Source organism: Somniosus microcephalus, chromosome 4 (genome assembly GCF_052327205.1).
Source record: "Somniosus microcephalus isolate GS21.2 chromosome 4, FLI_Smic_1.0, whole genome shotgun sequence".
NCBI lineage: Eukaryota > Metazoa > Chordata > Chondrichthyes > Squaliformes > Somniosidae > Somniosus > Somniosus microcephalus.
In genome coordinates, this window is record NC_140990.1 from 86,461,483 (window position 1) to 86,533,571 (window position 72,089).

At 49.9% G+C, this 72,089-nt stretch overlaps 2 protein-coding genes across 2 annotated transcripts; both read left to right on the top strand.

The window, feature by feature from the left end:
* Nucleotides 1-8,825: 8,825 nt before the first annotated feature.
* LOC147119430 (uncharacterized) lies at nucleotides 8,826-10,776 on the top strand. The gene has a single exon (XM_085985047.1). The coding sequence runs from the start codon at nucleotides 9,933-9,935 to the stop codon at nucleotides 10,605-10,607; it is 675 nt and encodes a 224-aa protein (XP_085841173.1). The 5' UTR covers nucleotides 8,826-9,932; the 3' UTR covers nucleotides 10,608-10,776.
* Nucleotides 10,777-11,734: 958 nt separating this feature from the next.
* LOC147119431 (uncharacterized) lies at nucleotides 11,735-35,595 on the top strand. The gene is made up of 4 exons (XM_085984092.1): nucleotides 11,735-11,749; nucleotides 11,876-12,280; nucleotides 34,153-34,791; nucleotides 35,506-35,595. Exons 1-4 carry the CDS (start codon nucleotides 11,735-11,737, stop codon nucleotides 35,593-35,595), a joined length of 1,149 nt encoding a protein of 382 aa, XP_085840218.1.
* Nucleotides 35,596-72,089: the final 36,494 nt, after the last annotated feature.

Sequence of the window (72,089 nt, forward strand, 5' to 3'; positions counted from 1 at the left end):
GCTGAAGTTCTGTTCCCCCTGTACGATCCTCCCCCAGATTGTCCTTTGCGCTCCAGCCAGGTGATGATAAACACTCAGGTGGGAAAGATGAAAATCTACAACAATGTGTTTAAAGCAAAGCTGATTCATTTCACATATATCCAGAATATTAATCTCCAGCCCAGTTATAGGGGTTATTAAAATCAGCAGAAACAAACCCCAAGAATGTCAGAAACATGGTTCAGTCCTGGGTGCGATTAACAGCAGAATCCAACACCTGTAGTCACGTATGAACTCACTGGTGTCTCAGCAGGTGGAATGGCCGAATAAATCCCTTCGCACACACTGAGCAGGTGAACAGTCTCTCCCCAGTGAGAGTGCCTTGGTGTGTCTGCAGATCCCTTGAGCTTTTAAAACACTTCTCACAGTCAGAGCATTTAAAAGGTTTCTTGTCAGTGTGAACTCGCTGGTGTCTCAGCAGGTTGGATGACTGAGCGAATCCCTTCCCACACATGGAGCAGATGAACGGTCTCTTCCCCAGTGTGAAGACGCTGGTGAGTCAGCAGGTTGCATAACTGAGCGAATCCCTTCTCACACACGGAGCAGGTGAACGGTCTCTCCCCAGTGTGATTGCGTCGATGAGGCATTGAATCCCTTCCCACAGTCCTCACATTTCCACGGTTTTTCCATGGTGCGGGTGTCCTTGTGTCTCTCCAGGTTGGACGATCAGTTGAAGCCTCGTCCACACACACAACACGTGTACAGTTTCTCCCCGCTGTGAACGGTGCGATGTTTTTTCAGGCTATGTAACTGGTTAAAGCTCTTTCCACAGTCAGTGCACTGGAACACTCTCACTCGGGTGTGTGTGTCTCGGTGCTTTTCCAGTCACACTGATGTTTGAAATCTTTTCCCACAGACAGAACAGACAAACATTTCTCCTTCCACATTCAAAGGCCAATGATATTCAGGTGCTGATGAATCGAGTGACTCTGTCAGATCTTGACATGATGTTTGGTGTCAGTTTCCTGTCTGTAAATCCTCCCCTTCTAACACCCTGTAAAAGGAGTTTACAAAAGTCATCACTAAGTACAGGATAGAAATTCTGAACAGACAATTCTAGTTTCTATGGAACAATCTTTCCTCTCTTGTTCCCCCAAAGCTGTAAATCTCCATCCCACACACACTCGTTCCTCCCTGTGATAAAATCCAAACCATCACACCATCTCCAACATTTATTTCCTCCATTCCCAGTTTTCCTCCTCCCTCTACTCTGGTTGGGTTCAGTTCTACACCCGCTGTGTGCAGAGAGAATAAAATCAATGAGCTGCTGATTTTCTCTGCTGGTCACTGGGCCTTTTTGGATGGACCAATAGGGTGAGACTGGGTTGCCCCAAGGTCACCAAACAAGAATCAGCCCAACAAGGCTCCCTTTCAGGGGCCACTAATATGGGAGAAACATGTGGACCAATCAAACTGACAGAGACCCTGAAGCCCCGCCCACTCTTTGTTCCTGCCCAAAGTATTGCGCATGCGCAGTGAGACCCGCCCTGTCCAAGATGGCGGCCGGTGACCCCGCTGCCCCGGGTGGTCACTGACTGGCCTGTAACCGGGGAAACCCGGGGCCTGTGGCTTTTATTCACAGCCTCAGGCCTACACCGGGTGTTTATAAAGCTTTTAAACCCACCCGCGGGTCCAATCTAGCCCCTGCTCCCACAATCTCCATCTGGCTCCCGGCCGCTGACCCGCCTATTCCGCGCAATCCATCGCCACCGCTCGCACTGCGCATGCTCCGAGCACACCCAGTTACTGCGCCGCCGCACTGGGCTCCTGTCGTCATTGATGGGGCACTTTCCCCCGCCCGGGGGATTCTGGGTTAACTGATTTTTTTCTCACATCCAAGTTTGGGCCGGAGGGGTCAATAACCAAAATTAATGAATAAATAATTTTCAAAAATCAGTGTCCGGACCTGCAATATGGACAATCTACAAGTTGGCTAAGAGGCTGTTTGGATTCAAGGGCCGGTGAGCAGAATGGATGCAAATTCCGCTACAAAGAAATAAATCGGTGGGTAGAAGTTACGGGAAGTTTCTCGGAGTGGCAGAAAGTGAGAAGTGGTGTCCTGCAGGGATCCTTGCTAGGAACACTGTTGTTGACCATCATCAGGGGTTGGGCACCACGATGGAACATTAGAGAGGTGAAACGAAGTGCACAGAGAATTGGGAGAGAGAAACATCAGTAGAGTAAAGAGTCGTTCAAAAATAGGAAGGAGCAGACAGGGGCCAAATGCGAGGCAGTCTAAGATGGGTTTGGAGTGCATGTGCGTAAATGCACGGGATGTGGTAAATAACATTGGTGAATTGCAGGCACAAGCAGCCACATGGGACTCTGATAAAGTGGCATGGACAGAGACCTGGCTCAAACAAGGGGAGGATTGGGAACTCAATATTCCTAGCTACCAGGTGTTCAGGGAAGGAAAATGGGGTGGCAGTATTGATCAAATAAAGTATTATAGCAGTGGAGAGGGATGATGTGTGTGAGGTCCAAGAAATAGTAAAGTGGTTGTCAATTCATTAAATATTCACAATTCATTAAATATATTCAAGAAGGAGTTAGATATATTTTTAAGGCTAAAGGGATATGGGGAGAAAGCAGGGACAGGGTACTGAGTTTGGATGATCAGCCATGATCACATTGAATGGCGGAGCAGGCTCGAGGGGCCGAACGGCCTACTCCTGCTCCTATCTTCTATGTTTCTATATTTCTATGTAAGGGTGGGGATGGTTAGGGACCAAATAGGAGATATTCTTGTGGAGGCAGAAGGCATGGTTGAGGTTCTAAATGAGTACGTTGCATCTGTCTTCACTAAAGAAGAGGATGCTGCCAATGTAGCAGTAAAGGAGGAGGTAGTAGAGATATTACATATAATAAAAATAGATAAAGAGAAGGCACTTAAAAGGTTGGCAGGCCTCAAAGTAGAAAAGGCACCCAGATGGATGGGATGCATTCTAGGTTACTGAGGGCAGTAAGGGTTGAAATTAAGGAGGCTCTGGCCACAATCTTCCAATCCTCCTTAGATCTGGAGGTGGTACCAGAGGACTGGAGGATTGCAAATATTACACACCTGTTTAAAAAACAGGAGATGGATAAACTGGGCAACTACAGGCCAGTCAGTTTAACGGGCCAAAATTGGGTGTCATTTAATATGGGATGATAAATGAAACTCGGCACGGATTTATTAAAAGCAATTTGTGTTTGACTAACTTGATTGAGATCTTTGATGAATTAACAGAGGGTTAATGAGGGTAGTGCGGTTGATTTTGTGTATTATTGGGAAACAAGGATGAAAATTTTAAACTTGAGGCATTGCTGGACCAGGAGCCAGTGGAGGTCGGTGAGCGCAGGGGTGATGGGTGAACAGGACTTGGTGCGAGTTAAAATACAGCAGGAGAGGTTTGGATGAACTGAAGTTTACAGAGGGCGAAAGATGGGAGGCCAACTGGGAGAGCATTGGTGTAGTGAAGTCTGGAGGTGACAAAGGCACGGACCAGGGTTTCAGCAGCCAATGGGCCAATACAGGGGCAAAGACAGGCGATTTTACAGAGGTGGAAGGAGGAGCCTTGATGATAGAGAGGATATGGGATCAGATGCTCAGCTGGTCAAATAGGTTGTGAACAGGCTGTTTCAGCCTCAGACAATGGCCAGGGAGGGGAATGGAGATGGTCGCTAGGGAACAGAGATTGTGGCGAGGGCCCCATAGGCCCGAGCATTAATCCACCTCCTGGGTAAGGGCCCGTAGTCCCGAGCATCAATCCACCCCTGTGGCCCCGTAAACTGGAGCATTAACCCATCCGTGGGGGAAGGCCACGTAGGCCCGAGCATTAATCCACACCAGGGAAACATCCCTTAACTCCAACCCTCTGTTTTGTAGCCATCTTTCCATCCATTCCGTTACCTGGTCTTTGACCCCACACGGCCTGACCTTGGTCATCTTGTAGATACTTCAGATACAATGCATAAGTGGTGGAGGGGATCGATATCATAGCGGGTGGGCTGACTGCTCTGTCCCGTGTGTTTTGAAGCACTGTTAGTGGCGTTTTTCACCTCTTTCCACCCTGAAAGAAAAATTGCTGCCAGCTTATTAAAGCTATTACCCATTAACAGCTTCTCAGGTAGGACACACAAAAAATGGTGCCTCGAAAGATTCCTTCTGAATAAAAAGTCTGCACTGAAGTTAGAAAACACAGTTAATAAACATTTAGCAATTAAACCAGACTGGGCGGGGCCTGAGGTACGAGGTAGTAACTGAAAAGTGGCGGCCAGCGTACATCACACAATGGTGGAGGGCCTGGGCATGTGGGTTTCTGTATAATTAATTAATTAATTTTGTTTATTGCCCAACCGGCCCCAATTCAATCCAATGATCAAAAGAATGTTCTTATCAGCAACTGGGGCGTTCAATGGCGGGGCGTTTCCACAAAATCCATCGCGGGGCAGAATGTGCCCTATCAATGACTACAGGAGCCTAGTGCGCAGGCGCGGGACTGGGCGGTACTCTGAGCATGCGCAGTGCCAGTGTTGGCGATGGTCTGAAGCGGAAGAGTCGGTTCCAGGAGGCGGTAGGAGATTGTGGGACCCGTGGGTGGGCTGGGAAGCTACATAAACATCCGGTGTATGCCTCCGGCCCTGAATAAGAGCCCACAGGTCCTGGGTTTGCCCCGCGGTGACAGGCCCGGGTCAGCGGGGTCACTGGCTGCCATCTTGGACAGGGCGGGATCACGGCGCATGCGCGGCCATCTTGTGCCGGAACAAACAAACTGTTCATTCACAAAACATTAAATGAAACTTAACAACTTAGAGTCATAAAGGCACTGAAGGAGGCCATTTGGTCCATCGAGTCTGTGCCGGCTCTCTGTAGAGCAATCCAGTCAGTCCCATTCCCCCGCTCTATCCCCGTAGCCCTGCAAGTTTATTTCCCTCAAGTGCCTATCCAGTCTCCCCTTGAAAACATTCAGTGTCTCCACTTCCACCCCTTCCATCGGCAGCGAGTTCCAGGTCATCACCACTCGCTGCGTAAAAATGTTTTTCCTCACGTCCCGCCTGTATCTCTTGCCCAAACCTTAAATCTGTGTCCCCTAGTCCTTGTACCATCAACTAGTGGGAACAGCCTTTCCCCGTCTAGCCTATCCAAACCCATCATAATCTTGTACACCTCTATCAAATCACCCCTCAACCTCCTTTGCTCTAATGAAAACAAATCCAGCTTCTCCAACCTGTCCTTGTAGCTAAGATCCCCCATCCTCAGAACCATTCTGGTAAATCTCCTCTGCACCCTCTCAAGGGCCTTCACATCCTTCCTAAAGTGTGGTGGATGCAATACTCCAGTTGTGGCCTAACCAGCACTTTATAAAGGTTCAGCATAACTTCTCTACTTTTGTACTCAATACCTCTATTTCTGAAGCCCAAGATCCCGTATGCTTTGTTACCCACTCTCTCAATATGTCCTGCCACCTTCAGGGACCTATGCACATTAACTCCCAGGTCCCTCTGTCCCTGCACACTCTTTAAAACTGTGCCATTAAGTGTATATTGCCTCTCCCTGTTCCTTCTGCCAAAATGCATCACCTCACACTTCTCTGTATTAATTTCCATCTGCCACTTGTCTGCCCATTCTGCTAGCCTTTCTATGTCCCATTGCAGTCGATTGGTATCATCACTGTTTGACACACACCCAAGTTTGGTGTCATCGGCAAATTTAGAAATTCTACTCTGTATTCCAATATCCAGGTCATAGATATATATATAAATCAATAAAAGCAGTGGCCCCAGCACTGACCCTTGAGGAACATCACTGTCTATCCTCCTCCAGACTGAAAAACAGCCATTTACCACAACTCGCTGTTTTCTGTCCTTAAGCCAATTCCTTATCCAAGCTGTCACTGACCCACCTATTCCATGAGCCTCAATTTTGTTAACTTAAATTAAAATTTGGTTGCCGTGGTGATGACGCACTCCAGTCCCTGCCGTGCCCACCGGTCGCAGAAGGCCTTGAGCTTGCCGGTGGACACCGCGTGCTCCATCACCAGGGCCACCCGGGTGCAAACACAGCCACGGAAGAGAGGCAGGCAATCGGGCCGAACGACCCCCTCGACCGCCCGCTACCTGGACCAGTTAATGGCCACTTTAGCCAGGCCCAGGAGCAGTCCTACGAGGAGGTCCTGTGACCTGCCCGCTCCCCTCCGCACCGGGTGACCAAAGATCAGGAGTGTGGGACTGAAGTGCAGCCAAAAATCGAGGAGCCGCCCCTTCAAACAATGGAAGAGGGGCTGCAACCTCTCACACTCTTCCATATATATGTGGAACACGGACTCCTCCAGGCCGCAGAAAAGGCAGGTGGCCTGGGAGTCCGTGAACCTACTTAAGACCTTATTGCATGGGATGGCTCCGTGCAACACCCTCCAGGCCAAGTCCCCACAGCGGGTGTAGAACTGAACCCAACCAGAACAGAGGGAGGGAGAAAACTGGGAGTGGAGGAAAGAAATGTTGGAGATGGTGCGATGGGTTTGGATTTCAGCACAGGGAGGAGGGAAGAGTGTGTGGGACAGGGATTTATCGCTTTGGAGGAACAAGAGAGGAAAGAATGTTCCATCCATTCTGAATTTCTAGCCTGTACTTACAGTGATGACTTTTGTAAACTCCTTTTACAGGTATTTGAAGGCTGGAATTGCAGTCAGGAAACTCAAACCAAACATCACAACAAGATCTGACAGAGTCACTCGATTCATCAGGACCTGAATATCATCGGCCTCTGAATGCAGAAGGAGAAATGTTTGTCTGTTCTGTCTGTGGGAAAAGATTTCAAACATCAGTGTGACTGGAAAAACACCGAGACACACACACCCGAGTGAGAGGGTTCCAGTGCACTGACTGTGGAAAGTGCTTTAACCAGTTACACAGCCTGAAAAAACATTGCACCATTCACAGCGAGGAGAAACTGTACACGTGTTCTGTGTGTGGATGAGGCTTCAACTGATCATCCAACCTGGAGAGACACAAGGACACCCGCACCACAGAAAAACCGTGGAAATGTGGGGACTGTGGGAAGGGATTCAGTTCCCTGTCCCAGCTGAAAACTCCAACGCAGTCACACTAGGGAGAGACCATTCACCTGCTCAGTGTGTGGGAAGGGATTCACTTGGCCATGTCACCTGATAAGACACCAGAGAGTTCACACTGATGAGAAACCTTTTAAATGCTGTCTGTGAGAACAACTTTAAAAGCTCTGAGGGACTGATTAGGCACCAGCGAGTTCGCACTGAAGTGAGACTATTCAGTTGCTCTCACTGCAAAAAAAGATTCAAGCACTCATCCAATCTCGCTGAACACCAGCGTGTTCACACTGGGGAGAGGCCTTTCAACTGCACTGACTGTGGAAACAGATTTAAACGTGTTGCAGATCTGATTAATCACCAGCGAGTTCACACTGATGAGAGACCGTTTAAATGCTCTCACTGTGGGAAGAGGTTCAGGCGCTCATCCAGCTCACACAACGGGGAGGCCACTCATCTGCTCTGTGTGTGTGAAGGAATTCTCCCAGTCATCCCACCTGCTGGCACACCAGTGAGTTCATGTGTGACAACAGGTGTTGGATTCTGCTGTTTTTGCTGCTGTTAATCACATCCAGGACTGAACCATGTTCACTCTGCTGGTGTTAATAACCCTTCTAACTGGGGTGGAATTTAATATTAAAAGAAAAGACTTACATTTATATAGCGCCTTTCAGGACCATCGGACGTCCCAAAGCTCTTTACAGCCAATGAAATACTTTTTTTGAAGTGTAGTTACTGTTGTAATGTAGGAAATGTTACAGCCAATTTGGGCACAGCAAGCTCCCACAAACAGCAATGTGATAATAACCAGATAATCTGTTTGTGATGTTGCTTCTGAATATATATGCCAAATAAATCAGCTTTGTTTTAAACAGTGTGTCAATTCCTTGGTTTTTCCATGAGAAGAGGAGACTAATGGATTTCCTGCTACCGATTGTTCCATTTTTGGGCCTTTTCTCCTGTCTTACTCTAGAATTTTTAAGTTCTCATAAATTTGGTTACCCTCATGGACAAGTCCCAGCTCCCCATATCTTTCAGAGAGCCTCTCCTAGCCTTGGTAGCCTAAGTGTAAGATCCTAACCCGAATCATTAACATAATCCCTAACCCCAACCCCTGACTGTATCCCTCTAGCCACAGTCCTCACGTCTATCACTGATCCCTAAAGTTCCCAGTCTCAATAGTGATTGTGATGTCAACGGGGGTGCAGAGGTCAACGGCCATGTTATTTTTTAATATATAACCCATGACCTCTTCCACCTCGAAGGACAAGGGCAGCAGGCGCATGGGAACATCATTCCCTCCAACTCACACAGGATTCTGACTTGGCAGTATATCGCTGTTCTTTCATCGTCGCTGGGTCAAAATCCTGGAACTCTCTCCCTAACAGCACCAGAGGGACTGCAGCGGTTCAAGAAGGCGGCTCACCACCACCTTCTCAAGGCCAATTAGGGATGGCCTATAAAAGTTGGCCTTGCCAGCGACAGCCACATCCCATGAAAGAAATAAAAAAATGTTTTCCTGGTCCAAATGCGCCTTTTCTGTTCCTCAACCGCTCCATTCACCCAAGACCCATTGTATTATTTAGAGGACAGGCCGATGATCCGCGTAAAAAAAAAATCAATTACCAGGAATTTCTTCACTTCCTCAATGGCGGCAGTGGGCACCCAGAATGCCGCGCGGTTGACAATACGCCCTATCTGAGTGACGGGGGCCCGGTGCGCAGGCGCAGTAGAGCCGGGTTCCTGGGCTGTTTGGAGGAAGATGGCGGTCGGGACAGAGCGGACGCGGTAGGAGAGAGGGGGTGGGAGAATAAACCACAAGGCCGGCTTTATAATAAAGGGGTTGCGGCCTCAGAGCCGAATAACAGCCCCCGGGGCCGGGCTTCATCCAGCTGCGGGGCGGCGGCTGTGAGGCTTTCTCCCGGGGACAGAAGGAGGAATTGGAGCCGCGGCTGGGCTGGGAAGCTTCACAAACACCCGGTATAGGCCTCAGGACCCGAATAAGAGCCCACAGGCCCCGTGTTTACCCCGCGGGGACAGGCCCGGCCGCCCGGGTCAGCGGGTTCACGGGCCGCCATCTTGGGCAGGGCGGGGTCACGGGCCGCCATCTTGGGCAGGGCAGGATTATTTTTATTTGTTTCTGGGATGTGGGTTAATGAACCCCGGGAGGACGCGGGCTGCTCACACCCCGAGTGCGGCCCCAGGCCCCATTATTAAAACACTCAACATTATCCGATTCACACACACCCGGGGTGGGCCTCAGGCCCCGAACAAGAGCCTCCGGGCCGGGCGTTTGCCCCGAGCAGGGCGGCAGCTGCGGGGCTTTCTCCCGGTGACAGGTCCGGGTTAACGGCCGCCATCTTGAGAGGCTCAGGGGGGCAGCAGGGTGCATGCGCGGCCCCCTTGGCCAGGAACCAGGAGGAGAGAATCTTGTCAATTTCTATCCTGCACTCTCAGTGATGGCTTTTGTAAACTCCTTTTACAGGCTGTGAGAAGGGCAGCATTTACACACCGCAAACTCAAACCAAACATCACATCAAGATCTGACAGTCACCCCATTCATCAGGACCCGAATAACATCGGCCTTTGAATGTGGAAGGAGAAATGTTTGTCTGTTCTGTCTGTGGGAAAAGATTTCAAACATCAGTGTGACTGGAAAAGCACCGAGACACACACACCCGAGTGAGAGTGTTCCAGCGCACTGACTGTGGAAAGAGCTTTAACCAGCTACACAGCCTGAAAAAACATCGCAACATTCGCAGCGGGGAGAAACTGTACATGTGTTCTGTGTGTGGACGAGGCTTCAACTGATTGTCCAAACTGGAGAGACACAAGGACATCCACATCATGGAGAAACCGTGGAAATGTGGGGACTGTGAGAAGGGATTCAATTACCCATATCAGCTGGAAACTCATCGACGCAGTCACACTGGGGAGAGGCCATTTACCTGCTCTGTATGTGGGAAGGGATTCACTCAGTCATCCCACTTGCTGACACACCAGCGAGTTCACACTGGGGCGAGACCGTTCAGCTGCTCTGTGTGTGGGAAGGGATTCACTCACTCATCCCCGCTCCGAACACACCAGCTCATTCACACTGGGGAGAGACCTTTTAAATGCTCTGACTGTGGGGACAGCTTTAAAAGTTCTGCAGAGCTGGTGAGACACCAGCGAGTTCACACTGGGGAGAGGCCGTTCACCTGCTCCATGTGTGGGAAGGGATTCACCCAGTCGTCCGACCTTTTGATACACCGCCGAGTTCACACTGGGGAGAGGCCGTTCACTTGCTCCGTATGTGAGAAGGGATTCACTCTGGTAGGCAACCTGCTGAGACATCAACGAGTTCACACTGGGGAGAGGCCGTTCATCTGCTCCCTGTGTGGAAAGGGATACACTCAGCACTCCAGCCTGCTGACACACCAGCGACTTCACACTGGGGAGCGGCCATTCACCTGCTCCGTGTGTGGGAAGGGATTCACTCAGTCATCCAACCTGCTGGCACACCAGCGAGTTCACAAATGATTGCAGGGGTTGGATTCTGCTGTTATTGCTGCTGTTAATTACATCCAGGACTGAACCATGTTCATTCTGACAGTTGGGGTTTGTTTCTGTGGATGTTAATAACCGCTATAACTGGGCTGGAGTTTAATATTCTAGATGTATATGTGAAATAAATCAGTTTTGTTTTAAACACATTGTTGTAGATTTTTGTCTTTCCCACCAGTGTGTTTAGCATCACCTGGTTGAAAATCAGAAAGGACAATCTGGGGGAGGATCGTACGGCGGGAACAGAACTTCAGCCTGGACAAAGTCCTTCAGGGCCACACTGAGAGGGGCAAACGGCATTTTGGTCTCTATCATCTTCTCGGCCGAATTTCTCGCGTGTGTTCAGGATGATTTTCTGCAACAATATGTTCTAGAACCAACAAGGGGGCAGGCCATATTAGATATAGTAATGGGCCAGATTTAGTCAACAGCCTCATGGTGCGTGAACATTTATCTAACAGCGATCATAACATGATCAAGTTCCACATTATGTTTGAAAGGGAGAAATGCGAAACAGCTACAGGAAACTTTCTGTTATCCGGGGGCGAACCGTCCGGCAAGCTCGAGCCACCGGCAAAAATCAGGAGCCGTTTTTTATTCTTTTCGTTTCTTTTCTTTGCTTTTTTTGAACAGTCAAGCTCTGCAACGTCTGTAGCTAAGCAACAGCTTCAGCTAGAGACGCTACAGAGATGCTTGCCGACTGTTTAGAGGCTGTTGCTAAGCAACAGGGTTTGTTGATTGATACGGAGATGAAAATCTCCGTATGTTTCAACATTAGCTCTGGAGTGTATGGCAGTTTTGAGGGAACGGCAGCAGCTCGGTCCCGTCAGTGCCGGATAGCACAAAGTTTCCTGTACTAAGATTCTAGTGTTAGTTCAGGGCAACTTCAACAGGATGAGACAGAGACTGCCCACAGCAAACTGGGAAAATCTGTTAATGGGCAAATTGACAGAAGATCAGTAGGAGATGTTCCAAAAAGGAATTTACAGTGATACAGAACCCGAGGGGCAAGAGCTCTATTTGCCAAAAAACCCAGCCATGGACGACTAAAGAGAGAAGGGACAACATAAATCTAAAAGAAAAAGAACACAGAAATGCAATAAATGGCACAAATCCTAGTGAATGGGAGAGATACAAAGAACAAAGGGTGACAAAACAGATAGCAAGAGCTACAAAAAAGGAGTATGAAAAGTAACTTGTAAGGATTATCAAAATCCGCACAATTTTTATTACAATTATATTAGGAAAATGAGGGTGGTCACAGCCTGAAAAAACATCGCAACATTCGCAGCGGGGAGAAACTGTACACGTGTTCTGCATGTGGACGAGGCTTCAACAGATCGTCCAACCTGGAGAGACACGAGGACACCCGCACCATGGAGAAACCGTGGAAATGTGGGGACTGTGGGAAGGGATTCAATTACCCATCCAAGCTGGAAATTCATCGACGCAGTCACACGGGGGAGAGACCGTTCACCTGCTCCGAGTGTGGGAAGGGAGTCAATTACCCTTCTGAGCTGAAAAATCAGCGCAGTCACACTGGGGAGAGGCCGTTCACCTGCTCCGTGTGTGGGAAGGGATTCACTCGATCATCGACCCTGCTGACACACCAGCGAATTCATACTGGGGAGAGGCCGTTCACCTGCTCCGTGTGTGAGAAGGGATTTAATTGTTCATCCAACCTGCTGAAACACCAGCAAGTTCTGCTGTTAATCACATCCAGGACTGGACCATGTTACAAGTATGTAAAAAAAAAATTAGTGAAGACAAATATAGGTCCCTTACAGTCAGAAACGGGAGAATTTATAATGGGGAACAAGGAAATGGCGGAGCAATTAAACAAATACTTTGGTTCTGTCTTCACAGAAGAGGACACAAATAACTTCCCAGAAATGCTAGGGAACCAAGGGTCTAGTGAGAAGGAGAAATTAAAGGAAATTAGTACTAGTAAAAAAATAGTGCTGGAGAAATTAATGAGACTGAAAGCCGATAAATCCTCAGGGCCTGATAATCCGCACCCCAGAGTACTAAAAGAGGTAGCCATGGAAATAGTGGATGCATTGGTTGTCATCTTCCAAAATTCTATAGATTATGGAACAGTTCCTGCAGATTGGAGGGTGGCAAATGTAATCCCACTATTTAAAAAAGGAGGGAGTGAGAAAACAGGGAACTACAGACTATAGCCTAAAATGCTAGACTCGATTATAAAGGATGTGATAACAGGACACTTAGAAAATATCAGTGGGATTAGACAGAGTCAACCTGGATTTATGAAAGGGAAATCATGTTTGACAAACCTACTGGAGTTTTTTGAGGATGTAACTGGTAGAATAGATAAGGGAGAACCAGTGGATGTGGTGTATTTGGATTTTCAGAAGGCCTTTGATAAAGTCCCACATAAGAGGTTAGTGTGCAAAATTAAAGCACATGGGATTGGGGGTAATATACTGGCATGGATTGAAAATTGGTTAACAGACAGGAAACAGAGAGTAGGAATAAATGGGTCTTTTTCGGGGTGGCAGGCGGTGACTAGTGGGATACCGCAGGGATCAGTGCTTGGGCCCCAGCTACTCACAATATATATCAATGATTTGGATGAGGGAACCAAATGTAATATTTCCAAGTTTGCTGACGACACGAAACTAGATGGGATTGTGAGTTGTGAGGAGGATGCAAAGAGGCATCAAGGCAATTTAGACAAGTTGAGTGAGTGGGCAAATACATGGCAGATGCAGTATAATGTGGATAAATGTGAAGTTATCCACTTCGTTAGAAAAAACAGAAAGGCAGAGTATTATTTAAATGGTGATAGATTGGGAAATGTTGATGTACAGAGGGACCCGGGTGTCCTTGAACACCAGTCACTGAAAGCAAACATGCAGGTGCAGCAAGCAGTTAGGAAGTCAAATGGTATGTTGGCCTTCATTGCAAGAGGATTAAGTACAGGAGCAAGGATGTCTTACTACAGTTATACAGGGCCTTGGTGAGACCACACCTGGAGTACTGTGTGCAGTTTTGGTGTCCTTACCTAAGAAAGGATATACTTGTCTCAGAGGGAGTGCAGCGAAGGTTCACCAGACTGATTCCTGGGATGGCAGGACTGTCGTATGAGGAGAGATTGGGTCAACTAGGCTTGTATTTACTAGAGTTTAGAAGAATGAGAGGGGATCTCATTGAAACATAAAATTCTGACAGGGCTAGACAGACTGGATGCAGGGAGGATGTTTCCTCTGGCTGGAGGGTCTACAACGAGGGGTCACAGTCTCAGGATACGGGGTAGGACATTTAGGACTGAGATGAGGAGAAATTTCTTCACTCAGAGGGTGGTGAACCTGTGGAATTCTCTATCACAGAAGGCTGTGGAGGCCAAGTCACTGAATATATTTAAGAAGGAGATAGATAGATTTCTAGCCACAAAAGGCATCAAGGGGTATGGGGAGAGAACGGGAATATGTTATTGAGATAGAGGATCAGCCATGATCATATTGAATGGCAGAGCAGGCTCGAAGGCGGGGCTATAAAAGGCCCCAGAGCCCAGGTAAGGCCTCAGAGCGTCGGCGGGAAACTCGAGCGGCAGAGCGGGGCTATAAAAGGCTCCAGAGACCAGGTAAGGCTTACTAATCTCCGAACTCGGAACTCAAAGGGAAGGAGAGAGGTAAAAAATAATTGAAGTCTGACGTCACCAGAAAGCAGGTAAGTGATTGGTTGGTGAGTATTTCACTCTTTTTAAACTTAAACTCTGTGGTTTATAGTTTCTAAGGTGTGATATTCATCATCTAAAATCGGGGCAGAGGGTATTTAAAAATAATATTAATACATTTAATTAATTACATAGAATGGGAGAGCAGGTGATGTGTTGCTGCTGCAATATGTGGGAGCTGGTGGACACCATTGATGCTCACGGTGATCACATTTGCAGTAAGTGCTGGCTGCTCGAGGAATTCCGGCTCCGTGTTGATGAGCTGGAATCCGAGCTTCAAACACTGCGACACATCAGGGAGGGGGAGAGTTACCTGGACTCTGTGTTTCAGGAGGTAGTCACACCAATTAGAGTAATTAATTCAGATGTAGTCCGTGGCCAGGGACAGGATGGTGTGACTAGAAGTGAGGCAGGTACGGGGATCCAGGAGGTAGTGATGGAGGAGCCGCAGCCTTTGCTCTTGTCCAACAGGTTTGAGGCTCTTACTCCCTGTGAGGATGGGAACGGGGACTGCGGGGAGGATGAGCAACCCGGCCACAGCACCGTGGAGCAGGGGGCCATTCAAGTGGGGGGCATTAAAAGAAATGTTGTAGTGGTAGGGGATAGTATCGTTAGGGGGATAGATAGGGTTCTTTGCAGCTGAGAGCGAGAGTCCCGAAGGCTGTGTTGCCTGCCTGGTGCCAGGGTTAAGGACATCTCCTCTGGGCTGGAGAGAAACTTGGAGTGGGAGGGGGAGGATCCAGTTGTCCTGGTCCATGTTGGTACCGACAACATAGATAGGACAAGGAAAGAGGTTCTGCTGAGGGAGTTTGAGCAGCTAGGGGCCAAATTAAAAAGCAGAACCACAAGGGTAATAAATCTCTGGATTACTGCCTGAGCCACGTGCAAATTTGGCTAGGGTAAATAAAATTAGAGAGTTAAATGCGCGGCTCAAAGACTGGTGTGGGAGAAATGGGTTTTGCTTCTTGGGACACTGGCATCAGTACTGGGACAGGAGAGAGCTGTTCCGCTGGGACGGACTTCACTTGGCCAGTGCTGGGACTAGAATCCTGGCGAATCGAATAACTAGGGCTGTAGAGAGGGCTTTAAACTAATTAGTGGGGGGGAGGTTTTAAGAGAGCAAAAAATATAAATGACAGCGGAGAAGGCAATAGAGCAAGGTAGCAGTGGGGGAATTAAAAACCAGAGCGTATCAGGAAGGGACAGAATGTATAATAGTAAAGTAGTAAAAGGGGTAAAAGCAGGAATAAATTGTCAGAAAACATATTTGAAAGTTCTTTATCTGAATGCACGCAGCATTTGTAACAAAATAGAACAGTTGTCGGTACAAATAACTACACATGGGTATGATCTGGTGGCCATTACGGAAACATGGCTGCAAGATGATCATGACTGGGAACTAAACATACAAGGGTATTTGACAATTAGGAAGGACAGACAGGAAGGAAAGGGAGGTGGGGTTGCTATGTTAATCAAGGATGGAATCACTGCAATAGTCAGAAATGATATTGGGTCAAAGGATCAGGATAGTGAAACAGTTTGGGTGGAGATAAGGAATAATAAGGGGAAAAAGTCACTAGTGGGTGTAGTCTATAGGCCTCCTAACAGTTGCAACTCTGTTGGCCAGAGTATAAATCAGGAAATGGGGCTTGTAATAAGGGAACAGCTATAATCATGGGGGATTTTAACTTTCATATTGACTGGGCTAATCAAATTGGGCATGGCAGCCTTAAGGAAGAGTTCATAGAGTGTATTAGGGATGGGTTCCTTGAGCAGTATGTAACTGAACCAACCAGGGGGCAGGCAATCTTAGATCTGGTCCTGTGTAATGAGACAGGATTAATAAAAAATGTCCTAGTAAAGGATCCCCTTGGAATGAGTGACCATAATATGGTTGAATTCCAAATTCAGTTTGAGGGTGAGAGTTGGATCTCAAACCAGCGTACTGAGCTTAAATAAAGGAGATTTTGAAGGTATGAGAGTAGAATTGACTAAAGTGGACTGGGAAAACAGATTAAAGTGTAAGACGGTACAAGAGCAGTGGTCTACATTCAAGGAGATATTTCACATCTTTCAAGATAAATATATTCGTGCAGCACGGTGGCATAGTGGTTAGCACTGTTGCCTCACAGCGCCAGGGACCCGGGTTCGAATCCGGCCTCGGGCGACTGTCTGTGTGGAGTTTGCACATTCTCCCCGTGTTTGCGTGGGTTTCCTCCGGGTGCTCCGGTTCCCTCCCACAGTCCAAAGATGTGCGGGTTAGGTTGATTGGCTATGATAAATTGACCCTTAGTGTTAGGGGGATTAAATACGTGGGGTTACGGGGATAGGGTGGGATATGTGTTGGTGTAGGGGTTACGGGGATCGGGTGGGATATGTGTCGGTGCAGGCTCGATGGGCTGAAATGGCCTCTATCTGCACTGTGGGGTTTCTGTGTGTGATTTCTGTGTGTGTAATATTCCACTGAGGAAAAAGGGGAGTAAAAGAAAAGACAGCCATCCATGGCTAAGTAAAGTAATAAAGGATAGTATCCAACTGAAAACAAGGGCATATAAAGTAACCAAATCTAGTGGGAGGATAGAAGATTGGGAAGCATTTAAAAGCCAGCATACAATAACTAAAAGATTAATTAAGAAAGGGAAGATAGATTATGAAAGTAAATTAGCAAAAAATATAAAAACAGATAGCAAGAGTTTCTACAGCTATATAAAAAGAAAAAGGGTGGCTAAAGTGAACGTTGGTACCTTGGAGGATGAGACCGGGAAACTAGTGGTGGGGAACATGGAGATGGCAAAGACGCTGAAGAAATATTTTGTATCAGTCTTTACAGTGGAGGACACTAAAAATATCCCAACACTGGACAAACAGGGGGCAATGGGGGGGGGGGGAGGAGCTAAACACGATTAAAATCACTAAGGAGATGGTACTCGGTAAAATAATGGGACTTAAGGCGGATAAATCCCCCGGACCTGATGGCCTACATCCTAGGGTCTTGAGAGAAGTGGCGGTAGGGATTGTGGATGCATTGGTGATTATTTTCCAAAACTCCCTGGACTCAGGAAAGGTCCCGGCAGATTGGAAAACTGCTAATGTAACACCCTTATTTAAGAAGGGAAGTAGACAAAAAGCTGGAAACTATAGACCAGTTAGCCTAACATCTGTGGTTGGCAAAATGTTGGAGTCCATTATTAAGGAAACAGTAACAGAGCATTTGGATAAGCATAATTTAATAGGACAGAGTCAGCATGGTTTTATGAAGGGGAAGTCATGTTTGACAAATTTGCTCGAATTCTTTGAGGATGTAACGTACAGGGTGGATAAAGGGGAACCAGTGGATGTAGTGTATTTGGACTTCCAAAAGGCATTGGACAAGGTTCCTCACAAAAGATTACTGATCAAGATAAAAAATCACGGGATTGGGGGTAATATACTGGCATGGGTGGATGATTGGATATCTAACAGAAAACAGAGTTGGGATAAATGGTTCGTTTTCCGGCTGGCAATCAGTAAGTAGTGGTGTTCCGCAGGGGTCAGTGCTGGGACCCCAACTCTTTACAATCTATATTAACGATTTGGAGGAAGGGACCGAGTGCAACATATCCAAGTTTGCCAATGATACAAAGATGGGAGGGAAAGCAGTGAGTGAGGAGGACATAAGAAACCTGCAAAAGCACATAGACAGGCTAAGTGAGTGGGCAGAGAATTGGCAGATGGAATATAATATTGGAAAGTGTGAGGTTATGCACTTTGGCAGAAAAAATCAAAGAGCAAGTTATTATCTAAATGGAGAGAAACTGCAATGTGCTACAGTACAAAGGGATCTGGGGGTCCAGGTGCATGAAACACAAAAAAGTTAGTATGCAGGTGCAGCAGGTGATCAGGAAGGCCAATGGAATCTTGGCTTTTATTGCAAGGGGGATGGAGTATAAAAACAGGGAAGTCTTGCTGCAGTTATACAGGGTATTGGTGAGGCCACACCTGGAATACTGTGTGCAGTTTTGGTTTCCATATTTAGGAAAAGATATACTTGCTCTCGAGGCGGTTCAGAGAAGATTCACTCGGTTGATTCCGGAGATGAGGGGGTTGACGTATGAGGAAAGGTTGAGTAGGTTGGGCCTCTACTCATTGGAGTTCAGAAGAATGAGAGGCGATCTTATCGAAACATATAAGATTGTGAGGGGGCTTGATCGGGTGGATGCGGGGAGGATGTTTCCAATGATGGGTGAGACTAGAACTAGGGGACATAATCTTAGAATAAGGGGCTGCTCTTTCAAAACTGAGATGAGGAGAAACTTCTTCACTCAGAGGGTAGTAAATCTATGGAATTTGCTACCTTTGAGAGCTGTGGAAGCTGCAACATTAAATAAATTTAAAAAGGAGATAGTTTCCTAGCAGATAAGGGAATTAGGGGTTACGGGGAGAGGGCAGGGAAGTGGACGTGAGTCTAGGTTCAGATCAGCCATGATCCTATTGACTGGCGGAGCAGGCCCGAGGGGCCGTATGGCCTACTCCTGCTCCTATTTTTCTATGTTTTTATGTTCATTCTGACAGTTGAGGTTTGTTTCTGCTGATATTAATAACCCTATAACTGGGCTGGAGTTTAATATTCTGGATATATAGCTGATTGACTTGTCGGGGCTGCAGTGTTTGTTTAAGAACCGCTGTCTGATCTTTCCCCTTAATGAGAGTCCCTGAATTATTTTACAATAAAATTATGAGCTTTTACTTCAATTCTAAATTGATCTTTGGTACAAAATCTACAATTCAGTGTCTCAAAGGTTCCGCTGATTAACATCTCCAATTAGAAATTGCTGATTAATCCTCACTGACCATTCTTACTGACTTGCACATTACACACAGTGGCACCTCCATTATCCACCAGAAAGAAGGGGAATGGGAATTGGTGGAGAATCGAGAGTCCCCAAATGTTGCCCCTCCCGTCTGGTACAGCAATCCCCTCGGCACGGGAATGGAGACAAGTCCAGTTATAGTAACGGGATGAGTTAAAGGTATTTACTCAGATGGGCGGAAGCTGGGAAGTGGTGTTCCACAGGGATCAGTGCTGGGACCACTGTTGTTCATCATTTACATGAATGATTTGGACTTGGGAATCAGAAGTACAATTTCAAAATTTGCAGATGCCACGAAATTGGAGGGTGTAGTTAATACTGAGGAAGACTGCGATAGCATCCTTGTAGAATTATTCAGTTGTGTTCAGTAAATAGCAGCATCTTTTAATTTGCTTTGACTGATCACATCACTATATAGTTATGTGAAAAACAGAAATCATTAACAGCTCCCAATTTCAAAATCTAACATTTCAAAAATTGTAATGGATGTAGGCGAGATATTAAGACTAATGCAATAGCAAAATACTGCGGATGCTGGAAAGCTGAAATAACAACAGGTCAGGCAGCATCGAGGAGAGAGAAACAGAGTTAACGTTTCGAGTCGGAGACCCTTTGTCGGAACTGAAAAAGGTTGGAGAAGAGAGATTTTTAAGCAGGGGTAGGGAGAAGGGGAGAAAAGAACAAAGGGAAGGTTTGTGATGGGATGGAGGGCAGGAGAGATCGACTGACAAAAGGGATGATGGTGCAAGGCAAAAGGAGAGGTAATGGGACAAGTAAAGAAACAAAAGATGACTCTAGATGAGGTGTGAATGATGATGGCATCATTCTTAACAGCTACCATGTGGGAAAAGGAGAAAAATATTTTTAAAAAGCAAAGAAACACAGGGGCCGAGGTTATACAGGTTGAGCACCCAAAATCCAGAATCCGGAATCCAGACTCCGGGACGATTGGTGGCAGGGTCATCCAGAATCTGTAAAATGTTCCGGAATCCGGACACCCTGTTTCCGCCGCCAGCCGGGCCCAGACATTTCCGGATTCGGAACGTGTTTCTGATGTCCGAAGTCCGGAAACGCCCGAGCTCAGGTTGCAATATTTCCTGACTTCGGACATCAGAAACACGTTCCGAAGTCCGGAAAAACCCCAAAACCAGCTCGGCCTCAGTCCCGTGGTTGCCGGATTCGGGATGTTCAACCTGTAGTCTGAAACTGTTGAACTTGATGTTGAGTCCGGAAGGCTGTAAAGTGCCTGATAGAAAGATGAGGTGCTGTTCCTCGAGCTTACGTTGAGCTTCACTGGAACAGTGTAAGAGGCCAAGGACGGTGAGGTCAGAGTGGGAGTGGAGCGGTGAATTAAAGTGACAGGTGACCGGAAGCTCGGGGTCACGCTTGTGGACTGAACGGAGGTGTTCCCCAAAGCGGTCACCCAATCTGCGTTTGGTCTCCCCAATGTACAGGAGACCGCATCGTGAGCAGCGAATACAATATACTAAATTGCAAGAAGTACAAGTAAATCGCTGTTTCACCTGGAAGGGGTGTTTGGGGCTCTGGAATGGGGGAAGGGAGGAGGTAAAAGGGCAGGTGTTGCATCTCCTGCGCTTGCATGGGAAGGTGCCGGGCGAAGGGGTGTTGGGGATGATTGAGCAGTGGACCAGAGTGTCGCGGAGGGAGCGGTCCCTTCGGAATGCTGAAAGGGGGTGGAGAGGAAGATGTGTTTGGTGGTAGGATCACGTTGGAGGTGGCAGAAATGGCGGAGGATGATCCTTTGAATGTGCAGGCTGGTGGGGTGAAAGGTGAGGACAAGGGGAACCCTATCGTGATTCTGGGAGGGAGGGGAAGAGGGTGAGAGCAGAAGTGCAGGAAATGGAACAGACACGGTCGAGGGCCATGTCAACCACGGTAGAGGGGATTCCTCGGTTGAGGAAAAAGGAAGACATACTGGAAGCACTAGTATGGAAGGTGGCATCATCAGAACAGATGCGGCGGAGATGGAGAAACTGGGAGAATGGAATAGAGTCCTTACAGGAAGCGGGGTGGGAGGAAAATAGAGAAGGGAGAACCAGTGGATGTGGTGTATTTGGACTTTCAGAAGGCTTTCGATAAGGTCCCACATAAGAGATTAGCGTGCAAAATTAAGGCACATGGGATTGGGGGCAAGGTATTGACTTGGATAGAGAACTGGTTGGTGGACAGAAAGCAAAGAGTTGGAATAAACGGATCATTTTCCGAGTGGCAGGCAGTGACTAGTCGGGTACCGCAAGGATCGGTCCTAGGACCCCAGCTGTTCACAATATATATTAATGATCTGGACGAGGGAATTGGATGTAATATCTCCAAATTTGCAGACGACACAAAGCTGGGTGGGAGGGTAAGCTGTGAGGAGGATGTCGTGAAACTCCAGTACGATTTGGACAGGTTGGGTGATTGGGCAGAAACATGGCAAATGCACTATAATGTGGATAAATGTGAGGTTATCCACTTTGGTGGCAAAAACAGGAAGGCAGATTATTATTTGAATGGCAATAGATTGAGAGAAGGGGAAGTGCAAAGAGACCTGGGTGTTATTGTGCACCAGTCGCTGAAGGTAAGCATGCAGGTGCAGCAGGCGGTTAAGAAGGCAAATGGTATGTTGGCCTTCGTAGCAAGAGGGTTCGAGTACAGGAACAAGGATGTCTTGCTGCAGTTGTACAGGGCCTTGGTGAGACTGCACCTTGAGTATTGTGTGCAGTTTTGGTCACCTTACCTGAGGAAGGACGTTCTTGCCATGGAGGGAGTGCAGCGAAATTTCACCAGGCTGATACCTGGGATGGCAGGAATGACGTATGAGGAGAGATTGTGTCGATTGGGGTTATACTCACTGGAGTTTAGAAGATTGAGAGGGGATCTCATCGAAACCTATAAAATTCTATCAGGTCTGGACAGACTAGATGCAGGAAGGATGTTTCTGATGGCCGGGGAGTCCAGAACCAGGCGTCATAGTCTAAGGATAAGGGGTAAGCCATTTAGGACTGAAATGAGGAGGAATTTCTTCACCCAGAGAGTGGTGAACCTGTGGAACTCTCTGCCACAGAGGGCGGTGGAGGCCAGTTCATTAAATATATTCAAGAAGGAGTTGGATATATTTCTTAAGGCTAAAGGGATCAAGGGATATGGGGAGAAGGCAGGGCCAGGGTACTGAAATTGGATGATCAGCCATGATCTCATTGAATGGCGGAGCAGGCTCGAAGGGCCGAATGGCCTACTCCTGCTCCTATCTTCTATGTTTCTATGAAGTGTATTCCAGGTAGCTGTGGGAGTCAGTGGGCTTATAGTGGATGTTGGTCGATTCCTCCCACTCCCTGGTTGTTGAGCTCTCTGCTAAGGGGAATAGGCCCTTCCTATCCACCCTATCTAGACCCCTCATAATTTTAAACACTTCAATTAAGTCTCCCTTCAGCCTCCTCCGTTCCAAAGAAAACAACCCCAGCCTATCCAATCTTTCCTCATAGCTAAAATTCTCCAGTCCTGGCAACATCCTGGTGAATCTCCTCTGTACCCTCTCTAGTGCAATCACATCTCCGTGTAATCTGGTGACCAGAACTGTACTCAGTACTCTAGCTGTGTCCTAACTGGTGTTTTATACAATTTTAGCATAACCTCGCTGCTCATTTGGGACATACAATGACAGGAAGGAACCCTTCCTCCACAAAGCAATGCAGATAATTTAATCAGTGATGCTGCACCATATTTTGTGCATAAAGTCACACTTGCTTTTTTTAATGGGAACAGGTGCATAAAGAAGTTCAATGATCATGTTAACACCAAAAGTTAAAAACACCAAATACAGCCCTTCATGTTCACTGACACAACATAAACAGCCTGGTAAAGTGGCTGGAAACTAAACCCGAGGTTATGAGGATTTCAAACAGCAAGCTGTGAGAGTGACTGGCAATGATGTGACGACATGGGAATTTTGGCTACAGATATCGTGGCCCTATGGGAGACTAATAACCAAATGTAATGTTGCTAGAAGGAGGAGTGAACACCCACAGGACCACTGACTACTGGCAACCGAACAAGGCAAATTCTATTTTTACTACATGGGATTCTGCGAATGTTACCAGAGTTTTCGAGGCTGAATTCTGCAATTCATCCATTTTTTTCCTGTGAAAGCCATAAAATCATTTGCTATAATGTTCTTATATTTAGACAGATGGTACATGCTGGCTATTAGCAGCTTTAAGAAGATGCCTGACTTATTGGCATCTAAAGCAAACAGTAGTTTATCTTTTTCAATTCCTGGTGCAATATTCTAAAATTTGTTTGTACAAGATTACAGGATAGGTTTGGATGAAGATGGCCCTTCAGCCCATTTAATCTCCTTCTAGAATACCAACTGTACCATCTTTCCATTACAGCATCTGTTTCTTAATTACTCCAGTGTCCTGGCATAAACCACCCTGCTGGCAACCCATTTCAGCTGTTGATCACCCTCTGAGTAAAGAAAGATTTCCTGCCGTCTATCCTAAATTTACTCTTCACACCCATGAACCCTGTGCCCTCATGTCCTGCTGCCCAGACATATCTGAAAGTATTGTTCCAGATTTATTTTTTCTATCCAGGTAAGTATTTATATTCCTCTATTAATGTTGCTTCTAAGACCTGTCTTCTTGGGGTTGAAGAAGAGGACTTGCTGATCAAGTTGTACATCATAACTCTTCCCTCTAACACCATGGATCAGGGTTTGTTGCTTTCTTCTGGATTACCAGTAAGACCTGGATGGCTCCCATAATATCACGGTGACCAGGACTATATGCAGCATACCAAGTGCAATGTGACCAGGGCAGCTTCGGCGTTAGCTCTAGGATTTGAACTGATTTGACAATATGATCCAGCATGCTATGTCCTTTGTTTATTGATGAGCCACACCTTTTAGGAATGATGAGTGGTGACTCATCTAACACCCTAAGGTTTGTCTCAACTTCCCACTTGACAAGTTTTATCCCACCCATTTCTATTTTTCCCTAATAAGCAGTATCTTGCCTTTTTGTATATTGAATTTCAGTTGCCAATGGTCATTCTTTGAAAGCTCCCTTTGTAAGATCCTAGTTGCCTCCTCTGAATTCACATTCTTTCCGAGCTTGGTGTCATCTCCAAATGTAACTGTTTTATATTATGACTAGCTGGAGTACCCGGCGTTGCCGAGGAAACTGAGGATCCCTCTGCCATGTTTATAAAACTGTTTATAAAACTGTTGGGATTGAAGAACTCTTGCTAAGCACCCAGGAGGTGGTTCTTTAACTTCGTTTCTTGTTAATGGGGATCGCCAGTAGCCATATACTCCAGGTTTTACAGTTTTCCTTGTATGTGAATTTGGAGGTAGCAAGCAGAATTATAATTTTGCAATGTTATCATTGACATTAATGAGAGAGAGAGAGAGGGGGAAGGAGAGAGAGAGAGAGGGGGGGAAGGAGAGAGAGAGAGGGGGGAAGGAGAGAGAGGGGAGGGAGAGAGAGAAAGAGAGGAGAGAGAGAGAGGGAAAGAGAGAGAGAGGGAAAGAGAGAGAGAGAGGGAAAGAGAGAGAGAGGGGGAAGGAGAGAGGGGGAAGGAGAGAGAGGGGGGGAAGGAGAGAGCGAGGGAGGGCAAAGGAGAGAGAGAGAGGGGGGAAGGAGAGAGAGAGGGGGAAGGAGAGAGAGAGGGGGAAGGAGAGAGAGGGAGGGGGAAGGAGAGAGAGAGGGGAGAAGGAGAGAGAGAGGGGGAAGGAGAGAGAGAGAGAGGGGGAAGGAAAGAGAGCAAGAGGGAAGGAGAGAAAGAGGGGGGAAGGAGAGAGAGAGGGGGAAGGAGAGAGAGAGGGGGAAGGAGAGAGAGAGAGGGAAGGAGAGAGAGGGGGAAGGAGAGAGAGAGAGGGGGAAGGAGAGAGAGCAAGAGGGAAGGAGAGAAAGAGGGGGAAGGAGAGAGAGAGGGGGAAGGAGAGAGAGAGAGGGGGAAGGAGAGAGAGAGAGAGAGGGAAGGAGAGAGAGGGGGAAGGAGAGAGAGAGGGGGGAAAGGAGAGAGAGAGAGGGGGAGGGAAGGAGAGAGAGAGGGGGGAAGGAGAGAGAGAGAGGGAAGGAGAGAAAGAGGGGGGAAGGAGAGAGAGAGGGGGGAAGGAGAGAGAGAGAGAGGGAAGGAGAGAGAGGGGGGAAGAAGAGAGGGGGAAGGAGAGAGAGAGGGGGAAGGAGCGAGAGAGGGGGAAGGAGAGAGAGAAGGAGAGAGGGCAGGGGAGGGAGAGAGAGAGAGAGAGGGGAGAGAGAGAGGGAAAGAGAGAGAGAGAGGGAAGAAGAGAGAGGGGGAAGGAGAGAGAGAGGGGGAAGGAGAGAGAGAGGGGGAAGGAGAGAGAGAGAGGGGGAAGGAGAGAGAGGGGGGAAGGAGAGAGAGAGGGGAAAGGAGAGAGAGAGGGGGAAGGAGAGAGAGGGAGAGGAAGGAGAGAGAGGGAGGGGGACAGAGAGAGAGAGAGGGGGAAGGAGAGAGAGAGAGAGGGGAAGGAGAGAGAGAGAGAGAGGGGGAAGGAGAGAGAGCAAGAGGGAAGGAGAGAGAGAGAGGGGGAAGGAGAGAGAGAGAGGGGGGAGAGAGAGAGAGGGAAGGAGAGAGGGGGAAGGAGAGAGGGGGGAAGGTGAGAGAGAGAGGGGGAGGGAAGGAGAGAGAGAGAGGGAAGGAGAGAGAGAGAGAAAGAGCGAGAGAGAGAGAAAAAAAGAGAGGGGGAAGGAGAGAGAGAGGGGGAAGGAGAGTGAGAGAGGGAAGGAGAGAGAGAGAGGGGGAAGGAGAGAGAGGGGGAAAGAGAGAGAGAGAGGGGGAAGGAGAGAGAGAGGGGGAAGGAGAGAGAGAGAGGGGGAAGGAGAGAGAGAGAGAGGGGGAAGGAGAGAGAGAGGGAGGGGGATGGAGAGAGAGCAAGGGGGAAGGAGAGAGAGAGAGGGGGAAGGAGAGAGAGAGGGCGAAGGAGAGAGAGAGAGGGGGAAGGAGAGAGAGCGGGAAGGAGAGAGAGAGAGGGAGGGGGAAGGAGAGACAGGGAGGGGGAAGGAGAGAGAGAGAGGGGGAAGGAGAGAGAGAGAGGGGGGGATGGAGAGAGAGAGGGGAAGGAGAGAGAGGGGGAAGGAGAGAGAGGGGAAGAAGAGAGAGAGAGGGGGGAAGGAGAGAGAGAGAGGGAGAAGGGGAGAGAGAGAGAAGGAAGGAGAGAGAGAGGGAAGGAGAGAGAGAGGGAAGGAGAGAGAGAGAAAGAGAGGGAAGGAGAGAGAGAGAGGGAAGGAGAGAGAGAGGGAGGGGGAAGGAGAGAGAGAGGGGGAAGGAGAGAGAGGGGGAAGGAGAGAGAGAGAGAGGGGGAAGGAGAGAGAGAGAGAGAGGGGGAAGGAGAGAGAGAGAGAGAGGGGGAAGGAGAGAGAGAGAGGGGGAAGGAGAGAGAGAAGGGGGGAGGAGAGAGAGAGAGGGGGGAAGGAGAGAGAGAGAGGGGGGAAGGAGAGAGAGAGAGGGGGGAGGAGAGAGAGAGAAGGAGAGAGGGAAGGGGAGAGTGGAGAGAGAGAGAGGGAAAGAGAGAGAGAGAGTGGGAAAGAGAGAGAGGGAAAGAGAGAGAGAGAGGGGGAAGGAGAGAGGGAAGGAGAAAGAGAGAGGGAAGCAGAGAGAGAGATAAAAAGAGAGAGAGAGGGGGAAGGAGAGAGAGAGAAGGAAGGAGAGAGAGAGAGGGAAGGAGAGAGAGAGGGAAGGAGAGAGAGAGGGGGAAGGAGAAAGAGAGAGAGAGGGAAGGAGAGAGTAAGGGAAGGAGATAGAGAAGAGAGAAAGACACCCCGGGAAAGGGGTTGGACTCAGAGCCCGGCCGCGATGACCTGGAGCCCCCGTGCAGAGAGGGAAGGAGAGAGAGAGAGAGAGGGAAGGAGAGAGAGAGAGAGGGAAGGAGAGTGTGAGGGAAGGAGATAGAGAAGAGAGGAAGACACCCCGGGGAAGGGGTTGGACTCAGAGCCCGGCCGCGGTGACCCGGAGCCCCTGTGCGCAGTTTAGCGCCTCAGGCCCTGCCCGACTCACAGCTCAGCTCAGCTCCAGCTCCGGCCTGCCACCACTGCAACCCCCATTCGCTGTCTCTTGGGCTCTCGGGCCGTGCGGTTCTCTCTGTCTCTGTATCTCTTTCCCTGGTCCCGCACTCACGGCAGGCCGCAGGCTTAGGCCCCGCCCACACACGCCATGAAATGCTCCCCGTGACGCATCATACTGCGGTTCCCCCGTAGGATTGGTCAACCATCATGTCACTCAACGCTAATGCGGCCCGTCGATTGTTACATCCACTCGTCAGTCACGCCGAAGAAGCTTTGTTAAAATGAGTGGATTTTGTCCGTTATTTGTATACTGTCAGAACAATTTTTGTCTGACCAAAAACTAAAGATGCCTATGACACTCCCCTAATCATAAGCTTTCCTTTGATATAACATATGTGTAGGTACGCTCTAGTACTTTTGAGTTTACCGCACGCATACACACAGACAGACAGACACAGACTCATTTATATATATAGACTAGCTAGAGTGCCCGGTGGTGCCGAGGGTTTTTTGAGGGCATGTTGTTGTTGGAAGAGAGAGAGAGCGCGACTGGGGGGAAGAGAGAGAGCGACTGGGGGGAAGAGAGAGAGCGACTGGGGGGAAGAGAGAGAGCGACTGGGGGGAAGAGAGAAAGCGGCTGGGGGGAAGAGAGAGAGCGACTGGGGGGAAGAGAGAGCGCGACTGGGGGGAAGAGAGAGAGCGACTGGGGGGAAGAGAGAGAGCAACTGGGGGAAGAGAGAGAGCGACTGGTGGGAAGAGAGAGGGACGGGGGGGAGAGAGAGAGAGAGACGGGGGGAGAGAGAACGAGAGAGACTGGGGGGAGAGGGAGAGACTGGGGGGAAGAGAGAGAGAAAGAGAGAGAGGGAGAGAGAGAGACAGAGAGAGAGAGAGGGAGATACAGAGACAGAGGGAATGAGAGAGTGAGGGAAGGAGGAAGAAACCTGGGCAGCCCAGACTAAAGATGGCGTTGTTCGGGCCCACATTGAAGTGACGCCATGAGCAAAGATGGCGCTGTTCGGGCCCACATTGAAGTGCCGCCATGATCAAAGATGGTGTCATGAGGAAATTGTCGTGCCACCAGGATCAAATATGGCGCTGTTGTTTCCCCACATTGAAGTGCTGCCATGATCAAAGATGGCGGCGAGCGATCTGGTTGGTGCTGACTGGGAGTGTGTGAGAGAGAGAGAGAGAGAGTGGGGCGCTATGGACCGCCACGGCCACTCACCTGGTGGCTTTGGGTCGGGCTCTGGGGCGGGGCTGTTGACGCTGTGGGGAAGTTTTGTGTGCGGCAGCTCCCGCACGGACCACCGCAGCCGCTCACCTGCTGACTTTGGGTCGGGCTCTCGGGCCGCGGGGGGGAAGGAGAGAGAGAGCCACCGCTTCTCCGGTCGATGTGTTGCGGGCCGGCCCCTGATGAGTGCCCGATCAGCTGAGCCCGAGCCCCGCAGTGACCGCAACTCACCTCCCGCTAGGCTCCCTCCCGCCCCGCCAGCCTTTACCAAAATGGTTGCGATGGCTACGCTCGGCCCAGTCCCGCGCCGCCAGCCTTTACCAATATGGTGCCGATCGCGGGGCGGGCCCAGTGGGTGGGGCGGTGCCTAGCTCGGGCGTGGCTGGACAACAGACGCTCAGGCTTCGAGGCCTACAAAAACGGTGAAAGGTAGGAAAATTATAGAGGTTAGAGAAAAGATTTACAAATTAATTAACTTTTTTTTAAAACAATTTGTGTTTTAAAAGCAACTTTTTTTTTTGCTGGAAATCTAGATTTGAAAAGAAACACGCAGAAAGTGGGAAAAAGAAACGAAGAGTTTGGAATCAAGATGGCGGCCACTCACCTCCACTCAGAAGGATTAGGCCCGCCCACACACACACCGATTGGTCAACCTTAAGATCACTGAACTGTAGGATTGGTCAATCGTCACGTCACTCAACTCTAGGATGGCCCGCCCGCACACGTAATGAACCCGCCCCCATGACGCAGCGATTGGTCGACCGTCGGGTCGCTCGACTGTACGATTGGTCAACCTTCATGTCACTCGATGCTAATAAGTGGAATTTTGAATGTTTTTTGGATACCGTTGGCACAATTTTTGTCTGACCAAAACGTAAATATGCCTATGAGAGCCCCTTAATGATAAGCTTTCTTTTGATATAACATATGTGTAGGTATGCTCTATAACTTTTGATTGTATAGCCGGACAGACAGAGAGACAGAGAGACATACCGCTTTATTTATATATATAGATAGATTACTAGCAGGGGAGCTCTGCGTTGCGAGGGCTTTTTTGGGGCTGGTTGATGTGTGGGCTAGGAGCCTGGGACTGGATTTGGGTTGTCAGCAGTTTCCAGGGCTTTTTTGGGCCTGGTGGATGTGTGGACCAGAAACCTGGGACTGGATTTGGGCTGTCGGCAGTTGGAGAAGCCTAGGCCCGTTTTGCACTGTTTTTTAACCTAAACATTTGTAGCTTTTAATACCTTCAAAGATGAAAGTTAAAGTACTTATAAAACATTTTTGGTAAATCTTAATTTTTTGAAAAAAAGAAACTGACCTGGATTACGAAAGGTTTGAGCTGCCCTGGCTGCTGTATAATGGCTGACAGATCCCTGAGATGAAAATGATTAGTCCCGCCCACACACACACCGATTGGTCAACCATCAGGTGACTGAACTGTAGGATTGGTCAATCATCACGGCACAGGATTGGTCGACCTTGACGTCAGTCAATGCTAATGAGTGGAATTTTGAAGGTTTTTTGTATAATGTGTGAACAATTTTTGTCCGACCAAAAAGTAAATACGCTTATGACCGTTCTGGAATCGTAAGCTTTCTTTTGATGTGACACACGTGTAGGTACGCTCTATAACTTTAGAGTGCATAGCCAGACAGACAGACAGAAGGACAGACAGACAGACAGACAGACAGAAAGAAGTATCCGTTTATATATATAGACTAGCTGGAGTGCCCGGCGGTGCCGAGGCTTTTTCGAGGACATGTTGTTGGAAGAGAGAGAGAGAGCGACTGGGGGGGGGCGGAAAGAGAGCGAGCGACTGTGTGGGGGGGAAAGAGAGCGAGCGACTGTGGGGGGGGGTAAGAGAGCGAGCGACTGTGGGGGGGAAGAGAGCGAGCGACTGTGGGGGGAAGAGAGCGAGGGAGAGAGGGGGGAAGAGAGCGAGGGAGAGAGGGGGGGAAGAGAGTGAGGGAGAGAGGGGGGAGCGAGGGAGAGGGGGGCGAGGGAGAGAGGGGGGCGAGGGAGAGAGGGGGGGCGAGGGAGGGGGGGCGAGGGAGAGGGGGGGCGAGGGAGAGGGGGGGCGAGGGAGAGAGGGGGGGGCGAGGGAGAGAGGGGGGGGCGAGGGAGAGAGGGGGGTGAGGGAGGGGGGGGAGGGGGGGGCGGGGGGGGGCGAGGGAGAGGGGGGCGATGGAGAGGGGCGCGAGGGAGAGGGGGGGCGAGGGAGAGGGGGGCGAGGGAGGGGGGGCGAGGGAGAGGGGGGGCGAGGGAGGGGGGGTGAGGGAGGGGGGCAAGGGAGAGGGGGGCACGAGGGAGGGGGGTGAGGGAGAGGGGGCGAGGGAGAGGGCGAGGGGGGGGCGAGGGAGAGGGGGGCGAGGGAGAGGGGGGGCGAGGGAGGGAGGGGGGGCGCCAGGGGGAGAGAGAGAGAGAGAAGGGGGGAGAGAGTGAGAAGGGGGGAGAGAGTGAGAAGGAGGAGGAGGGAGAGTGGGAGGAGGGGAGGAGTGTTTTGAGGGGGTCAGCGAAAGAGCAAAAAAATTTTTTTTCAAAAACGGGTGTTAAGAAGATGGGAGGCCATCTTGAAAGTTTTTTTAATGTTTTTAAAAAGCTGCCACGGAGAAGGAACGCGCAGTCTGTGAAACCAACAGAATTTTTTTTTCTTTTTTAAAGCTGCCACGGAGAAGGAACACGCATTCTTGCTGAAAACACCAAAAGTGATTTTTTTTTAAACGGCTGTTAAGAAGATGGGACACCTTCTTCATTGTGTTTTAACGTTTTAGACATTGTGTTTTTACGTTTTACACATTAAAAAAAAAGAAAAAAAATCGCTCCTAACAAATAAACAGACAGAAGGTGAGAATAAAGATGGCGGCCACTCACCTCAGTTCAGAACGATAAGGCCCGCCCACACACGCACTGATTGGTCGATCGTCATGTCACCGAAGCATAGGATTGGTCAATCGTCCTGTCACTCGACTCTAGGAGGGCCCGGCTGCACATGTGACGAACCCGCCCCCGCCACGCATTGATTGGTCGACCATCGGGTTGGTCGACCGTACGATTGGTCGACCTCAATGTCACTCTATGGTAATGAGTGGATAATGAGCGGAATGTTGAAGGTTTTTCGGATAGCGCGGGCACAATTTTCGTCCGGCCGAAACGTAAATACGCTTATGACCGTTTTGGAATGGTAAGCTTTCTTTTGAAGTAACGCACGCGTAGGTACGCTCTGTAACTTTTGAGCGCATAGCCGGACAGACGCACACCCGAGGACAGACAGACAGAAGGACAGACAGAAGGACAGACAGATCGACTCCTTTATATATATAGATAGATGATTCCAGGTCACCTTTGTAGACCAAGACCAGGAGGGATTACCAGCATGGACCCCTGGGGTAACCCACTCAGTATCCTCCCTTTGCAACCTAGCTTCACCTCGACAGTAATCAATCAATATGCAAGGAAATGGCAGAAACATTAAACAAATATTTTATATCTGTCTGCACAGTAAAAGACACAAAAAGCTTACCAAAAATGGTGGGGAACCAAGGGTCTAATGAGGATGAGGAACTTAACATAATTAATATAAGTAGAGGAAAAAGTACTAGAGAAACTAATGGGACTAAAAGCTGACAAATCCCTTGGACCTGATGGCCTACATCCTAGGGTTCTGAAAGAGGTGGCTGAAGAGATAGTGGATGCATTGGTTTTGATTTTCATAAATTCCCTAGATTCTAGAATGGTCCCAGTGGATTGGAAGGTTGCAAATGTAATACTACTACTCAAGAAAGAAGGGAGAGAAAAAGCAGGGAACTACAGGCCAGTTAGCCTGATATCAGTCGTTGGGAAAATGCTGGAATCCATTGTTAAGGAAGTGGTATCAGGGCAATTAGAAAATCATAACATGATTAGGCAGAGTCAACATGGTTTTATGAAAGGGAAATCGTGTTTGACAAATTTATTAGAGTTTTTTGAAGATGTAACTAGCAGAGTAGATAAAGGGGAACCAGTGGATGTAGTATATTTGGATTTCCAAAATGCATTTGATAAGGTGCCACATAAAAGGTTATTACACAAGATTAGGGATCATGGGGCTGGGGGTAATATAGTAGCATGGATAGAGGATTGGTTAATAGGCAGAAAACAGAGAGTAGGGATAAACGGATCTTTTTCAGGTTGGCAGTCTATAAATAGTGGGGTGCCGCAAGGATCAGTGTTGGGACCTCAGCTATTTACAATCTATAGTAATGACCTAGATGAAGGGACCGAGTGTAATGTATCCAAGTTTGATCTTATTGAATGGCGGCGCATGCTCGAGGGGCCGTATGGCCTACTCCTGCTCTTATTTCTTATGTTCACCTTGAAACCTACTGACCTTAGGTTGTAAAGAAGTCTCTCATGCAATACTTTATCAAAGGCCTTTTGGATGTCCAGGTACACGACACCATTTAATTTGGGATATGCCCCATTTAATTTGGGATGTCACCTCTTTCAAAATAAATCTAAGAAGTTGGTTAGGGAAGATCTATCTATTAACGCTGATTCTCTCTCCACAGATGCTGCCTGACCTGCTGAGTATTTCCTGTTTTTATTTATAATAGAGAAGGGTGAAGCTGTGTCTGTGCCTTTAACGGCAGCTGCCCAGACACAGGGTGCTGTCCTTTTAAGAATGAGTGACGGGGACAATCCAGATTCCTCTTTCAGGTTTTCTGGGGAGGATGTCAGGAGCTCAGCGCGCTGGCGTGGGACAGGCTCTGTGTGGTTGCCAGGCGGAGCTGCAGGTCGGCGGGAGTGGGGTCAGGAGATTAATAAACTGCGGGTAGGCCACGCAGCGGCATTTATAAAGGTAGAGAACGGTCTCTGGCTCAAGTGAGGTCCCGCGGCCCGGTCTGTGTTCCACCGGACGGCAGTGGTGAGGCTTTTTCTCGGTGACAGGCCTGGGTTATGCGCTGCCATCTTGGTGGAGGAAAGACAGACTGGTTCCACGTGCAGCAGGCCACATGCATAGCCATATTGGTACAGGAACAGGGAGTGGGTGGGGCTTCAGGGTCCCAGTGACCAGGAGAGACAATCATTGACTAATTGATTTTATTCTCACTCTGCACACAGCGGGTGTAGAACTGAACCCAACCAGAGTAGAGGGAGGGGGAAACTGGGAGTGGAGGAATGAAATGTTTGAGATGGTGCGATGGGTTTGGATTTCAGCACAGTGAGGAGGGAGAGTGTGTGGGACGGGGATTTACAGCTTTGGGGGAACAAGGGAGGAAAGAATGTTCCATAGAAACTAGAATTGACTGTTCTGAATTTCTATCCTACTTACAGTGATGACTTTTGTAAACTCTTTTTACAGGGTATTTGAAGGGGAGGATTTACAGACAGGAAACTCAAACCAAACATCACATCAAGATCTGACAGATACTCAATTCATCAGGACCTGAATGTCATCGGCCTTTGAATGTGGAAGGAGAAATGTTTGTTCCGTCCTGCCTGTGGGAAAAAATTTCAAAGCTCAGTGTGACTGGAAAAGCAGCGAGACACGCACACCCGAGTGAGAGTGTTCCAGTGCACTGACTGTGGAAAGAGCTTTAACCAGTTACACAGCCTGAAAAAACATCACACCATTCACAGCGGGGAGAAACCGTACATGTGTTCTGTGTGTGGATGAGGCTTCAACTGATCATCCAACCTGGAGAGACACAATGACACCCACACCACGGAGAAACCGTGGAAATGTGGGGACTGTGGGAAGGGATTCATTTCCCCATCCCAGCTGGAAACTCATCGGCGCAGTCACACTGCAGAGAGACCGTTCACCTGCTCCACGTGTGGGAAGGGATTCACTAAATCGTTCAACCTTCTGACACACCAGCGAGTTCACACTGGGGAGAGGCCATTCACCTGCTCCGTGTGTGAGAAGAGTTTCACTCGCTCATCCACTCTGTTGACACACCAGCAAGTTCACACTGATGATAGACCTTTTGAATGTTCTGACTGTGGGAAGAGCTTTAAAAGCACAAAGCAGCTGGTGACCCATCAATGCGCTCACACTGGGGAGAGGCCGTTCACATGCTCAGTGTGTAGAAAAGGATTTACTCAGTCATCCAACTTGCTGATGCACCAAGTTGTTCACATTGGGGAGAAGCCATTCACCTGCCCCGTGTGTAGAAAGGGATTCACTCAGTCGGCCAGCCTGCTGAAACACCAGCGAGTTCACACTGGAGAGAGTCCATTCACCTGCTCCGTGTGTGGGAAAGGATTCACTTGTTCATCCAACCTGCTGAGACACCAGCGAGTTCACAAATGCCTGCAGGGGTTGGATTCTGCTGTTATTGCTGCTGTTAATCTTCTGATGATTGAGGTTTGTTTCTGCTGATGTTAAACTCCAGCCCAGTTACAGGATTATTAACATTCTGGATATCTGTCCAATAAATCAGCTTTGCTTCAAATACACAGTGTGTTGAGTATTTGATGTCTCCAAGATAAGAGGAGACTATTTGATGTCGTGTTACTGACTGCTCCATTTTTGGGCCTTTTCTCTTTTCTAACTCTAGGTTATTTTAGTTCTCATACTTTCGGTTACTCTCATGGACAATTCCCAGCTTCCCAAACCTTCCAGAGTGCCTCTCCTAGCCTTAGTATCCAGGGAAGGTATCGCTAAGACGTCTGGCATCACTGAACACAAAACCCAGTCTGTTAATCACTTTCAGCTACTGGACTAAGTGTGTCCCCCACAGCATCTCTCTCACCTTTGACATGTGAATAGAGCATCATGCCTGCAGACCTGGTTTTAAATTTAAATCCACTCAGGAAATGGATTTAACAAAATACAAACAAGGATGCAGATCACGACCCAATAATCCAGCTCTACATTCACAGGAGGAATTATGTTATACAACTGCTCAAGTGGACAAAATAAAGCAAGATCCAAATGTCAGAGTCACTCGAATTCATTTTAACTAAATTTTAAATCCTGAGCGGTTCCTGCCTTATTCTAGAATTCCCCATCCCTGTGGGAGTCGATATTGGTCAAAAACTGCGAACTGGAAATTTCTAACTGATTTTTCACTTTCAGTGTTTCAAGCTGACTGGGTCCTTCACTCAGAGAATCTCCAAGGAGACTCTTTCATTTAAACACAGCTCTCCCCTCTATATCCGGGATTAGAGTTACCGGGAATTTGAATACCTGACCACTCAACTTTAAAAGGGCCCGTCAGTGATATACAGAATGAACCAATGATACAGCTCTGAGTCAGATTGAATTATTCCTCTCTCCAGCCTGTAACCAATGAAACTTGTAACACTGAGGCTGAAATTCCACTTCCATGCGCCGGGGGTGCAGGCAGTGCTGGGCACAGAGGGAGCAGCAAACCGAGTTCAGAGTGGGCACAGTGGGTCTGCCCTTGGCCTGGGTTTTCTGATGAGCAAGAGCTGGGGCCCAAACTCATTGGCAAATGCATGGATTCCAACCCTGGGACTGTACATGGGGATTCTAACCCTGGGACTGTACATGGGGATTCCAAACCTGGGACTGTACATGGGGATTCTAACCCTGGGACTGTGGGGATTTTAACCCTGTGAGTGTATATGGGGATTCTAATCCTGGGACTGTACATGGGAATTCCAACCCTGGGATTGTACATGGGGATTCTAACCCTGGGACTGTATATGGGGATTCTAACTCTGGGACTGTATATGGGGATTCTAACCCTGGGAGTGTATATGGGGATTCGAACCCTGGGACTGTACATGGGAATTCCAAGCCTGGGACTGTACATGGGGATTCTAACCCTGGGACTGTATATGGGGATTCCAACCCTGGGACTGTACATGGGGATTCCAACCCTGGGACTGTACATGGGGATTCTAACCCTGGGACTGTACATGGGGATTCTAACCCTGGGACTGTACATGGGGATTCTAACCCTGGGACTGTACATGGGGAATCTAACCCTGGGACTGTAAATGGGGATTCTAACCCTGGGAGTGCACATGGGGAATCTAACCCTGGGACTGTACATGGGAATTCCAACCCTGGGACTGTACATGGGGATTCTAACCCTGGGACTGTACATGGGGATTCCAAACCTGGGACTGTACATGGGGATTCTAACCCTGGGACTGTGGGGATTTTAACCCTGTGAGTGTATATGGGGATTCTAATCCTGGGACTGTACATGGGAATTCCAACCCTGGGATTGTACATGGGGATTCTAACCCTGGGACTGTATATGGGGATTCTAACTCTGGGACTGTATATGGGGATTCTAACCCTGGGAGTGTATATGGGGATTCGAACCCTGGGACTGTACATGGGAATTCCAAGCCTGGGACTGTACATGGGGATTCTAACCCTGGGACTGTATATGGGGATTCCAACCCTGGGACTGTACATGGGGATTCCAACCCTGGGACTGTACATGGGGATTCTAACCCTGGGACTGTACATGGGGATTCTAACCCTGGGACTGTACATGGGGATTCTAACCCTGGGACTGTACATGGGGAATCTAACCCTGGGACTGTAAATGGGGATTCTAACCCTGGGAGTGCACATGGGGAATCTAACCCTGGGACTGTACATGGGAATTCCAACCCTGGGACTGTACATGGGGATTCTAACCCTGGGACTGTACATGGGGATTCTAACCCTGGGACTGTACATGGGGAATCTAACCCTGGGACTGTACATGGGAATTCCAACCCTGGGACTGTACATGGGGATTCTAACCCTGGGAGTGTACATTGGGATTCTAACTCTGGGACTGTACATGGGGATTCCAAACCTGGGACTGTATATGGTGATTCTAACCGTGGGACTGTACATGGGGATTCTAGCCCTGGGACTGTACATGGGGATTCTAACCCAGGGATTGTACATGGGTATTCTAACCCTGGGACTGTATATGGGGATTCTAACTCTGGGACTGTACATGGGGATTCTAACCCTGGGACTGAACATGGGGATTCTAACCCTGGGACTGTACATGGTGATTCTAACCCTGGGACTGTACATGGGGATTCTAACCCTGGGAGTGTACATGGGGATTCTAACCCTGGGCCTCGACATGGGGATTCCAACCCTGGGAGTGTACATGGGGATTCTAACCCTGGGACTGTACATGGGGATTCTAATCCTGGGACTGTACATCGCGATTCTAACCCTAGGACTGTACATGGGGATTCTTACCCTGGGACTACACATGGGGATTCTAACCCTGGGACCGTGCATGGGAATTCTAACCCTGGGACTGTACATGGGGATTCTAACCCTGAGACTGTATATGGGGATTCCAGCCCTGGGACTGTACATGGGGAGTCGAACTCAGGGACTGTACATGGTGATTCTAACCCTGGGACTGTATATGGGGATTCCAACCCTGGGACTGTACATTGGGATTCTAACCCTGGGACTGTACATGGGGATTCCAACCCTGGGACTGTACATGGAGATTCTAACCCTGGGACTATACATGGGGATTCTAACCATAGGACTGTACATGGGGATTCTAACCCTGGGACTGTATATGGGGATTCTAACCCTGAGACTGTACATGGGGATTCCAACCCTGGGACTGTACATGGGGAGCCTAACTCTGGCACTGTAAATGGGGATTCTAACCCTGGGACTGTATATGGGGATTCCAACGCTGGGACTGTACATTGGGATTCTAACCCTGGGACTGTACATGGGGATTCCAACCCTGGGACTGTACATGGGGATTCGAAGTCTGGGACTGTACATGGGGATTCTAAACCTGGGACTGTACATGGGGATTGTACCCCTGTAACTGTACATGGGGATTCTAACCCTGGGACTGTACATGAGGATTCTAACCCTGGGACTGTACATGGGGATTCTAACCCTGGGACTGTGCATGGGGATTCTAACCCTGGGACTGTACATGGGGATTCTGACCCTCGGAGTGCACATGGGTTTTCTAACCCTGGGACTGTACATGGGGATTCTAACCCTGGGACTGTACATGGGGATTCTAACCCTGGGACTGTACATGGGGATTATAACCCTGGGACTGTACATGGGGATTCTAACCCTGGGACTGTAGAAGGGGATTCTAACCCTGGGATTGTACATGGAGTTTCTAAGCCTGGGACTGTACATGGGGATTCTAACCCTGGGACTGTACATGGGGATTCTAACCCTGAGACTGTATATGGGGATTCCAGCCCTGGGACTGTACATGGGGAGTCGACCTCAGGGACTGTACATGGTGATTCTAACCCTGGGACTGTATATGGGGATTCCAACCCTGGGACTGTACATTGGGATTCTAACCCTGGGACTGTACATGGGGATTCCAACCCTGGGACTGTACATGGAGATTCTAACCCTGGGACTATACATGGGGATTCTAACCATAGGACTGTACATGGGGATTCTAACCCTGGGACTGTACATGGGGATTCTAACCCTGAGACTGTACATGGGGATTCCAACCCTGGGACTGTACATGGGGAGTCTAACTCTGGCACTGTAAATGGGGATTCTAACCCTGGGACTGTATATGGGGATTCCAACGCTGGGACTGTACATTGGGATTCTAACCCTGGGACTGTACATGGGGATTCCAACCCTGGGACTGTACATGGGGATTCGAAGTCTGGGACTGTACATGGGGATTCTAAACCTGGGACTGTACATGGGGATTGTACCCCTGTAACTGTACATGGGGATTCTAACCCTGGGACTGTACATGAGGATTCTAACCCTGGGACTGTACATGGGGATTCTAACCCTGGGACTGTGCATGGGGATTCTAACCCTGGGACTGTACATGGGGATTCTGACCCTCGGAGTGTACATGGGTTTTCTAACCCTGGGACTGTACATGGGGATTCTAACCCTGGGACTGTACATGGGGATTCTAACCCTGGGACTGTACATGGGGATTCTAACCCTGGGACTGTACATGGGGATTCTAACCCTGGGACTGTAGAAAGGGAATCTAACCCTGGGATTGTACATGGAGTTTCTAAGCCTGGGACTGTACATGGGGATTCTAACCCTGGGACTGTACATGGGGATTCTAACCCTGGGACTGTACATGGGGAGTCTAACTCTGGGACTGTACATGGGGATTCTAACACTGGGACTGTATATGGGGATTCCAACCCTGGGACTGTGCATGGGGATTCTAACCCTGGGACTGTACATGGCGATTCTAACCCTGGGACTGTACATGGGGAATCCAACCCTGGGACTGTACATGGGGATTCTAACCCTGGGACTGTACATGGGGGTTCTAACCCTGGGACTGTACATGGGGATTCTAATCCTGGGACTGTACATGGGGATTGTAACCCTGGGACTGTGCATGGGGATTCTAACCCTGGGACTGTACATGGGGATTCTGACCCTGGGACTGTACATGGGGATTCTAAACCTGGGACTGTAGAAGGGGATTCTAACCCTGGGACTGTACATGGAGTTTCTAACCCTGGGACTGTACATGGGGATTCTAACCCTGGGACTGTAAATGGGGATTCTAACCCTGGGACTGTACATGGCGATTCTAACCTTGGACTGTACATGGGGATTCTAACCCTGGGACTGTACGTGGGGATTCTAACCCTGGGACTGTACATGGGGATTCTAACCCTGGGACTGTACATGGGGATACTAACCCTGAGACTGTACATGGGGATTCCAACACTGGGACTGTACATGGGGAGTTTAACTCTGGGACTGTACATGGGGATTCCAACCCTGTGAGTGTACATGGGGATTCTAACCCTGGGACTGTACATGGGGATTCCAACCCTGGGACTGTACATGGGGATTCTAACCCTGGGACTGCACATGGGGATTCTAAACCTGGGACAGTACATGGGGATTCTAACCCTGCAACTGTACATGGGCATTCCAACCCTGGGACTGTACATGGGGATTCTAACCCTGGGACTGTACATGTGGATTCTAACCATGGGACTGAACATGGGGATTCTAACCCTGGGACTGTACATGGGGATTCTAACCCTGGCACTGTACATGGGGATTCGAACCTAGGGATTGTACATGGGTATTCTATCCCTGGGACTGGATATGGGGATTCTAACTCTGGGACTGTACATGGGGATTCTAACCCTGGGACTGTACATGGGGATTCTAACCCTGGGACTGTACATGGTGATTCAAAGCCTGGGACTGTACATGGAGATTGTAACCCTGGGAGTGTACATGGGGATTCTAACCCTGGGCCTGTACATGGGGATTCCAACCCTGGGAGTGTACATGGGGATTCCAACCCTGGGAGTGTACATGGGGATTCCAACCCTGGGAGTGCACATGGGGATTCTAAACCTGGGACTGTACATGGGGATTGTAACCCTGGGAGTGTACATGGGGATTCTAACCTTGGGCCTGCACATGGGGATTTCAACCCTGGGACTGTACATATGGATTCCAACCCTGGGACTGTCCATGGGGATTCTAACCCTGGGACTCTACATGGGGATTCTAACCGTGGGACTGTACATGGGGATTCTAACCCTGGGACTGTACATGGGGATACTAACCCTGGGTCTGTACATGGGGATTCTAATCCTGGGACTGTACATGGGGATTCTAACCCTGGGACTGTGCATGGGGATTCTAACCCTGGGACCGTACATGGGGATTCTGACCCTCGGAGTGTACATGGGTTTCTAACCCTGGGACTGTACATGGGGATTCTAACCCTTGGACTGTACATGGGGATTCTAACCCTGGGACTGTAGAAGGGGATTCTAACCCTGGGACTGTACATGGGGATTCTAACCCTGGGAGTGTACATGGGGATTCTAACCCTGGGACTGTAGAAGTGGCTTCTAACCCTGGGACTGTACATGGAGATCCTAACCCTGGGACTGTACATGGGGATTCTAACCCTGGGACTGCACATGGGGATTCTAACCCTGGGCCTCGACATGGGGATTCCAACCCTGGGAGTGTACATGGGGATTCTAACCCTGGGACTGTACATGGGGATTCTAATCCTGGGACTGTACATCGCGATTCTAACCCTAGGACTGTACATGGGGATTCTTACCCTGGGACTACACATGGGGATTCTAACCCTGGGACCGTGCATGGGAATTCTAACCCTGGGACTGTACATGGGGATTCTAACCCTGAGACTGTATATGGGGATTCCAGCCCTGGGACTGTACATGGGGAGTCGAACTCAGGGACTGTACATGGTGATTCTAACCCTGGGACTGTATATGGGGATTCCAACCCTGGGACTGTACATTGGGATTCTAACCCTGGGACTGTACATGGGGATTCCAACCCTGGGACTGTACATGGAGATTCTAACCCTGGGACTATACATGGGGATTCTAACCATAGGACTGTACATGGGGATTCTAACCCTGGGACTGTATATGGGGATTCTAACCCTGAGACTGTACATGGGGATTCCAACCCTGGGACTGTACATGGGGAGCCTAACTCTGGCACTGTAAATGGGGATTCTAACCCTGGGACTGTATATGGGGATTCCAACGCTGGGACTGTACATTGGGATTCTAACCCTGGGACTGTACATGGGGATTCCAACCCTGGGACTGTACATGGGGATTCGAAGTCTGGGACTGTACATGGGGATTCTAAACCTGGGACTGTACATGGGGATTGTACCCCTGTAACTGTACATGGGGATTCTAACCCTGGGACTGTACATGAGGATTCTAACCCTGGGACTGTACATGGGGATTCTAACCCTGGGACTGTGCATGGGGATTCTAACCCTGGGACTGTACATGGGGATTCTGACCCTCGGAGTGCACATGGGTTTTCTAACCCTGGGACTGTACATGGGGATTCTAACCCTGGGACTGTACATGGGGATTCTAACCCTGGGACTGTACATGGGGATTATAACCCTGGGACTGTACATGGGGATTCTAACCCTGGGACTGTAGAAGGGGATTCTAACCCTGGGATTGTACATGGAGTTTCTAAGCCTGGGACTGTACATGGGGATTCTAACCCTGGGACTGTACATGGGGATTCTAACCCTGAGACTGTATATGGGGATTCCAGCCCTGGGACTGTACATGGGGAGTCGACCTCAGGGACTGTACATGGTGATTCTAACCCTGGGACTGTATATGGGGATTCCAACCCTGGGACTGTACATTGGGATTCTAACCCTGGGACTGTACATGGGGATTCCAACCCTGGGACTGTACATGGAGATTCTAACCCTGGGACTATACATGGGGATTCTAACCATAGGACTGTACATGGGGATTCTAACCCTGGGACTGTACATGGGGATTCTAACCCTGAGACTGTACATGGGGATTCCAACCCTGGGACTGTACATGGGGAGTCTAACTCTGGCACTGTAAATGGGGATTCTAACCCTGGGACTGTATATGGGGATTCCAACGCTGGGACTGTACATTGGGATTCTAACCCTGGGACTGTACATGGGGATTCCAACCCTGGGACTGTACATGGGGATTCGAAGTCTGGGACTGTACATGGGGATTCTAAACCTGGGACTGTACATGGGGATTGTACCCCTGTAACTGTACATGGGGATTCTAACCCTGGGACTGTACATGAGGATTCTAACCCTGGGACTGTACATGGGGATTCTAACCCTGGGACTGTGCATGGGGATTCTAACCCTGGGACTGTACATGGGGATTCTGACCCTCGGAGTGTACATGGGTTTTCTAACCCTGGGACTGTACATGGGGATTCTAACCCTGGGACTGTACATGGGGATTCTAACCCTGGGACTGTACATGGGGATTCTAACCCTGGGACTGTACATGGGGATTCTAACCCTGGGACTGTAGAAAGGGAATCTAACCCTGGGATTGTACATGGAGTTTCTAAGCCTGGGACTGTACATGGGGATTCTAACCCTGGGACTGTACATGGGGATTCTAACCCTGGGACTGTACATGGGGAGTCTAACTCTGGGACTGTACATGGGGATTCTAACACTGGGACTGTATATGGGGATTCCAACCCTGGGACTGTGCATGGGGATTCTAACCCTGGGACTGTACATGGCGATTCTAACCCTGGGACTGTACATGGGGAATCCAACCCTGGGACTGTACATGGGGATTCTAACCCTGGGACTGTACATGGGGGTTCTAACCCTGGGACTGTACATGGGGATTCTAATCCTGGGACTGTACATGGGGATTGTAACCCTGGGACTGTGCATGGGGATTCTAACCCTGGGACTGTACATGGGGATTCTGACCCTGGGACTGTACATGGGGATTCTAAACCTGGGACTGTAGAAGGGGATTCTAACCCTGGGACTGTACATGGAGTTTCTAACCCTGGGACTGTACATGGGGATTCTAACCCTGGGACTGTAAATGGGGATTCTAACCCTGGGACTGTACATGGCGATTCTAACCTTGGACTGTACATGGGGATTCTAACCCTGGGACTGTACGTGGGGATTCTAACCCTGGGACTGTACATGGGGATTCTAACCCTGGGACTGTACATGGGGATACTAACCCTGAGACTGTACATGGGGATTCCAACACTGGGACTGTACATGGGGAGTTTAACTCTGGGACTGTACATGGGGATTCCAACCCTGTGAGTGTACATGGGGATTCTAACCCTGGGACTGTACATGGGGATTCCAACCCTGGGACTGTACATGGGGATTCTAACCCTGGGACTGCACATGGGGATTCTAAACCTGGGACAGTACATGGGGATTCTAACCCTGCAACTGTACATGGGCATTCCAACCCTGGGACTGTACATGGGGATTCTAACCCTGGGACTGTACATGTGGATTCTAACCATGGGACTGAACATGGGGATTCTAACCCTGGGACTGTACATGGGGATTCTAACCCTGGCACTGTACATGGGGATTCGAACCTAGGGATTGTACATGGGTATTCTATCCCTGGGACTGGATATGGGGATTCTAACTCTGGGACTGTACATGGGGATTCTAACCCTGGGACTGTACATGGGGATTCTAACCCTGGGACTGTACATGGTGATTCAAAGCCTGGGACTGTACATGGAGATTGTAACCCTGGGAGTGTACATGGGGATTCTAACCCTGGGCCTGTACATGGGGATTCCAACCCTGGGAGTGTACATGGGGATTCCAACCCTGGGAGTGTACATGGGGATTCCAACCCTGGGAGTGCACATGGGGATTCTAAACCTGGGACTGTACATGGGGATTGTAACCCTGGGAGTGTACATGGGGATTCTAACCTTGGGCCTGCACATGGGGATTTCAACCCTGGGACTGTACATATGGATTCCAACCCTGGGACTGTCCATGGGGATTCTAACCCTGGGACTCTACATGGGGATTCTAACCGTGGGACTGTACATGGGGATTCTAACCCTGGGACTGTACATGGGGATACTAACCCTGGGTCTGTACATGGGGATTCTAATCCTGGGACTGTACATGGGGATTCTAACCCTGGGACTGTGCATGGGGATTCTAACCCTGGGACCGTACATGGGGATTCTGACCCTCGGAGTGTACATGGGTTTCTAACCCTGGGACTGTACATGGGGATTCTAACCCTTGGACTGTACATGGGGATTCTAACCCTGGGACTGTAGAAGGGGATTCTAACCCTGGGACTGTACATGGGGATTCTAACCCTGGGAGTGTACATGGGGATTCTAACCCTGGGACTGTAGAAGTGGCTTCTAACCCTGGGACTGTACATGGAGATCCTAACCCTGGGACTGTACATGGGGATTCTAACCCTGGGACTGCACATGGGGATTCTAATCCTGGGACTGTACATGGCGATTCTAAACCTAGGACTGTACATGGTGATTCTAACCCTGGGACTGTAAATGGGGATTCTAACCCTGGGACTGTACATGGCGATTCTAACCTTGGACTGTACATGGGGATTCTAACCCTGGGACTGTACGTGGGGATTCTAACCCTGGGACTGTACATGGGGATTCTAACCCTGGGACTGTACATGGGGATACTAACCCTGAGACTGTACATGGGGATTCCAACACTGGGACTGTACATGGGGAGTTTAACTCTGGGACTGTACATGGGGATTCCAACCCTGTGAGTGTACATGGGGATTCTAACCCTGGGACTGTACATGGGGATTCCAACCCTGGGACTGTACATGGGGATTCTAACCCTGGGACTGCACATGGGGATTCTAAACCTGGGACAGTACATGGGGATTCTAACCCTGCAACTGTACATGGGGATTCCAACCCTGGGACTGTACATGGGGATTCTAACCGTGGGACTGTACATGTGGATTCTATCCATGGGACTGAACATGGGGATTCTAACCCTGGGACTGTACATGGGGATTCTAACCCTGGCACTGTACATGGGGATTCGAACCCAGGGATTGTACATGGGTATTCTATCCCTGGGACTGGATATGGGGATTCTAACTCTGGGACTGTACATGGGGATTCTAACCCTGGGACTGTACATGGGGATTCTAACCCTGGGACTGTACATGGTGATTCAAAGCCTGGGACTGTACATGGAGATTGTAACCCTGGGAGTGTACATGTGGATTCTAACCCTGGGCCTGTACATGGGGATTCCAACCCTGGGAGTGTACATGGGGATTCCAACCCTGGGAGTGTACATGGGGATTCCAACCCTGGGAGTGCACATGGGGATTCTAAACCTGGGACTGTACATGGGGATTGTAACCCTGGGAGTGTACATGGGGATTCTAACCCTGGGCCTGCACATGGGGATTTCAACCCTGGGACTGTACATATGGATTCCAACCCTGGGACTGTCCATGGGGATTCTAACCCTGGGACTCTACATGGGGATTCTAACCGTGGGACTGTACATGGGGATTCTAACCCTGGGACTGTACATGGGGATACTAACCCTGGGTCTGTACATGGGGATTCTAATCCTGGGACTGTACATGGGGATTCTAACCCTGGGACTGTGCATGGGGATTCTAACCCTGGGACCGTACATGGGGATTCTGACCCTCGGAGTGTACATGGGTTTCTAACCCTGGGACTGTACATGGGGATTCTAACCCTTGGACTGTACATGGGGATTCCAACCCTGGGACTGTAGAAGGGGATTCTAACCCTGGGACTGTACATGGGGATTCTAACCCTGGGAGTGTACATGGGGATTCTAACCCTGGGACTGTAGAAGTGGCTTCTAACCCTGGGACTGTACATGGAGATCCTAACCCTGGGTCTGTACATGGGGATTCTAACCCTGGGACTGCACATGGGGATTCTAATCCTGGGACTGTACATGGCGATTCTAAACCTAGGACTGTACATGGTGATTCTAACCCTGGGACTGCACATGGGGATTCTAACCCTGGGACTGTACATGGGGATTCTAACACTGGGACTGTACATGGGGATTCTAACCCTGGGACTGTACATGGGGATTCTAACCCTGAGACTGTACATGGGGATTCCAACCCTGGGACTGTACATGGGGAGTCTAACTCTGGGACTGTACATGGCGATTCTAACCCTGGGACTGCATATGGGGATTCCAACCCTGGGACTGTACATGGGGATTCTAACCCTGGGACTGTACATGGGGATTCCAACCCTGGGACTGTACATGGGGATTCTAACCCTGCGACTGTACATGGGGATTCTAAACCTGGGACAGTACATGAGGATTCTAACCCTGCAACTGTACATGGGGATTCTAACCCTGGGACTGTACATGGCGATTCTAACCCAGGGACTGTACATGGGGAATCCAACCCTGGGACTGTACATGGGGATTCTAACCCTGGGACTGTACATGGGGATTCCAACCCTGGGACTGTACAAGTGGATTCCAAAGCTGGGAGTGCACTTGGGGATTCTAACCCTGGGAGTGCACATGGGGATTCTAACCCTGGGACTGTACATGGGCATTCTAACCTTGGGAGTGTACATGCGGATTCTAACCCTGGGCCTGTACATGGGGAATCCAACCCAGGGACTGTACATGGGGATTCCGACCCTGGGAGTGTACATGGGGATTCTAACCATGGGACTGTACATGGGGATTCTAATCCAGGGACTGGACATGGGGATTCTAACACTGGGACTGTGCATGGGGATTCTAACCCTGGGACTGTACATGGGGATTCTGACCCTCGGAGTGTACATGGGGATTCTAACCCTGGGACTGTACATGGGGATTCTAATCGTGGGACTGTACATGGGGATTCTAACCCTGGGACTGTAGAAGGGGATTCTAACCCTGGGACTGTCCATGGAGATTCTAACCCTGGGACTGTACAAGGGGATTCTAACCCTGGGACTGTAAATGGGGATTCTAACCCTGGGACTGTACATGGCGATTCTAACCCTGGGAGTGTACATGGGGATTCTAACCCTGGGACTGTACATGGGGATTCTAACCCTGGGACTGTACATGGGGATTCTAACCCTGGGACTGTACATGGGGATTCTAACCCTGAGACTGTACATGGGGATTCCAACCCTGGGACTGTATATGGGGAGTTTAACTCTGGGACTGTACATGGGGATTCTAACCTTGGGACTGTAAATGGGGATTCCAACCCTGCGACTGTACATGGGGATTCTAACCCTGGGACTGTACATGGGGATTCCAACCCTGGGACTGTACAGGGGGATTCTAACCCTGGGACTGTACATGTGGATTCTTATCCTGGTAAAGTACATGGGGATTCTAACCCTGCAACTGTACATGAGGATTCTAACCCTGGGACTGTACATGGGGATTCTAACCCTGGGACTGTACATGTGGATTCTAACCATGGGACTGTACATGGGGAATCTAACCCTGGGACTGTACATGGGTATTCTAACCCTTGTACTGTACATGGGGATTCCAACCCTGGGACTGTACATGGGGATTCTAACCCTGGGACTGTACATGGTGATTCCAACCCTGGGACTGAACATGGGGATTCTAACCCTGCGACTGTACATGGGGATATCAGCACTGGGACTGTACATGTGGATTCTAACCCTGGGACTGTACATGGGGATTCCAAACCTGGGCCTGTACATGGGGATTCTAACCCTGGAACTGTACATGGGGATTCTAAACCTGGGACTGTACATGGGGATTCTAACCCTGGGACTGGACATGGGGATTCCACCCCTGGGGCTGTACATGACGATTCTAACCCTGTGACTGTACATGGGGATTCTAACCCTGACACTGTACATGGGGATTCCAACCCTGGGACTGTACATGGGGATTCCAACCCTGGGACTGTACATGGAGATTCTAACACTGGGACTGTACATGGTGATTCTAACCCTGGGACTGCACATGGGGATTCAAGCCCTGGGACTGTACATGGGGTTTCTAACCCTGGGACTGTACATGGGGATTCTAACCCTGAGAGTGTACATGGGGATTCTAACCCTGGGACTGTATATGGGGATTCCAACCCTGGGATTGTAGATGGGGATTCTAACCCTGGGACTGTACATGGGGATTTCAGCCCTGGGATTGTACATGGGGATTCTAACCCTGGGACTGTAAATGGGGATTCTAACCCTGGGACTGTCCATGGGGATTCTAACCCTGGGACTGTACATGGGGATTCTAACCCTGGGACTGTATATATGGATTCCAACCCTGGGACTGTACACGGGGATTCTAACACTGGGACTGTACATTGGGAATCCAACCCTGGGACTGTACATGGGGATTCTAACCCTGGGACTGTACATGGGGATTCCAACACTCGGACTGTACATGGGGATTCTAACCCTGGGACTGTACATGGGAATTCCAACCCTGGGAGTGTACATGGGTATTACAAACCTTGGAGTGTACATGGGGATTCCAACCCTGGGAGTGCACATGGGGATTCTAACCCTGGGACTGTACATGGGGATTGTAACCCTGGGAGTGTACATTGGAATTCTAACCCTGGGCCTGTACATGGGGATTTCAACCCTGGGACTGTACATGGGGATTCCAACACTGGGAGTTAACATGGGGATTCTAACCCTGGGACTGTACATGGGGATTCTAACCCTGGGACTGTACATGGGGATTCAAACCCTGGGACTGTACATGGGGATTCTAACTCTGGGACTGTACATGGGGCCTCTCATCCTGGGACTGTGCATGGGGATTGTAACCCTGCGACTGTACATGGGGATTCTGACCCTTGGAGTGTACATGGGGATTCCAACCCTGGGACTGTACATGGGGTGTCTAACTCTGGGACTGTAAATGGGGATTCTAACCCTGGTACTGTATATGGGGATTCCAACCCTGGGACTGAACATGGGGATTCTAACCCTGGGACTGTACATGAGGATTCCAAACCTGGGACTGTATATGGGGATTCTAACTCTGGGACTGTACATGGGGATTCTAAACCTGGGACTGTACATGGGGATTGTACCCCTGTAACTGTACATGGGGATTCTAACCCTAGGACTGTACATGAGGATTCTAACCCTGGGACTGTACATGGGGATTCTAACCCTGGGACTGTGCATGGGGATTCTAACCCTGGGACTGTACATGGGGATTCTGACCCTCGAAGTGTACATGCGGTTTCTAACCCTGGGACTGTACATGGGGATTCTAACCCTGGGACTGTACATGGGGATTCTAACCCTGGGACTGTAGAAGGGGATTCTAACCTTGGGACTGTACATGAGGATTCTAACCCTGGGACTGTACATGGGGATTCTAACCCTGGGACTGTAGAAGGGGATTCTAACCCTGGGACTGTACATGGAGATTCTAACCCTGGGACTGTACATGGGGATTCTAACCCTGGGACTGGACATGGGGATTCTAACCCTGGGACTGTACATGGGGAGTCTAACTCTGGCACTGTACATGGTGATTCTAACCCTGGGACTGCATATGGGGATTCCAACCCTGGGACTGTACATGGGGATTCTAACCCTGGGACTGTACATGGCGATTCTAACCCTGGGACTGTACATGGGGAATCCAACCCTGGGACTGTACACGGGGATTCTAACCCTGGGACTGTACATGGGGATTCCAACACTCGGACTGTACATGTGGATACTAACCCTGGGACTGTACATGGGGATTCCAACCCTGGGAGTGTACATGGGGATTCCAAACCTGGGAGTGCACATGGGGATTCCAACCCTGGAAGTGCACATGGGGATTCTAACCCTGGGACTGTACATGGGAATTCTAACCCTGGGAGTGTACATAGGGATTCTAACCCTGGGCCTGTACATGGGGATTCCAACCCTGGGAGTGTACATGGGGATTCCAACCCTGGGAGTGTACATGGGGATTCCAACCCTGGGAGTGCACATGGGGATTCATACCCTGGGATTGTACATGGGGATTGTAACCCTGGGAGTGTACATGGGGATTCTAACCCTGGGCCTGTACATGGGGATTTCAACCCTGGGACTGTGCATGGGGATTCCTACCCTGGGAGTGTACATGGGGATTCTAACCCTGGGACTGTACATGGGGATTCTAACCCTGGGACTGTACATGGGGATTCTAACCCTCGGCCTGTACGTGGGGATTCTAACCCTGGGACTGTACATGGGGATTCTAACACTGGCACTGTACATCGGGATTCGAACCCAGGGATTGTACATGGGTATTCTATCCCTGGGACTGGATATGGGGATTCTAACTCTGGGACTGTACATGGGGATTCTAACCCTGGGACTGTACTTGGGGATTCTAACCCTGGGACTGTACATGGTGATTCAAAGCCTGGGACTGTACATGGGGATTGTAACCCTGGGAGTGTACATGGGGATTCTAACCCTGGGCCTGTACATGGGGATTCCAACCCTGGGAGTGTACATGGGGATTCCAACCCTGGGAGTGTACATGGGGATTCCAACCCTGGGAGTGCACATGGGGATTCTAACCCTGGGACTGTACATGGGGATTGTAACCCTGGGAGTGTACATGGGGATTCTAACCCTGGGCCTATACATGGGGATTTCAACCCTGGGACTGTACATATGGATTCCAACCCTGGGACTGTACATGGGGATTCTAACCCTGGGACTCTACATGGGGATTCTAACCGTGGGACTGTACATGGGGATTTTAACCCTGGGACTGTACATGGGGATACTAACCCTGGGTCTGTACATGGCGATTCTAATCCTGGGACTGTACATGGGGATTCTAACCCTGGGACTGTGCATGGGGATTCTAACCCTGGGACCGTACATGGGGATTCTGACCCTCGGAGTGTACATGGGTTTCTAACCCTGGGACTGTACATGGGGATTCTAACCCTTGGACTGTACATGGGGATTCTAACCCTGGGACTGTAGAAGGGGATTCTAACCCTGGGACTGTACATGGGGATTCTAACCCTGGGAGTGTACATGGGGATTCTAACCCTGGGACTGTAGAAGTGGCTTCTAACCCTGGGACTGTACATGGAGATCCTAACCCTGGGACTGTACATGGGGATTCTAACCCTGGGACTGTACATGGGGATTCTAATCCTGGGACTGTACATGGCGATTCTAAACCTAGGACTGTACATGGTGATTCTAACCCTGGGACTGCACATGGGGATTCTAACCCTGGGACTGTACATGGGGATTCTAACACTGGGACTGTACATGGGGATTCTAACCCTGGGATTGTACATGGGGATTCTAACCCTGAGACTGTACATGGGGATTCCAACCCTGGGACTGTACATGGGGAGTCTAACTCTGGGACTGTACATGGTGATTCTAACCCTGGGACTGCATATGGGGATTCCAACCCTGGGACTGTACATGGGGATTCTAACCCTGGGACTGTACATGGGGATTCCAACCCTGGGACTGTACATGGGGATTCTAACCCTGCGACTGTACATGGGGATTCTAAACCTGGGACAGTACATGAGGATTCTAACCCTGCAACTGTACATGGGGATTCTAACCCTGGGACTGTACATGGTGATTCTAACCCAGGGACTGTACATGGGGAATCCAACCCTGGGACTGTACACGGGGATTCTAACCCTGGGACTGTACATGGGGATTCCAACCCTGGGACTGTACAAGTGGATTCCAAAGCTGGGAGTGCACTTGGGTTTCTAACCCTGGGAGTGCACATGGGGATTCTAACCCTGGGACTGTACATGGGCATTCTAACCTTGGGAGTGTACATGGGGATTCTAACCCTGGGCCTGTACATGGGGACTCCAACCCAGGGACTGTACATGGGGATTCCGACCCTGGGAGTGTACATGGGGATTCTAACCATGGGACTGTACATGGGGATTCTAATCCAGGGACTGTACATGGGGATTCTAACACTGGGACTGTGCATGGGGATTCTAACCCTGGGACTGTACATGGGGATTCTGACCCTCGGAGTGTATATGGGGATTCTAACCCTGGGACTGTACATGGGGATTCTAATCGTGGGACTGTACATGGGGATTCTAACCCTGGGACTGTAGAAGGGGATTCTAACCCTGGGACTGTACATGGAGATTCTAACCCTGGGACTGTACAAGGGGATTCTAACCCTGGGACTGTACATGGCGATTCTAACCCTGGGAGTGTACATGGGGATTCTAACCCTGGGACTGTACATGGGGATTCTAACCCTGGGACTGAACATGGGGATTCTAACCCTGGGACTGTACATGGGGATTCTAACCCTGAGACTGTACATGGGGATTCCAACCCTGGGACTGTATATGGGGAGTTTAACTCTGGGACTGTACATGGGGATTCTAACCTTGGGACTGTAAATGGGGATTCCAACCCTGCGACTGTACATGGGGATTCTAACCCTGGGACTGTACATGGGGATTCCAACCCTGGGACTGTACAGGGGGATTCTAACCCTGGGACTGTACATGTGGATTCTAAACCTGGTAAAGTACATGGGGATTCTAACCCTGCAACTGTACATGAGGATTCTAACCCTGGGACTGTACATGGGGATTCTAACCCTGGGACTGTACATGTGGATTCTAACCATGGGACTGTACATGGGGAATCTAACCCTGGGACTGTACATGGGTATGCTAACCCTTGTACTGTACATGGGGATTCCAACCCTGGGACTGTACATGGGGATTCTAACCCTGGGACTGTACATGGTGATTCCAACCCTGGGACTGAACATGGGGATTCTAACCCTGCGACTGTACATGGGGATATCAGCACTGGGACTGTACATGTGGATTCTAACCCTGGGACTGTACATGGGGATTCCAAACCTGGGCCTGTACATGGGGATTCTAACCCTGGAACTGTACATGGGGATTCTAAACCTGGGACTGTACATGGGAATTCTAACCCTGGGACTGGACATGGGGATTCCAACCCTGGGGCTGTACATGACGATTCTAACCATGGGACTGTACATGGGGATTCTAACCCTGAGACTGTACATGGGGATTCCAACCCTGGGACTGTACATGGGGATTCCAACCCTGGGACTGTACATGGAGATTCTAACCCTGGGACTGTACATGGTGATTCTAACCCTGGGACTGCACATGGGGATTCAAGCCCTGGGACTGTACATGGGGTTTCTAACCCTGGGACTGTACATGGGGATTCTAACCCTGAGAGTGTACATGGGGATTCTAACCCTGGGACTGTATATGGGGATTCCAACCCTGGGATTGTAGATGGGGATTCTAACCCTGGGACTGTACATGGGGATTTCAGCCCTGGGATTGTACATGGGGATTCTAACCCTGGGACTGTAAATGGGGATTCTAACCCTGGGACTGTCCATGGGGATTCTAACCCTGGGACTGTACATGGGGATTCTAACCCTGGGACTGTATATAGGGATTCCAACCCTGGGACTGTACACGGGGATTCTAACACTGGGACTGTACATTGGGAATCCAACCCTGGGACTGTACACGGGGATTCTAACCCTGGGACTGTACATGGGGATTCCAACAATCGGACTGTACATGGGGATTCTAACCCTGGGACTGTACATGGGAATTCCAACCCTGGGAGTGTACATGGGTATTACAAACCTGGGAGTGTACATGGGGATTCCAACCCTGGGAGTGCACATGGGGATTCTAACCCTGGGACTGTACATGGGGATTGTAACCCTGGGAGTGTACATTGGAATTCTAACCCTGGGCCTGTACATGGGGATTTCAACCCTGGGACTGTACATGGGGATTCCAACCCTGGGAGTTAACATGGGGATTCTAACCCTGGGACTGTACATGGGGATTCGAACCCTGGGACTGTACATGGGGATTCAAACCCTGGGACTGTACATGGGGATTCTAACTCTGGGACTGTACATGGGGCCTCTCATCCTGGGACTGTGCATGGGGATTGTAACCCTGCGACTGTACAAGGGGATTCTGACCCTTGGAGTGTACATGGGGATTCCAACCCTGGGACTGTACATGGGGAGTCTAACTCTGGGACTGTAAATGGGGATTCTTACCCTGGTACTGTATATGGGGATTCCAACCCTGGGACTGAACATGGGGATTCTAACCCTGGGACTGTACATGGGGATTCCAACCCTGGGACTGTAAATGGGTTTCTAACTCTGGGACTGTACATGGGGATTCTAAACCTGGGACTGTACATGGGGATTGTACCCCTGTAACTGTACATGGGGATTCTAACCCTAGGACTGTACATGAGGATTCTAAACCTGGGACTGTACATGGGTATTCTAACCCTGGGACTGTGCATGGGGATTCTAACCCTGGGACTGTACATGGGAATTCCAACCCTGGGAGTGTACATGGGTATTACAAACCTGGGAGTGTACATGGGGATTCCAACCCTGGGAGTGCACATGGGGATTCTAACCCTGGGACTGTACATGGGGATTGTAACCCTGGGAGTGTACATTGGAATTCTAACCCTGGGCCTGTACATGGGGATTTCAACCCTGGGACTGTACATGGGGATTCCAACCCTGGGAGTTAACATGGGGATTCTAACCCTGGGACTGTACATGGGGATTCGAACCCTGGGACTGTACATGGGGATTCAAACCCTGGGACTGTACATGGGGATTCTAACTCTGGGACTGTACATGGGGCCTCTCATCCTGGGACTGTGCATGGGGATTGTAACCCTGCGACTGTACAAGGGGATTCTGACCCTTGGAGTGTACATGGGGATTCCAACCCTGGGACTGTACATGGGGAGTCTAACTCTGGGACTGTAAATGGGGATTCTAACCCTGGTACTGTATATGGGGATTCCAACCCTGGGACTGAACATGGGGATTCTAACCCTGGGACTGTACATGGGGATTCCAACCCTGGGACTGTAAATGGGTTTCTAACTCTGGGACTGTACATGGGGATTCTAAACCTGGGACTGTACATGGGGATTGTACCCCTGTAACTGTACATGGGGATTCTAAACCTAGGACTGTACATGAGGATTCTAAACCTGGGACTGTACATGGGTATTCTAACCCTGGGACTGTGCATGGGGATTCTAACCCTGGGACTGTACATGGGGATTCTGACCCTCGAAGTGTACATGCGGTTTCTAACCCTGGGACTGTACATGGGGATTCTAACCCTGGGACTGTACATGGGGATTCTAACCCTGGGACTGTAGAAGGGGATTCTAACCTTGGGACTGTACATGAGGATTCTAACCCTGGGACTGTACATGGGGATTCTAACCCTGGGACTGTAGAAGGGGATTCTAACCCTGGGACTGTCCATGGAGATTCTAACCCTGGGACTGTACATGGGGATTCTAACCCTGGGACTGGACATGGGGATTCTAACCCTGGGACTGTACATGGGGAGTCTAACTCTGGCACTGTACATGGTGATTCTAACCCTGGGACTGTATATGGGGATTCCAACCCTGGAACTGTACATGGGGATTCTAACCCTGGGACTGTACATGGCGATTCTAACCCTGGGACTGTACATGGGGAATCCAACCCTGGGACTGTACACGGGGATTCTAACCCTGGGACTGTACATGGGGATTCCAACACTCGGACTGTACATGTGGATACTAACCCTGGGACTGTACATGGGGATTCCAACCCTGGGAGTGTACATGGGGATTCCAAAACTGGGAGTGCACATGGGGATTCCAACCCTGGAAGTGCACATGGGGATTCTAACCCTGGGACTGTACATGGGAATTCTAACCCTGGGAGTGTACATAGGGATTCTAACCCTGGGCCTGTACATGGGGATTCCAACCCTGGGAGTGTACATGGGGATTCCAACCCTGGGAGTGTACATGGGGATTCCAACCCTGGGAGTGCACATGGGGATTCATACCCTGGGACTGTACATGGGGATTCTAACCCTGGGACTGTACATGGGGATTCTAACCCTGGGACTGTAGAAGGGGATTCTAACCCTGGGACTGTACATGGAGATTCTAATCCTGGGACTGTACATGGGGATTCTAACCCTGGGACTGTAAATGGGGATTCTAACCCTGGGACTGTACATGGCGATTCTAACCCTGCGACTGTACATGGGAATTCTAACCCTGGGACTGTACATGGGGATTCTAACCCTGGGACTGTACATGGGGATTCTAACCCTGGGACTGTACATGGGGATTCTAACCCTGAGACTGCACATGGGGATTCCAACCCTGGGACTCTACATGGGGAGTTTAACTCTGGGACTGTACATGGGGATTCTAACCCTGGGACTGTAAATGGGGATTCCAACCCTGGGACTGTACATGGGGATTCTAACCCTGGGACTGTACATGGGGATTCCAACCCTGGGACTGTACATGGGGATTCTAACCCTGGGACTGTACATGGTTATTCTAACCCTGGGACTGTACAAGGGGATTCTAACCCTGGGACTGTAAATGGGGATTCCAACCCTGGGACTGTACATGGGGATTCTAATCGTGGGACTGTACATGGGGATTCTAACCCTGGGACTGTAGAAGGGGATTCTAACCCTGGGACTGTACATGGAGATTCTAACCCTGGGACTGTACAAGGGGATTCTAACCCTGGGACTGTAAATGGGGATTCTAACCCTGGGACTGTACATGGCGATTCTAACCCTGGGAGTGTACATGGGGATTCTAACCCTGGGACTGTACATGGGGATTCTAACCCTGGGACTGAACATGGGGATTCTAACCCTGGGACTGTACATGGGGATTCTAACCCTGAGACTGTACATGGGGATTCCAACCCTGGGACTGTATATGGGGAGTTTAACTCTGGGACTGTACATGGGGATTCTAACCTTGGGACTGTAAATGGGGATTCCAACCCTGCGACTGTACATGGGGATTCTAACCCTGGGACTGTACATGGGGATTCCAACCCTGGGACTGTACAGGGGGATTCTAACCCTGGGACTGTACATGTGGATTCTAAACCTGGTAAAGTACATGGGGATTCTAACCCTGCAACTGTACATGAGGATTCTAACCCTGGGACTGTACATGGGGATTCTAACCCTGGGACTGTACATGTGGATTCTAACCATGGGACTGTACATGGGGAATCTAACCCTGGGACTGTACATGGGTATTCTAACCCTTGTACTGTACATGGGGATTCCAACCCTGGGACTGTACATGGGGATTCTAACCCTGGGACTGTACATGGTGATTCCAACCCTGGGACTGAACATGGGGATTCTAACCCTGCGACTGTACATGGGGATATCAGCACTGGGACTGTACATGTGGATTCTAACCCTGGGACTGTACATGGGGATTCCAAACCTGGGCCTGTACATGGGGATTCTAACCCTGGAACTGTACATGGGGATTCTAAACCTGGGACTGTACATGGGAATTCTAACCCTGGGACTGGACATGGGGATTCCAACCCTGGGGCTGTACATGACGATTCTAACCATGGGACTGTACATGGGGATTCTAACCCTGAGACTGTACATGGGGATTCCAACCCTGGGACTGTACATGGGGATTCCAACCCTGGGACTGTACATGGAGATTCTAACCCTGGGACTGTACATGGTGATTCTAACCCTGGGACTGCACATGGGGATTCAAGCCCTGGGACTGTACATGGGGTTTCTAACCCTGGGACTGTACATGGGGATTCTAACCCTGAGAGTGTACATGGGGATTCTAACCCTGGGACAGTATATGGGGATTCCAACCCTGGGATTGTAGATGGGGATTCTAACCCTGGGACTGTACATGGGGATTTCAGCCCTGGGATTGTACATGGGGATTCTAACCCTGGGACTGTAAATGGGGATTCTAACCCTGGGACTGTCCATGGGGATTCTAACCCTGGGACTGTACATGGGAATTCCAACCCTGGGAGTGTACATGGGTATTACAAACCTGGGAGTGTACATGGGGATTCCAACCCTGGGAGTGCACATGGGGATTCTAACCCTGGGACTGTACATGGGGATTGTAACCCTGGGAGTGTACATTGGAATTCTAACCCTGGGCCTGTACATGGGGATTTCAACCCTGGGACTGTACATGGGGATTCCAACCCTGGGAGTTAACATGGGGATTCTAACCCTGGGACTGTACATGGGGATTCGAACCCTGGGACTGTACATGGGGATTCAAACCCTGGGACTGTACATGGGGATTCTAACTCTGGGACTGTACATGGGGCCTCTCATCCTGGTACTGTGCATGGGGATTGTAACCCTGCGACTGTACAAGGGGATTCTGACCCTTGGAGTGTACATGGGGATTCCAACCCTGGGACTGTACATGGGGAGTCTAACTCTGGGACTGTAAATGGGGATTCTAACCCTGGTACTGTATATGGGGATTCCAACCCTGGGACTGAACATGGGGATTCTAACCCTGGGACTGTACATGGGGATTCCAACCCTGGGACTGTAAATGGGTTTCTAACTCTGGGACTGTACATGGGGATTCTAAACCTGGGACTGTATATGGGGATTGTACCCCTGTAACTGTACATGGGGATTCTAACCCTAGGACTGTACATGAGGATTCTAAACCTGGGACTGTACATGGGTATTCTAACCCTGGGACTGTGCATGGGGATTCTAACCCTGGGACTGTACATGGGAATTCCAACCCTGGGAGTGTACATGGGTATTACAAACCTGGGAGTGTACATGGGGATTCCAACCCTGGGAGTGCACATGGGGATTCTAACCCTGGGACTGTACATGGGGATTGTAACCCTGGGAGTGTACATTGGAATTCTAACCCTGGGCCTGTACATGGGGATTTCAACCCTGGGACTGTACATGGGGATTCCAACCCTGGGAGTTAACATGGGGATTCTAACCCTGGGACTGTACATGGGGATTCGAACCCTGGGACTGTACATGGGGATTCAAACCCTGGGACTGTACATGGGGATTCTAACTCTGGGACTGTACATGGGGCCTCTCATCCTGGGACTGTGCATGGGGATTGTAACCCTGCGACTGTACAAGGGGATTCTGACCCTTGGAGTGTACATGGGGATTCCAACCCTGGGACTGTACATGGGGAGTCAAACTCTGGGACTGTAAATGGGGATTCTAACCCTGGTACTGTATATGGGGATTCCAACCCTGGGACTGTACATGGGGAGTCTAACTCTGGGACTGTATATGGGGATTCCAACCCTGGAACTGTACATGGGGATTCTAACCCTGGGACTGTACATGGCGATTCTAACCCTGGGACTGTACATGGGGAATCCAACCCTGGGACTGTACACGGGGATTCTAACCCTGGGACTGTACATGGGGATTCCAACACTCGGACTGTACATGTGGATACTAACCCTGGGACTGTACATGGGGATTCCAACCCTGGGAGTGTACATGGGGATTCCAAAACTGGGAGTGCACATGGGGATTCCAACCCTGGAAGTGCACATGGGGATTCTAACCCTGGGACTGTACATGGGAATTCTAACCCTGGGAGTGTACATAGGGATTCTAACCCTGGGCCTGTACATGGGGATTCCAACCCTGGGAGTGTACATGGGGATTCCAACCCTGGGAGTGTACATGGGGATTCCAACCCTGGGAGTGCACATGGGGATTCATACCCTGGGACTGTACATGGGGATTCTAACCCTGGGACTGTACATGGGGATTCTAACCCTGGGACTGTAGAAGGGGATTCTAACCCTGGGACTGTACATGGAGATTCTAATCCTGGGACTGTACATGGGGATTCTAACCCTGGGACTGTAAATGGGGATTCTAACCCTGGGACTGTACATGGCGATTCTAACCCTGCGACTGTACATGGGAATTCTAACCCTGGGACTGTACATGGGAATTCTAACCCTGGGACTGTACATGGGGATTCTAACCCTGGGACTGTACATGGGGATTCTAACCCTGAGACTGCACATGGGGATTCCAACCCTGGGACTCTACATGGGGAGTTTAACTCTGGGACTGTACATGGGGATTCTAACCCTGGGACTGTAAATGGGGATTCCAACCCTGGGACTGTACATGGGGATTCTAACCCTGGGACTGTACATGGGGATTCCAACCCTGGGACTGTACATGGGGATTCTAACCCTGGGACTGTACATGGTTATTCTAACCCTGGTACTGTACATGGGGATTCTAACCCTGGGACTGTACATGGGGATTCTAACGCTGGGACTGTACATGGTGATTCCAACCCTGGGACTGTACATGGGGATTCTAACCCTGCGACTGTACATGGGGATACCTGCCCTGGGACTGTACATGTGGATTCTAACCCTGGTACTGTACATCGGCATTCCAAACCTGGGCCTGTACATGGGGATTCTAACCCTGCAACTGTACATGGGGATTCTAAACCTGGGACTGTACATGGGGATTCGAACCCTGGGACTGTACATGGGGATTCAAACCCTGGGACTGTACATGGGGATTCTAACTCTGGGACTGTACATGGGGCCTCTCATCCTGGGACTGTGCATGGGGATTGTAACCCTGCGACTGTACAAGGGGATTCTGACCCTTGGAGTGTACATGGGGATTCCAACCCTGGGACTGTACATGGGGAGTCAAACTCTGGGACTGTAAATGGGGATTCTAACCCTGGTACTGTATATGGGGATTCCAACCCTGGGACTGTACATGGGGAGTCTAACTCTGGGACTGTATATGGGGATTCCAACCCTGGAACTGTACATGGGGATTCTAACCCTGGGACTGTACATGGCGATTCTAACCCTGGGACTGTACATGGGGAATCCAACCCTGGGACTGTACACGGGGATTCTAACCCTGGGACTGTACATGGGGATTCCAACACTCGGACTGTACATGTGGATACTAACCCTGGGACTGTACATGGGGATTCCAACCCTGGGAGTGTACATGGGGATTCCAAAACTGGGAGTGCACATGGGGATTCCAACCCTGGAAGTGCACATGGGGATTCTAACCCTGGGACTGTACATGGGAATTCTAACCCTGGGAGTGTACATAGGGATTCTAACCCTGGGCCTGTACATGGGGATTCCAACCCTGGGAGTGTACATGGGGATTCCAACCCTGGGAGTGTACATGGGGATTCCAACCCTGGGAGTGCACATGGGGATTCATACCCTGGGACTGTACATGGGGATTCTAACCCTGGGACTGTACATGGGGATTCTAACCCTGGGACTGTAGAAGGGGATTCTAACCCTGGGACTGTACATGGAGATTCTAATCCTGGGACTGTACATGGGGATTCTAACCCTGGGACTGTAAATGGGGATTCTAACCCTGGGACTGTACATGGCGATTCTAACCCTGCGACTGTACATGGGAATTCTAACCCTGGGACTGTACATGGGAATTCTAACCCTGGGACTGTACATGGGGATTCTAACCCTGGGACTGTACATGGGGATTCTAACCCTGAGACTGCACATGGGGATTCCAACCCTGGGACTCTACATGGGGAGTTTAACTCTGGGACTGTACATGGGGATTCTAACCCTGGGACTGTAAATGGGGATTCCAACCCTGGGACTGTACATGGGGATTCTAACCCTGGGACTGTACATGGGGATTCCAACCCTGGGACTGTACATGGGGATTCTAACCCTGGGACTGTACATGGTTATTCTAACCCTGGTACTGTACATGGGGATTCTAACCCTGGGACTGTACATGGGGATTCTAACGCTGGGACTGTACATGGTGATTCCAACCCTGGGACTGTACATGGGGATTCTAACCCTGCGACTGTACATGGGGATACCTGCCCTGGGACTGTACATGTGGATTCTAACCCTGGTACTGTACATCGGCATTCCAAACCTGGGCCTGTACATGGGGATTCTAACCCTGCAACTGTACATGGGGATTCTAAACCTGGGACTGTACATGGGGATTCTAACCCTGGGACTGTACATTGGGATTCCAACCCTGGGACTGTACATGACGATTCTAACCCTGGGACTGTACATGGGGATTCTAACCCTGGGACTGTACATGGGGATTCCAACCCTGGGCCTGTACATGGGGATTCCAACCCTGGGACTGTACATGGGGATTCCAACCCTGGGACTGTACATGGAGATTCTAACCCTGGGACTGTACATGGTGATTCTAAACCTGGGACTGTGCATGGGGATTCCAACCCTGGGACTGTACATGGGGATTCTAACCCTGGGACTGTACATGTGGATTCAAAACCTGGTAAAGTACATGGGGATTCTAACCCTGCAACTGTACATGGGGATTCTAACCCTGGCACTGTACATGGGGATTCTAACCCTGGGACTGTACATGTTGATTCTAACCATGGGACTGTACATGGGGAATCTAACCCTGGGACTGTACATGGGTATTCTAACCCTGGTACTGTACATGGGGATTCTAACCCTGGGACTGTACATGTGGATTCTAACCCTGGGATTGTACATGGTGATTCCAACCCTGGGACTGAACATGGGGATTCTAACCCAGTGACTGTACATGGGGATACCAGCCCTGGGACTGTACATGTGGATTCTAACCCTGGGACTGTTCATGGGGATTCCAAACCTGGGCCTGTACATGGGGATTCTAACCCTGCAACTGTACATGGGAATTCTAAACCTGGGACTGTACATGGGGATTCTAACACTGGGACTGTACATGGGGATTACAACCCTGGGGCTGTCCATGACGATTCAAACCCTGGGACTGTACATGTGGATTCTAACCCTGGGACTGTACTTGGGGATTCCCACCCTGGGCCTGTACATGGAATTCCAACCCTGGGACTGTACATGGGGATTCTAACTGTGGGACTGTACATGGGGATTCCAACCCTGGGACTGTACATGGAGATTCTAACCCTGGGACTGTTCATGGTGATTCTAACCCTGGGACTGTACATGGGGATTGCAGCCCTGGGACTGTACATGGGGTTTCTATCCCTGGGGCTGTACATGGGGATTCTAACCCTGAGAGTGTACATGGGGATTCTAATCTTGGGACTGTATATGGGGATTCCAACCCTGGGACTGTACATGGGGATTCTAACCCTGGGACTGTACATGGGGATTTCAGCCCTGGGACTGTACATGGGAATTCTCACCCTGGGACTGTACACGGGGATTCTAACACTGGGACTGTACATTGGGAATCCAACCCTGGGACTGTACACGGGGATGCTAACCCTGGGACTGTACATGGGGATTCCAACACTCGGACTGTACATGGGGATTCTAACCCTGGGACTGTACATGGGGATTCCAACCCTGGGAGTGTACATGGGTATTCCAAACCTGGGAGTGTACATGGGGATTCCAACGCTGGGAGTGCACATGGGGATTCGAACCCTGGGACTGTACATGGGGATTGTAACCCTGGGACTTTACATGGGGATTCCAACCCTGGGAGTTAACATGGGGATTCTAACCCTGGGACTGTACATGGGGATTCTAACCCTGGGACTGTACATGGGGATTCTAACCCGGGGACTGTACATGGGGATTCTAACCCTGGGACTGTACATGGGGACTCTTATCCTGGGACTGTGCATGGGGACTCTAACCCTGCGACTGTACATGGGGATTCTGACCCTTGGAGTGTACATGGGGATTCCAACCCTGGGACTGTACATGGGGAGTCTAACTCTGGGACTGTAAATGGGGATTCTAACCCTGGGACTGTATATGGGGATTCCAACCCTGGGACTGTACATGGGCAGTCTAACTCTGGGACTGTAAATGGGGATTCTATCTCTGGGACTGTACATGGGGATTGTACGCCTGTAACTGTACATGTGGATTCTAACCCTGGGACTGTACATGAGGATTCTAACCCTGGGACTCTACATGGGGATTCTAACCCTGGGACTGTACATGGGGATTCTAACCCTGGGACTGTACATGGGGATTCTAACCCTGGGACTGTAGAAGGGGATTCTAACCCTCGGACTGTACATGGGGATTCTAACCCTGGGACTGTACATGGGGATTCTAACCCTGGGACTGCAGAAGGGGATTCTAACCCTGGGACTGTACATGGAGATTCTAACCCTGGGACTGTACATGGGGATTCTAACCCTGGGTCTGTATATGGGGATTCCAACCCTGGGACTGTACATGGGGATTCTAACCCTGGGACTGTACATGACGATTCTGACCCTGGGACTGTACATGGGGAATTCAACCCTGGGACTGTACACGGGGATTCTAACCCTGGGACTGTATATGGGGATTCCAACACTCGGACTGTACATGGGGATTCTAACCCTGGGACTGTACATGGGGATTCCAACCCTGGGAGTGTACATGGGGATTCCAAACCTGGGAGTGTACATGGGGATTCCAACCCTGGGAGTGCACATGAGGATTCAAATCCTGGGATTGTAACCCTGGGAGTGTACATGGGGATTCTAAACCTGGGCCTGTACATGGGGATTTCAACCCTGGGACTGTGAATGGGGATTCGAACCCTGGGAATGTACATGGGGATTCTAACCCTGGGACTGTACATGGGGATTCTAACCCTGGGACTGTACATGGGGATTCTAACCCTCGGACTGTACATGGGGATTCTAACCCTGGGACTGTACATGGGGATTCTAATCCTGGGACTGTACATGGGGATTCTAACCCTGGGACTGTGCATGGGGATTCTAACCCTGGGACTGTACATGGGGATTCTGACCCTCGGAGTGTACATGGGGATTCTAACCCTGGGACTGTACATGGGGATTCTAACCCTGGGACTGCACATGGGGATTCTAACCCTGGGACTGTAGAAGGGGATTCTAATCCTGGGACTGTACATGGAGATTCTAATCCTGGGACTGTACATGGGAATTCTTATCCTGGGACTGTAAATGGGGATTTTAACCCTGGGACTGTACATGGCGATTCTAACCCTGGGACTGTACATGGGGATTCTAACCCTGGGAGTGTACATGGGGATTCTAACCCTGGGACTGTACATGGGGATTCTAACCCTGAGACTGTACATGTGGATTCTAACCCTGGGCCTGTACATGGGGATTCCAACCCTGGGAATGTACATGGGGATTCTAAACCTGGGACTGTACATGGGGATTCTAAAGCTGGGACAGTACATGGGGATTCTAACCTTGCAACTGTACATGGCGATTCTAACCCTGGGACTGTACGTGGGGAATCCAACCCTGGGACTGTACACGGGGATTCTAACCCTGCGACTGTACATGGGGATTCTGACCCTTGGAGTGTACATGGGGATTCCAACCCTGGGACTGTACATGGGGAGTTTAACTCTGGGACTGTAAATGGGAATTCTAACCCTGGGACTGTATATGGGGATTCCAACCCTGGGACTGTACATTGGGATTCCAACCCTGGGACTGTACATGGGGATTCCAACCCTGAGACTGTACATGGGGATTCTAAACCAGGGACTGTACATGGGGATTGTACCCCTGTAACTGTACATGGGGATTCTAACCCTGGGACTGTACATGAGGATTCTAACCCTGGGACTGTACCTGGGGATTCCAACCCTGGGACTGTGCATGGGGCTTCTAACCCTGGGACTGTACATGGGGATTGTGACCCTCGGAGTGTACATGGGTTTTCTAACCCTGGGACTGTACATGGGGATTCTAACCCTGGGACTGGAGATGGGGATTCTAACCCTGGGACTGTAGAAGGGGATTCTAACCCTGGGACTGTACATGGGGATTCCAACCCTGGTACAGTACATGGGGATTCTAACCCTGGGACTGTACATGGGGATTCTAAACCTGGGAGAGTACATGGGGATTCTAACCTTGCAACTGTACATGGGGATTCTAACCCTGGGACTGTACATGGGGATTCTAACCCTCGGAGTGTACATGGGGATTCTAACCCTGGGACTGTACATGGGGATTCCAAACCTGGGACTGTACATGGGGATTATAACCCTCGGACTGTACATGGGGATTCTAACCCTGGGACTGTACATGGGGATTCTACTCCTGGGACTGTACATGGGGATTCTAACCCTGGGACTGTGCATGGGGATTCTAACCCTGGGACTGTACATGGGGATTCTGGCCCTCGGAGTGTACATGCGGATTCTAACCCTGGGACTGTACATGGCGATTCTAACCCTGGGACTGTACATGGGGATTCTAACCCTGGGACTGTAGAAGGGGATTCTAAACCTGGGACTGTACATGGAGATTCTAATCCTGGGACTGTACATGGGGATTCTAACCCTGGGACTGTAAATGGGGATTCTATCCCTGGGACTGTACATGGGGATTCTAACCCTCGGACTGTCTATGGGGATTCCAACTCTGGGACTGTACATGTGGATTCTAACCCTGGGCCTGTATATGGGGATTCCAACCCTGGGAATGTATATGGGGATTCTAAGCTTGGGACTGTACATGGGGTTTCTAAACCTGGGACAGTACATGGGGATTCTAACCTTGCAACTGTACATGGCGATTCTAACCCTGGGACTGTACATGGGGAATCCAACCCTGGGACTGTACACGGGGATTCTAACCCTGCGACTGTACATGGGGATTCTGACCCTTGGAGTGTACATGGGGATTCCAACCCTGGGACTGTACATGGGGAGTCTAACTCTGGGACTGTAAATGGGGATTCTAACCCTGGGACTGTATATGGGGATTCCAACCCTGGGACTGTACATTGGGATTCCAACCCTGGGACTGTACATGGGGATTCCAACCCTGGGAATGTACATGGGGATTCTAAACCTGGGACTGTACATGGGGATTGTACCCCTGTAACTGTACATGGGGATTCTAACCCTGGGACTGTACATGAGGATTCTAACCCTGGGACTGTACATGGGGATTCTAACCCTGGGACTGTACATGGGGATTCTAACCCTGGGACTGTGCATGGGGATTCTAACCCTGGGACTGTACATGGGGATTCTAAACCTGGGGCTGTACATGGGGATTGTACCCCTGCAACTGTACATGGGGATTCTAACCCTGGGACTGTACATGGGGATTCTAACCCTCCGAGTGTACATGGGGATTCTAACCCTGGGACTGTAGAAGGGGATTCTAAACCTGGGACTGTACATGGAGATTCTAATCCTGGGACTGTACATGGGGATTCTAACCCTGGGACTGTAAATGGGGATTCTATCCCTGGGACTGTACATGGGGATTCTAACCCTCGGACTGTCTATGGGGATTCCAACTCTGGGACTGTACATGTGGATTCTAACCCTGGGCCTGTACATGGGGCTTCCAACCCTGGGAATGTATATGGGGATTCTAAGCTTGGGACTGTACATGGGGATTCTAAACCTGGGACAGTACATGGGGATTCTAACCTTGCAACTGTACATGGCGATTCTAACCCTGGGACTGTACATGGGGAATCCAACCCTGCGACTGTACACGGGGATTCTAACCCTGCGACTGTACATGGGGATTCTGACCCTTGGAGTGTACATGGGGATTCCAACCCTGGGACTGTACATGGGGAGTCTAACTCTGGGACTGTAAATGGGGATTCTAACCCTGGGACTGTATATGGGGATTCCAACCCTGGGACTGTACATTGGGATTCCAACCCTGGGACTGTACATGGGGATTCCAACCCTGGGAATGTACATGGGGATTCTAAACCTGGGACTGTACATGGGGATTGTACCCCTGTAACTGTACATGGGGATTCTAACCCTGGGACTGTACATGAGGATTCTAACCCTGGGACTCTACATGGGGATTCTAACCCTGGGACTGTACATGGGGATTCTAACCCTGGGACTGTGCATGGGGATTCTAACCCTGGGACTGTACATGGGGATTCTAAACCTGGGACTGTACATGGGGATTGTACCCCTGCAACTGTACATGGGGATTCTAACCCTGGGACTGTACATGGGGATTCTAACCCTCCGAGTGTACATGGGGATTCTAACCCTGGGACTGTAGAAGGGGATTCTAAACCTGGGACTGTACATGGAGATTCTAATCCTGGGACTGTACATGGGGATTCTAACCCTGGGACTGTAAATGGGGATTCTATCCCTGGGACTGTACATGGGGATTCTAACCCTCGGACTGTCTATGGGGATTCCAACTCTGGGACTGTACATGTGGATTCTAACCCTGGGCCTGTACATGGGGATTCCAACCCTGGGAATGTATATGGGGATTCTAAGCTTGGGACTGTACATGGGGATTCTAAACCTGGGACAGTACATGGGGATTCTAACCTTGCAACTGTACATGGCGATTCTAACCCTGGGACTGTACATGGGGAATCCAACCCTGGGACTGTACACGGGGATTCTAACCCTGCGACTGTACATGGGGATTCTGACCCTTGGAGTGTACATGGGGATTCCAACCCTGGGACTGTACATGGGGAGTCTAACTCTGGGACTGTAAATGGGGATTCTAACCCTGGGACTGTATATGGGGATTCCAACCCTGGGACTGTACATTGGGATTCCAACCCTGGGACTGTACATGGGGATTCCAAACCTGGAAATGTACATGGGGATTCTAAACCTGGGACTGTACATGGGGATTGTACCCCTGTAACTGTACATGGGGATTCTAACCCTGGGACTGTACATGAGGATTCTAACACTGGGACTGTACATGGGGATTCTAACCCTGGGACTGTACATGGGGATTCTAACCCTGGGACTGTGCATGGGGATTCTAACCCTGGGACTGTACATGGGGATTCTAAACCTGGGACTGTACATGGGGATTGTACCCCTGCAACTGTACATGGGGATTCTAACCCTGGGACTGTACATGGGGATTCTAACCCTCCGAGTGTACATGGGGATTCTAACCCTCGGACTGTACATGGGGATTCTAACCCTGGGACTGTACATGGGAATTCCAACCCTCGGACTGTACATGGGGATTTTAACCCTGGGACTGTACATGGGGATTCTAATCCTGGGACTGTACATGGGGATTCTAACCCTGGGACTGTGCATGGGGATTCTAACCCTGGGACTGTACATGGGGATTCTGACCCTCGGAGTGTACATGGGGATTCTAACCCTGGGACTGTACATGGGGATTCTAACCCTGGGACTGTACATGGGGATTCTAACCCTGGGACTATAGAAGGGGATTCTAAACCTGGGACTGTACATGGAGATTCTAATCCTGGGACTGTACATGGGGATTCTTACCCTGGGACTTAAATGGGGATTCTAACCCTGGGACTGTACATGGCGATTCTAACCCTGGGACTGTACATGGGGATTCTAACCCTGGGAGTGTACATGGGGATTCTAACCCTGGGACTGTACATGGGGATTCTAACCCTGGGACTGTACATGGGGATTCTAACCCTGAGGCTGTACATGGGTTTTCTAACCCTGGGACTGTACATGGGGATTCTAACCCTGGGACTGGAGATGGGGATTCTAACCCTGGGACTGTAGAAGGGGATTCTAACCCTGGGACTGTACATGGGGATTCCAACCCTGGTACTGTACATGGGGATTCTAACCCTGGGACTGTACATGGGGATTCTAAACCTGGGACAGTACATGGGAATTCTAACCTTGCAACTGTACATGGGGATTCTAACCCTGGGACTGTACATGGGGATTCTAACCCTCGGAGTGTACATGGGGATTCTAACCCTGGGACTGTACATGGGGATGCCAAACCTGGGACTGTACATGGGGATTATAACCCTCGGACTGTACATGGGGATTCTAACCCTGGGACTGTACATGGGGATTCTACTCCTGGGACTGTACATGGGGATTCTAACCCTGGGACTGTGCATGGGGATTCTAACCCTGGGACTGTACATGGGGATTCTGGCCCTCGGAGTGTACATGCGGATTCTAACCTTGGGACTGTACATGGCGATTCTAACCCTGGGACTGTACATGGGGATTCTAACCCTGGGACTGTAGAAGGGGATTCTAAACCTGGGACTGTACATGGAGATTCTAATCCTGGGACTGTACATGGGGATTCTAACCCTGGGACTGTAAATGGGGATTCTATCCCTGGGACTGTACATGGGGATTCTAACCCTCGGACTGTCTATGGGGATTCCAACTCTGGGACTGTACATGTGGATTCTAACCCTGGGCCTGTACATGGGGATTCCAACCCTGGGAATGTATATGGGGATTCTAAGCTTGGGACTGTACATGGGGATTCTAAACCTGGGACAGTACATGGGGATTCTAACCTTGCAACTGTACATGGCGATTCTAACCCTGGGACTGTACATGGGGAATCCAACCCTGGGACTGTACATGGGGATTCTAACCCTGCGACTGTACATGGGGATTCTGACCCTTGGAGTGTACATGGGGATTCCAACCCTGGGACTGTACATGGGGAGTCTAACTCTGGGACTGTAAATGGGGATTCTAACCCTGGGACTGTATATGGGGATTCCAACCCTGGGACTGTACATTGGGATTCCAACCCTGGGACTGTACATGGGGATTCCAACCCTGGGAATGTACATGGGGATTCTAAACCTGGGACTGTACATGGGGATTGTACCCCTGTAACTGTACATGGGGATTCTAACCCTGGGACTGTACATGAGGATTCTAACCCTGGGACTGTACATGGGGATTCTAACCCTGGGACTGTACATGGGGATTCTAACCCTGGGACTGTGCATGGGGATTCTAACCCTGGGACTGTACATGGGGATTCTAAACCTGGGACTGTACATGGGGATTGTACCCCTGCAACTGTACATGGGGATTCTAACCCTGGGACTGTACATGGGGATTCTAACCCTCCGAGTGTACATGGGGATTCTAACCCTGGGACTGTAGAAGGGGATTCTAAACCTGGGACTGTACATGGAGATTCTAATCCTGGGAATGTATATGGGGATTCTAACCCTGGGACTGTAAATGGGGATTCTATCCCTGGGACTGTACATGGGGATTCTAACCCTCGGACTGTCTATGGGGATTCCAACTCTGGGACTGTACATGTGGATTCTAACCCTGGGCCTGTACATGGGGATTCCAACCCTGGGAATGTATATGGGGATTCTAAGCTTGGGACTGTACATGGGGATTCTAAACCTGGGACAGTACATGGGGATTCTAACCTTGCAACTGTACATGGCGATTCTGACCCTTGGAGTGTACATGGGGATTCCAACCCTGGGACTGTACATGGGGAGTCTAACTCTGGGACTGTAAATGGGGATTCTAACCCTGGGACTGTATATGGGGATTCCAACCCTGGGACTGTACATTGGGATTCCAACCCTGGGACTGTACATGGGTATTCCAACCCTGGGAATGTACATGGGGATTCTAAACCTGGGACTGTACATG

Coding starts and splice junctions, on each gene's coding strand:
- LOC147119430 (XM_085985047.1), top strand. CDS start 9,933: ATGGAGAAACCGTGGAAATGTGGGGACTGTGAGAAGGGATTCAATTAC.
- LOC147119431 (XM_085984092.1), top strand. Junction 12,281..34,152: donor AGAGGCCGTTCACCTGCTCC/GTGTGTGAGAAG, acceptor CACACCACGGAG/AAACCGTGGAAATGTGGGGA. Junction 34,792..35,505: donor TTAATCTTCTGATGATTGAG/GTTTGTTTCTGC, acceptor TTTCACTTTCAG/TGTTTCAAGCTGACTGGGTC.